A 72089-nucleotide genomic window follows, 5' to 3' on the forward strand; every position below is an offset into this window, starting at 1 on the left:
CAATAAGATCGATGTTAAAATCACCCATAATCAAACAATTATGTCTATCCAATTTTAAAGAATGCAATACATTCAAGAAAGATTCTTGGAATTCTGTAATGTTGGTATTGGGTTTACGATAAACAACACCAACAATGACCTTCTTTTTATCACATAAAAGCTCAAGCCACAGGGATTCTGCATGTGCTATTGCAGTGAAACCAAGTCGTTTATATTTTAATGATGAGTGAATGTAAGCCCCTACACCTCCACCCCTAACATTTCCGTGGCGGCATTCAGTCTCAAGATTATAGCCCTTTATTCCCAGTAAAGATGTGTTACTCACATTCCACACTTCCGATAAACCAATGATATCAAAATTTGAACTTAAACTACATTCATACAAGTTTTTTAGCTCATCGACATTTTTATTTAAAGAACGAATGTTAACATGTGTTACTGAAAAAGATTTTGCCATATGTCCCTGTAAAACATTATCGAAATTACTAGGAGTTAGACGGTACGATTTAACATTGAGATTACTTTCATGGTCAATGGGAGGGTTATCGGCCATGTTAACATATTATGTGTACTCTTAAAATAATACAGTGTTAATGTGCTTTCTTAAGCAAGAACATGAAGTTTGAAATCACCGTAATCAACATCGTCGATTCCAATGTCAAACAAGTCATCAGGGTTGCGTAAGATCTTTTGTTCACCATTATGCAGTTTGCAGATGATGTTCCCTGATTTGGTTTTCGTTTTCATCACACTCTGTGAATCCTTGGCCCTGGCAAGCACAGCTAACCGCATCGGGGTGAGGTCCTCGTTGATGAACAGACCTTTGTACTGGTCTCTCCCCTTTAACTTGAACCGTGCATCATACAGCTCATCCCTTCTCCTCCTAGCCACAAACCTGACGATGGCCTGTCGAGGTTTGCCGTCGGTTCTCTGTTTTCCAACCCGATTGCACATGGAGATGTCATCGGGTTTGATGTCGACACCAACTTCTTTGGCTATGTTGCATACTTTTTGGATGAGAGCCTCACCTGTCTCCTCCTCATTCTCAGGGAGGCCGTTCACCCGCAGGTTTTCCCTCCTCATCTCCTGCTGGATCTCGTCTTGTTTGAATTGCGTACGAAGGAGGTATGGGTTTACGATCTCCGTCACACTCGCCATGCAGGCATCTTTTACAGCCTGCACAATAGCAGGTACTGCAGCTTTAACCGCTGCTTGGACAGCAGTAGCAACAATTGTGGACATGTCACCCTGGGCAGCTCTCGCCCCCATCTGGCTGACACCCTCCAGCTGGTCTAGTATACCGTCCAAGTTAATGAACACCCCATTCCCCTCTGGTTTGGGCCCTGCTTTATCCTCCATGCCCCTCACTTTTTTGACTGCAGTGTCTATTCCCCCGTGGGCGATAACATTCTCCTTGGCCACGTTGATATGTGATGGAGTGCGAGCACGCTGTGGAGTGAGGAATTTGCCTGGATTCTTCCCTTGTTTTGGACGACCCATACTGTATGCAATGCAGAGCACTGGTAGCCAAAATACTGCAGGACAATCCCAAAAATGATGATCACAAAAAACTCAAGTTTCGTGGATCCAAGAGTGATAAAACATGTCCAGAAGGTTCCTGAGGCTATAACGATCCAAATATGGCAATATGATGGACCAGCTCCAGTAATAACATGGACAAAATAGCGCACATTTGTAGAGCAGAACAGGGCATGACCTCTTACTCGTCTCGGGATTTGTCGGAGTGATTCATTTTAGACAAATATTGGTAATCAACACACACACACACACTTTTTTGTTTTATAATATTCTTTATTTGAGTTTCATCCAATATCAAATCCATATTAACAATGAAATTAATCTTACCAACAACAACAAAAAAAAAGCTGTATTTTTCTTTCTTGTGCTGCTGAATCATTTTTCAAACATACAGTACAATATACATGTATTTGGGTCTTATGCACACAGACAAACAAACAAACCAACGGTAACGAAAACATAACCTCCTCCCTCGGCGGAGGTAATTATTACAAGCAAAGGGTATGGATAAAAAAGAACTATTTACAAAAGGAACATAAAACAAAACAATCACGAAGATAAAGGAAAAAAGGAAGAAAGGGCATGGGGGAGGCAGGAATCTTCCCCTATCAATGCTTTGCACAATAATTCTGCAACGCAAGAAGGCCTCATCACGAGGCTTCTTGACTTTTTTTTTTCAAGTTCAAGAATCAGTAATTGGATGAAGTAATAATGTCACTATTTACAGCTCGCTAATTGACCGGCACAAAAATCTTCACAAATCTGAATGCATTCAATAGTAATCTACTGTTTTGTACAACAACAACAACAACAACAACAACAACAATTTCCATTTTTTATTTTTCTCCAGAAGAAAACGTTCTTCAGACTTGTTTGTGGTACAAAATTAGAGTAATACGCTCTTTGCATGTGAAGAGTTTGTTTGCAAAAACCGATAAGTCCATATTTGCCAAATGGAGATATTTGCGATTAAGTTCAAGAAAAATAAAGAGAATAATAAGAAAATTTTTGCTTCTTTTGACCATAACTTCAAAAATATACCTTTATATGCAGTGACCAATATATCATTTAAGAGGTATTATTTTGTACTTTTTGACAGAGATCGTACTTCAAAATCTTCAAAAATGGACTTATCGGTTTTTGCAAACAAATCCTTCATGTCCTCCTCTGTGGACATTTGAGAAATTTTACATTCAAAACCAATGGAGAGCTGCTCAACACCTAGGTCACAAGAATTGCCAATTTGTCTCACTCTCTAAACTAGTTCACAATTCATTACTTTTTATATTTATGTCTTATTATTTTCCCAAATTTTCTGTGATATATTTCTCTGATTTTTTTTTTTCCATACAAAGCAGCATGATATCAGACGGGAATTTCCCTCCAACTGTTTAGGACAATGAGGCAAAAAATCCGCTAGTCGATTAAATTTGCTTTGGAAAGATTGTTCTGGACAACATAATTGGTGGGACTGTGGCTTTCTCAAAGTAGCCTGAGGGAGAGACCTCTCCCCTTTCTGACCTGAACAAGGTAGGTTGGTGACTTTTGCCAATTAAATTGCTATCTTGCTGCCCCAAATGTTTAGTTGTTGGTACTGCATGGCAGGAATCTCATATTACCGAAATTAGCATTACACAAAACGAGCAAGAGGAAGAACATTCTTTTCTCAAATTCATATATCATTTGTCATATTGTGCATAATCTGAGAGAATCAAATCTAATTTCTATGATATTTGGAGACAAGTGAAATTAATGTCTCCATTAAAATTGCAAGTAACTATTTGTTATGTCCCAATTACGTTCTTTTCTCTTTGTCTTTTGTTCTCACTTTACGATTATCTTGACAAAACAAGTACAGTATTCTACACACTAAGATCTGTTCTCTTGCAGAAATCCCAGATCTTTTGAATTTAGTGCCAGGCTATGATATAACAGCTGAGGACATACAAAACTATGTTTGAGATACAACAAAAGTACAAAGAATGGGATTGTAAATAACCACCACCCATTGATATAGTGTCACAAGAAGTGACAGATTCACTATAATAATAAGAATGGAAGCTTATGCTTCAAATGGACTGCGAAATGGACTGTAAATGAATCGGGGGACAAATTCTGAATCATGAGCAAAATGTGAAGAAAATATCATTGCCACTTCATATTATCTCAATGAATTCTTTTAGACATAACTACCATTACCTTGAAACAAACAAAAAAAAGAATGAAAAAGTTTTTCAGGACTCTTGTCTTGAAGGGTAACATATGAAGGGTTTGTTTGCAAAAACCGATTTAAAGTCCATTTTTGAAGATTTTGAAGTACGATCTCTGTCAAAAAGTACAAAATATTACCCTTTAAATGATATATTGATCACTACAAATAAAGGTATATTTTTGAAGTTATGGTCAAAAGAAGCAAAAATTTTCTTATTATTCTCTTTATTTTTCTTGAACTTTAATTGCAAATATCTCCATTTGGCAAATATGGACTTATCGGTTTTTGCAAACAAACTCTTCATATTTTGCTAAAGAATTTTGTACCATCATCTTTCCTTCCCTGACTTTCGAATTCCTTCTGATGATACCATTTATTCACTGTTTGAAAGGTATTTTCTGGTACTCTCCATTAATAAATGTCTATCAAAATCGTCTTTTCTGACAGTTTTGATTTTCAATCATTGGAGGTAAGTTGTAATCAGAGAGAAAAAAAAAATAAAAACTTCAGCACTGCACGCCCAGTTGGCATTGGAGGAGAAAAATCTCTTTGCATTTGACGCTCTTGAGCCCTCTACGTTGACCGCCTGCAAGTCAACAAACTTGGAAAAGTACAGCGAGCGAGCACCGTAGGCGTATACAATCCATCATGTGTCTGGCTGTGTGTGTATGTGAACGTGTACAGCGGCCCGTGTACGTGTGTCGTGTGTCCACGCAGCAGGCGCTAGATCTAGATAGCTAGCTAGATAGGTTAGGCAGGCTGTGTACTGTAAAAGTAGCATAATCATGTACGTCCGAGAAGCGACCTACCTGTGAGTAATGTTTACGTCCGATTTTGCGGCGAATTCACTCACTTTCGAACGTAGGAGTGGCATCATTGTATCATCATTAAGTCATTGAGTAAGATAGGTCGTGCAGTCGCCGAATCGAGAGAGTTTCTTTTAGCATAGACGAGTAATTTACGTTCGGGAAACCACAACAACGAAGTTACCCGGTTGCCTTCTGCATCGAACCGCCTGTACGCTCCGCCTCCCTAACCTGTGGTTTGTGGAGTCCTGCGTGTCGCATGACAGGCCTACATCGGTCGGTAGCACATGATATGTGAGCCGATGCATTTTGCATGACCAATTCGTCACAAGGCGCTCCGAGACATTGAAGGAGACTCAAGGAGGTGTAGTGAGACGGTCAAATCTTCGCCAAAGTTCCAACACGACTTTATAGAGAGAGATAGAGGAAACAAGCCAATGGTTTTATAGCATTAGACTTCAGTGATTTGATAGTTTGCAATCATGGCTGGGCATTTTAGGACGTTTCAACTTGAATACTGCTGTAACTTTATTTTGTTCATTGTCATATTGATAAGTTGTGTGAGTGATTGCCTTGGGCAGACTTCGTCCATCAGTGTGTTGGTTGCTGGCGATGGGGTGACTACTGGCATTGCAGGACGAATGGAAGTCATGAGGAATGAAGCTGGAACAATCATTGTCTTTGGAGAAAATTTGTACAAAGATACACGAGTTTACCTGACCAGAGTTCCGGCCCCCCGTGGAAGCAAGTGCAATGAGGAGTTACAGAGAGAGGTTGGAGTATCAATACAAGCTGGCGGTGCAAGCAGTAACAAAAGCGTCTGCTCCTATTCATCTTGTTCCATTGAAGTGAATCTAGAAGGTGAATCTGGAAAGGATGTTGTTCTCTACATGTGTGTCAAACAAACCAATGGGTCGACGATCCATCAGGGTGATGATGAGTGGCTGTCCATTGCCGTCATGAATCCACCCAAATCGCTGCTCCCTCTCTGGCTCGCAATCATCGTCATCATCATCCTGCTCTTGCTCTCTGGACTTTTCAGCGGTCTCAACCTCGGCCTCATGGCTTTGGATCCACTGGAATTGCAGATCCTCCTGAATGCTGGAACCCGCAAGGAAAAACAGTATGCTAAGGTGATTGCACCCATACGACGGATGGGCAACTATCTTCTGTGTTCGCTCCTCCTGGGTAATGTCCTTGTAAACAGCACCCTCACCGTACTTCTGGATGACCTGTCGTCAGGCATCTGGGCAGTATTGGGTTCAACTGCCGGCATCGTCATCTTTGGCGAGATTGTCCCCCAGGCGATATGCTCCCGCCATGGCTTGGCCGTGGGAGCCAAAACCATCTGGCTGACGCGCTTCTTCATGGCCCTGACGTTCATCATCTCGTATCCCATCAGCAAGATCTTGGATTTAGTCCTTGGGAAGGAGATTGGTGCAGTTTACGATCGAGTCCGCCTGATGGAACTGCTCCGCGTGACAGACGAGTACAACGACCTCGAGAAAGAGGAGGTCAATATCATATCGGGTGCGCTGGAGCTGAGGAAGAAATGCGTGAAAGACGTCATGACGCCGCTAGATGACTGCTACATGCTGGACGAGGAAGCCATTCTGGACTTCAAGACTGTGACCGACATCATGCAGAAAGGATTCACTCGCATACCTGTGTATAGTGAGTCGCGGGATAACATCATTGCGCTTCTCTTTGTGAAAGATCTAGCGTTCGTTGATCCAGATGACTGCACGCCTCTCAAGACAGTCATCAAATTTTACCAGCATCCAATTAACTTTGTCTTTGAGGACACAACTCTGGATCTTATGCTCCAAGAATTTAAAAAAGGTTTGTATTATGACGATTTTTAGCACAGTATTTGAAGGCAGAAGTAAACTGTGATGACGTATTTATAGCGTCAGGTTCTGTGAAATAGATAATAATGTAAAGAAGAAGAATTTTTTTGCGTGCATGAAACTTTCATGAATTTTGCATGAAGCCAAAAAAAAGTTTCATCCCACAGAAAAGGCTGTCTGCTCCAGTTCACGAAAATTTGATGCCACAAATATTCTGGTATGACAGAAGTTGTATCAGTTAGTGGGAAGAGATCTGCATCAGATACGTGTCATTGCATGTATACGTGTTTGCATAGTATTCACCAGCTTTAATACCACTAGTTTGTTCTTTGCGAGGGAAAATATACACTTGTTAGGGTAGCGGGAAGTACATAGACCCTACTGTAAAACAATATTTTGGCTGCATTAAATTTTCGTGAATTGGAGCCGACGTCCTTTTTCGTGGCATGAAATTATTTGCGAGTTGCCCCTAACATTCAATGCGTATTTTAATTTCGTGGATCTTGGCTCTTGCAAAATTTGCGAAATTTAAATGCACGCAAACATTCCTTGTTTTACAGTACATACAGTATGTATAATATGCAAACTGGGTTGTCACATCTTTAAAGGACAAGTTCACCTTCATAAACATAAGGATTGAGAGAATGCAGCAATATTGAATAGTAGAACACCCCTCAGTGAAAGTTTGAGGAAAATTGGACAATCGATGCAAAAGTTATGAATTTTTAAAATTTTTGTGTTGGAACCGCTGGATGAGGAGACTACTAAGGCTCGTGATGTCATATGAGTACAACAGTATGAAGAAAATGTAAGGAAAATTCAATTTATTTTCACGTTTTTTCGCATAATAAAAGAGCACTTGACTTGCCTCTTTCTAAAGGCAATGGGAATAATATTACCCATAACATATTTCAGTAACGAGTCAAGGGAATGTGTACTTTTTTCAAAAGATGAAATTTTGTGAAATTCTCTTTATATTTTCCTTATATTGTTGTAAACATGTGACATAATACACTGCAGTAGTCTTCTCATCCAGCAGTAACTGCATAAAAACTTCAAAAATTCATAACTTTTGAACTTATTGTCCAATTTTCCTCAAACTTTTAAGGATGTGTTCTACTAATATTGCTACATTCTCTCAACTCTTATGTTAATGAAGGTGAACTTGTCCTTTAATTTAAGGAACAGAGGTACAGTTATACCTTGCCTCATAAATGTGTCAGTGTGGATGGCGTCACTCGGAAAATAATGGAGTTGTATAAAATACATGAATTTGAACAATTACAGTAGTGCAGTCTTTCTATGAGGCTCAGGATGCTGACACTTTTTCTTTTCTTTTTTTTTTTTTTTACACATGTTGTATGTAGACCATGCTCTTCAGTTAGAATTTCATGCAAGTTTGCTTCAATGGGCCTCAAACCCAAGAACCCAAGCTTTGTGATTGCAAGATGTACAAGGGTGTAAGTCGGACACAAAACCACCTGAGTGACGTGGCTGCTGTCTTGCAGTGTAGGATGCGGGCTTATTTTTAGCCCGTTTAGGACGAGTCCCGAGTATACGCGGGCAGGTGTCTATGGGAAATGTAATCGTACAGTGAGTCCTGTACAATGTATGTTGTAGCAAAATCAGTTCATCCTCTACGGGTTAAGCTACACAACTACAAGACTATTTAAAACTATAGTGTATACTTTATTTTGATAAACAGAATCTTCAGAACAGAGCAGTGGTGAAGTGGGGCTTAATGTACACTGTAAATGAGGTGCAGAACCAATAGGCCTATCCGATGAAAGTAGAACTTGAAAAAGAAGAAGAAGAGATTACAGTAACTCAATGTGAAATAAAAGAAGAATACATAGAAAGTTAAACATCAGGGTTGAGATGAAGGAGATGTTTTAATCTAAGTGACATACTATAAAAGTGGATATTTTTGCATGAGTATTTATTTATTTTATTTTTTTTTTGCACTGTGCCAAGTAACGAGTAAGTTGAGTTTTGCGTGTTTTCAGTTCTGCAAAATCAAGACGTTGACTACAGGAACCAGGGGCGGATCTAGCTTTTTATAAAGGAGGGGGTTGGGGGCGGTATGCAAGGAGCGTAGCGACCGAGCCCGAGCGAGCGGAGCGAGCGAGGGGGGAGAGTGTGGGAGGGGGGTGTCCCCCCTTCCACAGTAGGGAGAATTTTTGAAAATCTGTGTGTGAAAATGGCGTTTTCTTGCATCTAAAACACCACTATTTTTGGTATAGAGGTCATTGCCATAAATAGAAAAAAATAAAATTACAAAAGTTTAAAAAAATATAAGATAAAAAAAAATGGTCCCCAGATTTTTTATTTATTATTATTATTATTTTTTTTTTTTTTTTTGGGGGGGGGGGGGTTGCAACCCCCCCAACCCCCCCTCTAGATCCGCTTCTGGGAACATACAGCAAGCAAAAATTTTAGTGCTTCTGATTTCCCTGCTAGTTTCTGGCTGCGTGAAATGCATAAAAATTTCAACACCGGGAAAATGTCCACTTTTACAGTACTCACTACTGAACCAAGAATCGGTGACAAAACAAAATTAGAGTCGTGTTACTGGTATTAGAAAACAAAGTGAAACATAGAAACAAAAGTAAGCTTTAAACAGGGGCGTACTCAGTGTTCATATTTGTAGCATCAATACCAAAGGAACAACATCGCTAATGACTTTTTGAGTAGCCAGTCCGGGGAAGTGCTTTAATACTCGTTTCCTAATTTGTGTGCAGCTTTGAGTCTGATTCAGCTGAGGAAACTCTCTGAATATTAAAAGAAGAGAAGAGGTGGGAGAGAGATCTTGTAGACAGCTCCTGTCTATCCTGTCTATCGGTCTCATTGTAATTAAGGCTTCCTCATGAAAGGGCAGAATGTACAGGTACATTGCAGTGAGGCACCTAATGCCATTAAGTGTTATACCTTCACAGACCATTGGCTCCCAAGGTAATACAATTTGCTATTATAGATCCATCTCTTTGGAAGGCTGTACATCACTTCCCTACCACCCCCCCCCCTTCTTATTTTTTTTTTTTTGGGGGGGGGGATGGGAGGGCTGAGCTGGGAAGGAAGCAAAATAAGGAAGGGTAAATGCTGGATGTGTTCCACTTCATCATAGTATGTACATTTATGTGCCTACAGGTAGTATGCACTTTTCATTATTTTCACACACCCGTATAGAAATCAGAGCTGCATTTCATCAAGTGCTTTGTCAGTGATTTTCACTGACAAATTTGCTCTTAGACAATAAGATGCAAGGATTTCATTAGCTTTAAACATAGTTGTCAGTGACTGACAAGTTTCATAAACATTGCCCAGAAATAACAAAACTAAGCACGGGATGGCATATACTGGACAAGATGTTAAATGGTCTAAAATGCTTTATATATTATATATTTTTGTTTTGCTAGACTAATTTTTCAGTCTTGATGGTCTGCACAGGACTTACATTCAGTGCTAAACTGAAAGATTCCTGATGAGAGGAGTGACTTTGCATCCTCATGCTGGCCACTTTTAAAAACAACAATTTCTTGATACCCTGTGTCAGAAATTCAGACACTCTACTTCCTTACATGTGCATAATGTACTCTCTCACTTCTTACAAGCTTTTACTCATAACTCACAAAATTAAGAGCACCAAAACACTAAAAGCATTAATTTCTCCAAAAAAAGGTCACATTTTGAGATTTAAAAAAAATCAGAATAAGCCCTACTACGTTTTAGATGCACTAGATCGCACGATTTACAGCTTAAAAATGCTAACGCTCCCTATGTACATTGTACTGCAGGAAAGGAGTTGGTGTACATGTACACCCTCACCGACACCCCCCCCCCCCCCCCCCCCCATCCCCAGGCGGGTCACCACGGATACGCAATCTCATGCCTCGCTGCCTCTCTGACCTTGGCATCAGTGTGGTTGCATCAAGTTTTTGTCTTGTTTTGTCTTGTCTTTTGGAGGTCTAAACTGACAAAAGATGCAGAACTTGTGGTACTAGACTGTTTCATCATGATCATACCAAAAGTAGCAATAAAAAAGAGTGCTTTCTGGTGTAGATATTACATAAACAACAAATTTCTGTGCAATGGAGGAGAAGTGCAATAACACTGTTTATCTGAAAACATTACCAGATTTCATTGTTAGTAATGATTTAATAGACCTACCATTGCCAAGAAATCCTGTAGTTTTTTTTTTCCCCCAGCAATTTCCATGTACGGTAGCAGGTTGGTTTTATTTGTCATGTAAGTAAGCATGTGATGAAAAAAAGCGGACATACTGCAATATGTGAAAGAATATACATACATGTATGAAAGGTTCCTGGAGCCAAAACCCATCAGAGACAGGAGAGGCCACTCGCAGCAATTCCTGCAGAAACACAGACAATTAGAAGCAACTGCTAATTCATTTTTTGACCATTCAACTGCTGAGTGGAATAAAGTCATGCCTTCCACAGTACAGAAGATGTCGACAGAGACATTAAAGAAAATGCTCTACTTACAAATTCATCTACAAGGAGGTACAAGTACAATATTGTAGCTCATGCTAGAAAAGATAGGCCACTCTTGGCAACGAACCTCCAGTTCAAACTCCATCAGGGGTATTTTAGAGGGGAAGCTACCAAGTAAGTACCGATACGTAAAAACAGTCACGTATAAGGATACATAAGATGAACATTGCATAACAATTTCTAGCATCTTGCAGGACATTAAAGGACAAGTTCACCTTCATTAACATAAGGATTGAGAGAATGCAGCAATATTAGTAGAACACATCAGTGAAAGTTTGAGGAAAATTGGACAATTGATGCAAAAGTTATGAATTTTTAAAACTTTTGTGTTGGAACCGCTGGATGATGAGACTACTAAGCCTCGTGATGTCATACAATGTATGAGTACAACAGTATAAAGAAAATGTAACGAAAATTCAACATACTTTCACTTTCAGTAACGAGTCAAGGGAATGTGTACTTTTTTCAAAAGATGAAATTTTGTGAAATTCTCTTTTTATTTTCCTTATATTGTTGTACACTACATGACATCATACACTGCAGTAGTCTTCTCATCCAGCGGTGACAGCACAAAAACTTTAAAAATTCATAGCTTTTGAACGGATTGTCTGATTTTCCTCAAACTTTCAATGATGTGTTCTCCTAATATTGCTACATTCTCTCAATCCTTATGTTAATGAAGGTGAACTTGTCCTTTAAAGGGACTCAACAGTACTGGTTGAGGTGGGGATTCATGTTTTGAACATTCGTAAGTGAGATAATGAAAAGCCTCTTATGAAATATGAAAGAGCATGTAATTTTAAGAAGGATTCAACATTTATTTGATGAAAATTGGTTTTCAGATGGCTGAGATATCCAAAAAAGTGCTAGTAATAAAAGGCGACATGCCACAACTTTATTAGGATCTCTTTGTTTCACCTTGTTTTTGGATATCTCAGCCATTTCAAAACCGATTTTCATCGAAGAATCTTTTGATACCCCTTAGAACTGCATGCTCTTTGACATCTCTTAGAGTGGTTTCTGAATATCTCGCAAAACGTTAAAAGCTAAATCCTCACCTCGACCAGAACTGTAGGCACACCCTTTAAGTTGTAGGCTCCTTGGTGAGAGCAACAGCCCTATGTGCATACAGTAGATACTGAACCTGTGAATCACTCTGGTTGTTTGTGTCGATACACGATAAAATCCAGAAAAAGTTTGCTGGGCCTCTCTGTTAATTTATGAGCAGCTATTGTTGTGGGAGCTCTATCAGCGCGTGTGCATGCCGTAGGATGTGAAATAGGCAGACAATAAAGCAGGGATAGGCACTGCTACTCTGTAAAAAAAAAAAAAAATGAGTACACCATAAGTGTGCTCTTCAGGAGTGACCTGTCTATCTATCAAATGAGAAGGAAACCTTTGCTATTTCAGAATGGAGCTCTACATCATATTTTTGAAACTGAATTGAAGGTCCGTTTACGTTGAGTAATGTAGCCCTGCTTTAAAGGGAACTTGTGTCTTTGATTTGTTCTACTTGTTCATTGAGAAAGAGAAGAGTCCTTTAGATATTGCTGAGTAGCTCAGACAGATTGACCAGTCTGTAGCTAGAAATTTGTGTGGACATTGTATCGTTCTTCAAGGGCATAGTCAGATATTCTTTTTATTATGTGATTTTTTCCTGCTGACACACGCCATACAGATTGCTGTGTAGATGTTATGTGAGCAGCACAGATTTTCTTCACAAGCTTGTGTCTCTGCCACACTGATTGTGATCATCAAATGAGTCAAGATGGGCTATCTGTGCAGTGATTTACGCAACCCCATTGTATACGCCGACAATACGCGATGTGCAGTAATTTCGCCGAGCATTGTTTGTAATTTGCTTGTGAGTCTGTTTGAACAGGGTGGCTTACTTCAGACGCTGAGAGCCTGGCCTCTTCCTGTACTGTATGTGGGGATAGATGGATTGCGAGCGTGCATGGATCCCTCTTTCTCCCCCCCCCCCATGATGTCATTGTGATGTCACTATCAATGCAGTGTGTCATCCAGACAGGAGGGGGTATAGCTGTCTCCACCCCCAGCCCATACACATGTGGTGCTTATGCCAGCAGTGATCACCCACAAGAACATGCCCTAAAGAACATGCTCTAAAAGAATCTCTTTTTTCAGTTTTCATACCCGTGTATGTATACTTAGCACTTGCGCAGTTACACAGCACAAGGCAAATATATACATCATCTTGTAGTATTTAGAGGCAATTACATCTTCATAAGTTCAAAACATCAGGCGCTAGATCAATACAGTGTGACAGTACAATTTTGCATATTGTGATATTACATTGTTGCAGTTTGAAGTATAATTTTTGTGAGTGAGAGGACATACTCCTCCGCCATGTTTGATGTGATGTACAGTTGGTTTGGGTTTATACACCCAATGGGCTCTTTAATGCAGCAGATCTTAATGGAATATGGCGTTGTCGTTACATACACATTTTTAGTTCAGGTTATTATGGAACACACAGACGCAAGCTTTATGAGTTTCCCTTATTTGTTCAGAGTGTATTGGGATGTGAAACATAAATCTGTACTTCTCATTGTGGCACTGTACGTAGGCCTACAATGTGAGTATTTGTACATTTGTAGTTGCTATTTGTATTCACTAGATCTTTGGTATTGGTTATAGATGTCATATTAAGATATACCAGTATCATCAAATTCCCTTTTAGTTTCACAGATGAATATCTGTATGATAGATGAGCTGTATGCCATCCACCTGCGCATTAACCCTACAGTAGATGTATTTTTTACGACCTTTCTTCTAAGTGTAAAGCTTTATAATGAATGTACTGTATGGCAGCTTTTTTTTTTTTTTTTATCTGCTCTATTAACTTCTATGATAGATCGCAGAAGAAGGAACCTTGTCACCGACCTACTTTTTTTTATTTATTTTTAAATTATTTTATTTAAAAAAAAAAATTATTTGTAATGAGAAATTTTCCCATCATTCTTTCCAGTCCCTTCCTTCACTGACACTGTATTCCATCCTGCCACAGGTCAATCCCACATGGCCATTGTCAACCAGGTCAACAGTGAAGGCGAAGGGGACCCATTTTATGAGGTGCTGGGCTTGGTCACTTTGGAAGATGTGATCGAAGAAATCATCCAAGCCGAAATCGTGGACGAAACAGATGTTTACTGTAAGTATTGGAAGTGTTTTGTCAACAAATGAATGTGGAGTTCCAGGAGTGGAACATTATACATAACTGACACATCATGGTGTAGATTCTTAGAAATTGGAACAGTGACAAACAAATCATTAAGCATTTTAGTGTTGCCAGTATGGCAACTAAGAATACATCATATTGTAGACCACTCTAGAAGATTTATTTTCTTTTGTGTATTCTTGAGTCTATAGTAACAGTGTCAATTGTGTTTTACCATTGTCGTGGATGGTGTTGAAGGAAATGATGACAATTGTGCATTTCAAGAAGAATCTTAGAAAATTGAGAAAGATTTATTTGAAAGGGATGACATTGTGTGAGCAATTTATATGAAGGCTGGTATTACAGCAATGTTGTGATGTGATAAAGATTAGGGTCCCCACAGTCTCTGTGGGATGTTTGTAACATTTGTTCAGTAAAAGTTCAATTGGCCACAACTTTTAAGACACTCACATTTAGGCACAAAGTTTGGTTGATCTGTTGCACTGGATCTATTACAGTCATGTCAAAGTCTTTTCTGTAATCTTGAGAAATATTCCCTTTAATTTTGACCATGCATGCAAATTCTATGGACTGGATGGTTGCTGTATCAGTTTTTTTCTTTGTTTAGGGTGATCATAACGAGATTTCATCGTCATCAGTTACCTCAGAGTCCCTCTTTGTTTCCCCAGCCATTCAGGCTAAGTGACGTTACTACTGTATGCGTACAGATTCATAACGATGGCCACACTGGCAATGTTACAGAGATAACGAAAGGTCGCTCGAACAATCGCTCGTGACCTCATACAATTACTGGGATTTCCTCTTCAAGTTTTAGACATAACCAAATGTTAATTCTTTGCTGAGGTCGGAAGGAGAATCGCCGTATTGACATTTTAGATGGCATGGCATGACCTCTGGGTTTCGTGTGACACAGATCTATGCCAGTGAGCTCCCCCCCCCCCCCTTTAAAGTCGATATAGATGTTACTACAAATGTATCAGTATCATGACGCTCACTGTCTTGATGATTTCAATATGCCACTTGGATCCACACCATGTTAACCATACCCCTAAAATTCATCTGACATCACAGCATTCTCTTCTGTATGATATCGGGTCATTGAGGGCAGGGCTGTGGGTATTCCGGGAATGCATGATACACAGTCAGTAATGAGGTGGTAGTGATCTCTAGGATGGGATAGTTATAGGTTAAAGGGATGGTACAGTATTGGTAGAGATGAGAATTGGGCTTTTAACTTTTTTGCGAGATACCAAGAAAACATTTATGACAGGGTACAGAGCATACCATTTTATGAGGAATCAAAGCGTATTTGATGGTTTGGATTGACTGAAAAATCCAAAAACAAAGTAAAACAAAGTGATCGTAATAAAAAAATGTGGTTCCCACACTTTATTAGAATCGCTGTGATTTGAATATCTCAGCCATTTCAAATCCAATTTTCATTAAATAAACGTTGAATTCCTCATGGAATTATATGCTCTTTCATATTTCATTTAAGAGGTTTCTGATTATCTCACCAAAAAATGTTAAAAACCTGAAAGTAGGTCTCAACCAAAACTATACGATCCCTTTAAAGAGAGATAGTCCATGAGTGAATTTGTTTTTGATATTAACTGCTACAACTCATAGGTGTCCAAAATGAATGAACTGATGTCATAGAAGAATTGCACAAATAATTATTATGCACATTTAACTGCTAGGTGTCAAAAATTGATAGCCTGATTTTTAAAAGTATTGCGCAATAATGTCAACATGAAAATTCTGTTCTTCCTGGTAATTTAAGTATCACAGTTTCCATTGTTTTCAATGTAGGAAAGCAATGAAAGTTGCTGTACAGGTAGAAATTTTTCTGAGCATTTCGCGGGACAAGAAGCTAGTGCCAAAACAAAAACACACAATTTTTTTCCCCCTTGTTATATGTGACCCTGCATCACAAAACAAACAAAAAGTCACCAGACATTGATTTTTTTGTTAAGGGCAAATTCTGAAAGAGCAGACTCTAAGCTTTAAAATGATGTATAATTCAATTGAAATTGACTCTCCTAACCTATCTGAATATTCAAAAGAAAGAACACACTCTGGAAAGGTGTGAACCGAGAAAAGAGGCTCTGAAGTACAGGGTCTATCTGTCTATTCAAGCACTTTATCTTCACCAAACTGTGCTAGCTGTGCGATGAGTGGGACAAAAAACAGGATGTAAACCACTGGGGCAACAACAATGAAGGGATTATCAGATTAAGTTGAAATTGACCATGCTCTATCAACACATTCTCTCCATGATTAACGCCAACTTTCAAAGCAGTAGCGTTATCCCTTCAAAAATGTAATATCTTCAAAGTGAAGAGTGTTCAAAGGGTTATCAAGAAATGAAAAGGGGCCTGTAAGACATAACCTGATCTCACTACTCTACAAAAAAGAGTTGTAGAAAAACTGCTGAAAATGCACTTTCCCATTCATTTTGTGATCTCAAACTTAAGAACTAGAAAAGCATTCTTAGAGCGCAGACCTCCGTCAAGCAGTTACTTTCCACCGGCGATCTTGCTCTTCCCAAAGAAATTTTTTTTTTTCTCCTCTCCACCACTGGGGAAAAGCTCTTTGGGCTCTTCCATAGACATTAGTGATTTCCACCCATATGTACATGCTGAAAAATTCCCTGATTTCCCAATATAGAAGCCTTTGTTACATCATAAACCCTTAGCTGCGCGGTGCGCCTCGCCCTAGCAGAAAGTGGAGCACGCACTTTAGTGCGGGCATGCAAACCTCAAATACGTGCAGCCTGAACTCCCAAGTTCATTGACCCTACTTGCTAAAATATCAAAAATCCTTCATAAATTCCCCCATAATTCTCGGATCACTACCAAAAGTTAATCGTTTGTTACTAGTGTCATAACCTTTCCTGCAAGTTTCATCTAAATCCATTAACTACTTTTTGAGTTATTTTGCACACGGACAAACGAACACACAAACCAACGGTAACGAAAACATAACCACCTCCCTTGGCGGAGGTAATAATGTAAAAGAAGGGTAGTTCTTTCAGAAAATATGAAAAACTCAATATTGACTTAATTTACCCATTTCACCTTTTTTGAGTCTTCACGTAAAATCAAGGGGTGCGACTTATTGTTCGTTTTGTGATGCACGGTCACATATGTAATACTGTTTTATGTTTTGATGGCACAGAATTAAAAACGTGCAGAATCTTACCCACCCAAGGGGGAAAGATTAGGCCTACTCACACAAAAATTTCTACTTTTACAGCTGTAAGTCTTCAGTCATGAATAGTGGCAATATCATTACAACAGCTCACATGGTATATATTTCGTAGGATGAATGTTTGACATCACAACTGCTATACTGATTGATTTTACATTATTGTACGTTTCAAGAGCTGCCTGCAATTCAAGCATTGGAGATTATCAAGGAAAAAAACAACAACAACACACGGCACACACCATTGTGATTACAATGCAGAATTAAGTATTCCTGCCATGAAATCTAGAGTCTACCAAATTGACTAGATAGGATGTCGTACTGGTACAGTCATGAAAGCGCTGTTTAAATATTAATTAAGGGGGAGTCATAAATCCAAACTGCCGTAGTCAGTACGTTAGTACTTACAGATGCTACATCTAATTCATGAATGCATTCATGTACAGTTGTAGAACTGGTAATGGAAAAACAGAGCATGCCAAGGATATGAATATGAGAAGATATTCTACTTATTTCCTGTTTCACAATTCTACGTTGTAGGTGATAATTACTGCATGAGGACTGTGCGTGCATTCTCCACACTATTTTTTTGAAAAATACATGTACACTGGTTGATTATACTGTAATGAATATGATTGATCCAAGTTGTTAGGTAACTCGGGATACATTACTCAGATCAGTGTGACTGAGAGGAAAAAGAAATGGAGAGAGAGAGAGAGAGAGAGAGAGAGGAAGAGCAAGTATAAAGGAAGCTGGGATTTACATTGTAGCCATACGTTTTTTAATCATACAAGCTATAATTTATGAATAAGACAACTCTTAATCCAATTAGCCTGTCCCAAGTGTGTTGGCCTCAAGCTGTACCTTCCAAGAAATTCTTTATTCATGACTTCCTTTGTGGAGCTTTTATATTCTAGGCTGTTTGCAACGATACTTGTGACAGTTTTCATGAGCTCAGTTTATGGAATTAAAAGTTCTGTTGAGTAAATGGGGAAAAAAACAAGTACACTTGTATAGAGATAAAATGAATCAAAAGATACATGGAGGTTTGAGTCCCAAAAAAGAGCGTCTTAGGAGTTTTAGTGAAGCGAAGGCAGAACAACAGTCCGGATCTCAAATGGCTGTCAATACCCATGCCCCTATGATCTAGAGCACAGAGCTGCTCGTGACTCTTGTGTGCTGCGTGGGTGGAAAACTGAGTGGCCCGAAGCATGGCAACGGGATGGGCGCATGCGCTGGTGCTGCTTTACCGGATTGCTAGTTGGTATCTTGCCGAGCGTCATCGCTAGCATTGTTGAGCATGTGAGCGCTCCCGCGCCAGGTTACTCACAATGGAGTGCCTTTCTGGGCGTCTGACTCAGAGGCGAGTCTGTTAGATCGGGGCTCTTGATAATGCCGCGATGACATTATCGCACCGTGAAAAATAGGAGCCACCTGTGGAACTGTGATGAGAAATACATAAGGGAAATACAGCCAAGGTTTTAATGGCATTGAAGCCTAAAAATATACTACGTACGAGGGATGTGTCCCCAATCAAACCAGTAATGGCGTGTTTCCTGTTACAGAAATGTTCAGGATTAAGACTTTATGAAGCATGATACATCAACTTAAAGTTAGATGCAAGATTAATTATTTAAAAAAAAAAGAAATTTCTAGAAGCAGAGATCTTTAACAGTGATGAAGCCACAACTTTTTCCAGCAACGCAATGCCCTTATAATAGGATTTAACATTTATGTGAACTTTAATATATTTGTACGTGTATATATGCATACAGTAGGTTTTCCTGCAAAAGACTTAATCACTTTGATAGTGATTTCTTTCTTCTTCTTTTTTTAATTGGGGAGTGGCTGTTTTTCTTGAAAAATCTTGTTCAGTAAGGAGAAATGCTGTCAAGGGTTTGAATGTTTAAATGAAACTGATGTGGTCAATATAAAATCATACACAGGAATCATATAATGGTAACTACGTGCAGTTGTGTCAGAATTATATAAATTGCAGATGACACCAGTTGTGGAAATCCCCCAAGGTTCATGTTCGGAATTTGTGCTTCGTCTTTCCAGTTGGCTTGATACTTCAGTATGCTGTGTTGCCTTGCAATCTCTGGTGTTTTGGCTGGTTTGGAAAGGGTTAAATCTGTGACTCAATGGGATATTATGATGAATCTTAAGGGGAAAAAACCAACAACAACAACAACAACCCAAAAACAGTGCTTTCCAGTGTGGTCAAAGGAATCCAGGAAGCCCAGCTGGACCCAAGTTACATAATTTGTTTCCCCTTTCACAAGTCACCTAGCACATAGCGACATATTGTCAGAAGTTGGGAAGAGGCCGATAAATTCTCTGCAATGTCTGGTTTTGCTGTAAGGCTTGTTCAGTTTCTCTGTTGATGTGATTGCTTCAGTGTCAAGAAAATAAAGACTAATATTTTGGTTTCTTTTAGAGTAGGTTTGATCATAAAAACATTGACAGTCGTTCTATTGATATGATCACGAGGACTATGATTATCATTGTTATTGTTCCAATGATAATTTTTTCACTATTGTAACAATTATTTTTCACATTGTTTGAATAATCATCATTGATTACCATCATTGCAACTGCTACCACCACTGGTAAATGTTGTTAAAAAGAGTGTTGTCATTTAATAGTTGCAAAAGGTCATTGTGATTGGAGCTCTTTAAGGTTCATGTATCACATGCCATAGTGATCAAAACAGGTTATTTAATTTCTGTATAAAAAGGAAACAAATGTGCAGAAATATGCCAGTGCCAGCCTTGTGTGAATCATTCATGATTTCATGGCTGTAGGGATGGAATCCCCGTTTGCCGGGCCCCTCTCATTACCTGGGCACTGTATACAGAAATTATATCAGCCGATGACATGTGAATGCATATCTAGCTGATAACCTTTCATTACTCTTTGGGAAAGGCATAGATATTGACAGTTTTAACTAAGGGAGGCAACCTCTCGCACCGAGCGGAATTTCATTTGCCCAGCGCATTCAATTATTGTCTGAAGGACATTTCAGCTGTATGATGGCCTCAGAGGTGGCAAGAGGGCATGAATACTGCAAAAGAGATACTTGCTATTAAAATATTTGTTCTCGCATTGCAAGTGCAACATCGTCAGTAGGTTTGATCGATAGCTATCGTAGCAATATTATTCCTTTATCTGTAGAATGAGGTTTCTCGTTCAAGAGATAGAAATCTACATTCCTCACACTGACCTTCCTATGTTGTATGTCCCCCCAAAAATTACGATGGGACCCTCCGCAATGATAACTTTAGAAATAGTGAATCAATCCAAGTAAAATTCCAGGGTATGAAACTGCAACTCATTGCCCATATCTTACAGAAAACCCCATTTGATTTACTTCAGTGGTCAAAGAGAAAAGAGGAATTTTGTAGAGCATGTCAGGAATCTCTTCCCTCCAAGTTCTGTCTGTTGTGTTTGATGCAGTTCCAAGAGCATCCAAGTGCTAAACTTGGAAGAATCAGACTTACAACATGCGTTACAATAGTCCATATTTCTCTGTGACCGTTCAACCAAATTTAATGGGGTTTTCTGCAAAATAGAGCTAAAATGTTATATTTTAAGACCCTGAAGTAGCATTTGGACAGTTAAATCATATTGGGTGTTAGAGATGCGAAATCTGATTGTAATTTTTTTTTTTTTTTTTGGGGGGGGGGGGGCATACTGTAATACACAAATATACATTGTTTATACTACACGGGTGCCGTGCAAATATAGCAACAGCATCTAAAGGCTTTCCAAATACAAAGTTGGTTTTCGTGTGTTTGCGTGGTGGTGGTGGTGTGTGTGTGTGTGTGTGTGTGTGTGTATGTGGCCAGTCCTTGTGTTTGAATTTTAAGTTGGAAAGCATGAGAATTATATGGATCCTGGATATTGGGCAGGGGAAAAATTACAGACAGAATGAAAAGCGAAAGATCAACCATCAACATTCAAGGCAAACCTCATGACCTTTGTACCATACAACTTCATAGGGTACTAATGGATTACAGTTGTAACAATTGGTATCTTCTCCCCTGTGGGCAATGTGATCTCTAAACAAGGAATTCAAGTGCATGTATTGCTCATAGTCTGTATGTTGTGCTCGTCAAAGGATAGTTGTTGTTATGCACAGAGAACAACAACAAACTTGCTGCTGTGTGACTGCATTTTTATAAATTTACAAAAGAGTACGAAAGTGTGATGTCATAGCCATTCATCGCCATGGAAACTGGTTCAAAATAACCTCATCTGGCTAGAGTGTTCGTGCATGTGTATACCTTGTTCTAACCCAGGCTACAGTAAACAAAAGATTGTGACATCATCACTTCCGTACTCAACACTCATGTTGCTTGTATGTGTATGTACTCTGGTGGTATGGGCTTGTATATTACTAGAAATGGTGAGAGATAAGACTCCAAATTAACAGCATTGTGTCTCCCACCGTGCAGGCCATGCAAATGTGGCAAGAAACAGCAAGAGTAGGGCACATTTGTCAGTCACTTCTCCGGTATCATTTTCGGATCTTGCTCAGCATGATTCCCGTTGAACTTCCAACTTGGTACTTGCTCCAACTCCTTGCATGGTTCTTGCCCCCCCCCCCCATTCCCCATAAAAAACCCCACACAACAACAACCAACAACAACAGCAACGTTAGAAAGGCATATTAATGTGTTTTCTATAATGCATTGGTTCATATAGTCATCATTCTGTCAACAGTTCGATACATGCAGCTCTGTATGATAGTGTAGACAAACATGAATCCCTCAACTCTAAATGCACACATTGCGAGCTGACAGTGAAAATATATTGGATATTCTTAAAAGGTGTTTGAAGCTCTAGGGAGACAGAGCTATAATGAACCTAGATAATGAAAAACAAACAGAAGCCACTCAGATCAAAGCTATTATAAAGGCTATAACATAATTTTCTTCATTCATACATATTTCCTGTTATGAAGGGTTATTTTGAGAGGAAGCCAAACTTGGTAGAATGAACACTCTGTCATTAAGTGGAATTGATTTCCTGTAAAACTGCAAGGAAGTGTTCAAGAGGAGTAGCATGCTTTCAGAGAGCAGAAACACTGCATTTTCAATATTACTCTGTATACAAGTTCATCAGCCTGTCAGAATGTGTGTCATGCATACATTCAGGCTCAGAGTCCCTGGTTCATGCTTGTGTTGGTGGACAAGTTCTGGGCTTTAAAGCTTATTGCTAAACAAGATAAATGTAAGGAAGTATAATGCATCTAATTCTTTCAATGGTAGAAACCAATAATCTACAAATATCAAGGATGGAGGTGATTCAGTGAAGACAAGACCAACCAAACAGCTGTAGAGAACATACATAAAACTATATGTTTCTCTATCTTTGATGTGAAAGAAAAAGAGTATGCAAGATCCTCTTTCATTTTAAGACTGCTTGGATATACTTTCTGTAACCATAAGGATGACAGATTACTGATTGTATAATCATAATTTGTGTGTTTGGCTCAGAGAAACCGTATAGCATTGTATACACTGTCTATTTTAAGCCTGTAGCACAGAAAGGGTTAATTCAGCCTTTGGTAGCTTGGCTACAGTTAATATCAGCTGTGAGCTTTGTACCAGCAGCTCAACTGATGTAGAGAGTGGACAGAAATGAAACTTAGCATGGATAAAATCAGGGCTAAGCTCTCCTCAATTTTTTTTTCTTTTTTTTTTTGGGGGGGGGGGGATTGAAGGAGGTAAAAACTGTAGGTAAGGGGGATTTGCGCAAATAACAATGACAACATAGAGCATATCGAAAGATTCATGATGTGCATTTTCAACGTTTACGTACTTGTAAATTATTTGAAAGTTCTATACCTTCCGTGCAATCACAGAGTAACCTCTAGTTACCCTTCAATGTATGTTTGGTTTGTGCTGTGGTCTATGCTTGATTATCATTGTGCCATTCATGGTAACTGGTTTCCACTATTTGTGTGCTTACATTTCTTACTCAATGACAGAAAATTCTGTGAATGAAGATCCTAACTTGTTAGGAACATGCATTCATTGTAAGATTTGTTGCCTTTCATTGGTTATTTGTACCACATGTTGAGGCTTGCCGAATGGAGAATGTTTTACATATCATGTGCTTTATTAAATCCCACAGGTGATAGTTTGATAAATGCTCACCAATTTTGGCAAGCCATTTTGTGGTAAGCAAGCTAGTAGTGATATTTTAATAATCAAATCATGTTCACTCTGACATGCACCTTTACTCATGATATTGATTTTTAACTTCTGTTTTTGTTGTCTCTTTGTTTTTTGTTGTTGTTTTTTTTTTCCTCTCACAGTGGACAACAAGACCAAAAAGGTGATCTCGCATCCCAACCGGCGGGATTACTCCATCTTCGCGCAGCAAGGTGAAGTGGCGCGGCCAAAGATCACCCCTCAGCTCTCGCTGGCCACATTCCAGTTCCTCTCAACATGTAAGAAACCGTCTACTAACGATTCATCCCCTGTCCTTGTTTTTTTTTTTTTTTTTTCTTTCTTAATTATGCATATTCTCTTCTCATCTCTCTCTCTTTCACCCTCAAAATATCAACTGATAGTATACTGTTTTGGCGGATTGTAAGATGTTTACTCAGTGTATGACAGAAACTATCATTGATTAACCAGGTTCCAAACACATTGGGGGGGGGGGGGGGGTAGCTGTGTACATATGTACAGTGGAACCTCTATTATCCAGCCTCCCTTTATCCGGATCTCTCTATTATCCGGACGCAATCTCGCCGTGATTTTGCCCAACTCCTTGAGAACTCCTACACAAACACACATGAATTACATATTACTTCCAACATGATTAACATACATTACATCAAATTTCCTTCCAAATTGCTTACCCTCAGACATTTTAACATCCCCAAACATCCCCAAATGTAACAATGAAAAGGTTGCAGTATACACATTACTACATGTGGTACTACAATGGGCTACATCAGTACATGTGTATGTATGTACATGTATAAAGCATTGAGTCTCCCGTATCCGGCCAAATCCCTTATCCGGATGAGCCCCGGTCCCGACTTGTCCGGATACGAGAGGTTCAACTGTACATATATTTCTAGACCATTTGAACTGTTTTGTTATCAGCTTGAGTTTATAATACAGGTGTAGGTATAGAAAACAAAGTAAGTTATTGGTGGTGAAATAAAAGCTTAGTTCCTTCTATGGTAGACACATTATTTCCCTTTGCAAATTTTTGGGATGAAATCTTCGCTGTTCAAAGTACTGAGTATATCTTTGAATTTATCACTTTTCTGTCAATATATCTATCTATCTATCTATCTGTCTTTGTATTTCAGATCTATATCTTTGTTTATTTTCTGTCTGTGCTATGTATTATACAGGTATGTATGTGTGTCCATTGTATATTAAGAGTCCTTCAAATGGTTTACCACACAATATGTGACTTTTGATAGTGAATTTCACAACATACCCCCCTGTCTTTCTAGGTGAAAGTAGCTGTGTATCCACGATATTACAAGTTTGTCAGGACAGTAGCCTTCCCTCATTATCCTTGACCTACTCCAACTCCGAAGCTTTTTTCTTGTGTGTCATCTGTAGTCTTATGAACCCCTATGTTAAGTCCACTAGAGATTAGGCGGATCATATACAGCAGAATATAATCGCTGAGATGTTCTCTTTCACATTTAAAGACTAAGCTGATAGAGGCTGACGTTTGGTGTGATTATTTCAAGGGAGGTTCATGGGGCTTGTTGCAGGATAAGTGTGGCTACTTGCTCTATGGTCTGAGATATCTGCCATGGTGTCATCCGTAACTGATTCTTATTTTTAATCTAAGCCCTCAAGGATGGAATATGCAGATCTTTGTAGAGTTACATTAGGAGATCATCCATCAAGCTTTCATCTACTTAAGGGAAGAAAACAGGTGTATTTTTTTCCTTGATGTAGTGCTAACTTTAAAAAAAAAAGAAAAAAGGAAGGTAGCTTAGATATTGAGTGACAGTGCTGAGACTGATGCAACAGATTTAATTGAAAATATTTGTCATTATAAGCGATCTGCAGCTGAAATGACAACAGTAGTTTCAGATCTTGCAATGCATAGTTACTGTATGTCCTTGGCCCACATTAAGTTGACTTTGGGACTAAATTTGAAATGTTATTGTATATAGATTTTTACTGATCATGACATTTTCAGGCTCTGTGAGAAGTCACTGTGGTGTACGGTATTTCCTGGTGTATGAGCTGCACCCATATATAAGCCACCCCCTTTCTTTTAGGTCCCCAATGGGAGAGAAAAAAAAAGGTTCATGCTAGAGGTTGTAATCTTTATGAAAGTCCATGCAAGTTTCTGAATCCTTCAGATTTTTTCCTTTTCGAAGACTTTCCATTTTTGATGTTGAGTAATCGCTAGTATGAATTATGGTACTGTAAAACACGATATATTCGCGGCATTAAATTTTTGAGAATTTGAGCTGACGGCCTTTTTCGTGGCATGAAATTTTCACAAATTGCCACTGGCATTCAGTGCATACAGTGTAGACAAAAGCTTTCGCGCGAATTTTAATTTCGCGAATCCTGGCGCTCGCGAAATTCACGAAAATAAAAATGCACGCGAACATTCCTTGTTTTACAGTATTCACTTTCTTTCTTGCTACTTTTCTGCCGGCACATGTCCCTAGTTGTACAGGACTGTAGTGCCATTGAAGCAGAGGTTGTGATAGAGGGGTCAGTAGTGCATATTTGCGTAAAATACCTAACATTATATTAAGAACAAATGACACTGAATATTTGAATAGTCTTATTACTGTCAGATTTAATGGCAATGATTTAAATGGGAGGTAGTGGCACATAGATGTTGGATAATTTCATAGAGTGCTCGGGTTTTAAACCAATTTTTCCTTGAATATACTTGTGTATAAGCCACGCCCCCTTTTTTTCTGCATGTAATCCAATGGAAAAAGGTGCGGCTTTTATTCTGAACAAATATGGTAGATTTGCAGTGCCAGTGACCACCAGGTAAGTCGGGGCTCGCCCTGAGTCTCCCAAAGAGTAATAAGTTAATGAGGGTTTACCTCTCAGACATGTCCGACTGGAGAACAAAATGTCAAGTCACTTGAGTTGCTGTCACACCCGCGACCAGACAAGCATTTCACCGTCTAATGAAATGAGCGAAAGGTCTAGACCACAGCGCCAGCCCTGCCAACCAAAAATATGCAATCCTTCGTTCAGCTGCACCCCTGGAGTGGAAGTTGACACATGTGCGTGGTTTTGAGCAAGTCACTCTTTGCTTTTATTGTCCGATGCAAAAGGGTAATCTTCCTCAACATAAAGTACGCACAGAGATCCGTATTCACAAAGGTGGTTTAAATTTAGTCCATGATTTAAGCAGGTTTGTTCCGTATAAATGTGCATGATAGATTGCGTACCCGGGTGTGCCAAGAGACATCCCATGATGATCACACTATGATACTTGGGTGTGTATGGTTTGGCTATTTCACACTTGTTTTTTAATCCATGGTTTTGATTTGAACCTCCCTCATGAATAGGGGCCGTAGTGTCTACATAGCCAACTTAAAAAGACAAAAAACAAACATACATACCACAACAACAAACACTAAAAATTATCATATAGTACAAGATTGGTGGGAGAAAATGTTTCCTGTATGTTTAGAAGTAACAAGCTATTTCAAGTTTTCAGAGAAAGGTCAGATTACTATCTGTAGCCGATACATAAAGAAGAAAATATTATACACGTTTTCTTGTGAGCACATAATTACTGAGTAACCAGTTTATGGGGTTATTGCAATAATATGATTATATCGCAGCTGGAGACTGAATTACTAGACGTATTTATGGAGAGAAGAGTACCAAAAATTTGTCATGGGTCTCCTCGTGATAAACCAAAGTGCATCTTACTAGGGAGATATTCCATTAGGTTTTATTTAAACAGTTTTTTTTTAAGCTACTTCCATTAGTTCAATATGACTGTTATAGTTCTTAAGCTTTGGTGCATTTACGTGTACTTTGGTGCCATTTACTTACATATATCTCAAACATACAACACGATTGTAGCAAGTATACAGTATGTCATTTGGGATATGACTGCTGGGTGCCACTGTGCATGTCTTTATAGGACCATCAACTTGACATTACTATTGACCTTTAAATTGATACAAACAATGGAAATTCGGCAAATAGTAAATGAGCTATTAAATCTAAAGATAATAGTTTGCAAGGCTGTATTTGACAATTTTTAATCCCACCCCCCCCCCATAAAAGAGAAATTGTAAATTGAAAGCTGTGAAATTAATTGTTTTATTTTTCAATTTTGATATTTCATATATTTCATGACAGGAAGGTTTTACAAGGATGTCAATAACAAACAGAACTGGAAAGGGTTTTACAACATTGTATACAGCCCCGGTGATACGGTGCAATTAACTCGGTGATAAGAGGCCAAAGCTTTTGAATTCGTTACGGTCATCGAGCACTGTGCGGAGGGAGGGACAAAAAAAAAATTGAAAGTTCACCTCCTCATATCTCCCTTATTTAACCACTAAATCCCTTGAAACTTCACAAATATATCTAATATGGATATATCATCCTTCGTATGATTTTTGGGCGAAAGTGCTGATGTATCTTTCGAGATATGTGTGTTTTTCTGTTTGAGTCGACCGTGGGAAAGGATTACGATTTTTTTCTGGACATAAGTCTGCGCCTGCATGAATATGCATTTGATTAACATATTGCTAGTCTGTATACACCAGACTCACTACCTGCGAAGTTTCGTGTTGGAGCAATAAGTAGTTAGGTGAAAATAAGAGCGAAAAGACAACCGAATTTAAGAGAAAATACTGGACATGCACAGCTAGATCATCCTCCTGCGCATGCGTTCTCTACTGGTCATTGCACACTTAGCCAATCAGCGGTGTCGGGTTCGGCGCAATGCGACAGGATTCGGTTTTCGGTCCACAGGGTGGTGAGTGGGCAAGAGAGGAACCCTGCAATGTGCTTCAACTGTTTCATGCAGCACGAAAACCAATGCATCGGACTGTGTACTGCTTACGCTATGGATTTTACGTGGGTCACAAGTGACAGTGATCTCAATTTTTTTCTGGACATATCCGTGCGCCAAATGATACCGAAAAGATATATGAAACACAGTATGGATATACTACCATAAGTCATATACTGAAGTTTCATTTTGGAGCAATGAAGGAAAATGTGAAAAAAAAAAACGCTTGTTTTGGGACCAAATTTTCTGTTTTTGAAGCTAAGTTTCAACATTATTTTCACAGGTTTATCCTCAATAAAACCCAAAATAACTAACATTGCAAGTTGGAGAATAGTTTCTTCTTCAATTTGCTGTATAGATTTAATCATTTGATGGCTTCTGAGGTGAGATATTGCGATTGTCCTGCAATACTTCCCCAGCGGTTTTGCGTACACAAGCTGTCTACTTTATGCAAATGAGGCTTCGAGGTCATATGCTTTTGGCGAGTTAATTGCACCGTATCGCCGTGCCTTTATAGACCCACATACCACCCTTTTAAACTGAGATATAACTCGCTGTATGAGTATTTTACATCTGCTATACCCACTTCAATTACAAATTCAGTCTGCACTGTGTGAATCCTAATTTGCTTCTTCAAGTCCACTCCAGGCACTTGAATACACCTTGCAGTGTGCTAAGACGTCAATGTAACACAGATGGTGGGTACTTATTTCGTACACCAGAACACTGTATCTCCCCCCCCCCCCCCAATCTCTGATATCCCAGGGATGCGTGATGACATCACAGTCTCCGTCTTGCCGTCAACATCAGAAGCAGAAGGGGGATTGGGTGACTGGAGGTTATTGGAAAGGGCTAAAAATAAAACAGGAAGATTGGGTGGGGGGGGGGGTAGGGAATCACGATGCATTTCAATGTTGGGCAGAGTAAGAAACCACAGCCACTTGCGTCAGTGGGGAATCTTGCTCATCTTACACGGCATCAGGGGGTGTTTGCAAGGATGTGCTTCGAAAATGTAAATGCTGGCAGCAGACAGGCCAGGGGGTCGTGTCGATGTCTGAGGGTTTTGGGCTATGCAGTCTCCTAGAATGCTCTTTTGTACACCGTATATATTGTGAGGTTGTGCATTTAATGTAATAGGTTAGTGATAAACTGTGGGTATGAGGTCTGTGGATATTGGATAATACCAGCATGTTTTGACAAGAAACATAAATTCATATAGGATGCAGGCAGTATGGGAGAGTGAGAGAGAAGAGTATGTTATGTATTTTGAAGCAGCCTTCAATTGCAAGACATGGCAGGGCATCGGATTGTAGTGACAACATACACTTTCATAGAAATATTGCCTCTAGCTTTTCTTCCAACATTTCATTTGTTCTTTTTTAGGTGATCCGAGTATCCTCTCGGATCACCTTCTGTATCTGTACCGATTCTTTGTTGTTGTTGTTGTTGTTGTTGTTGTTGTTGTTGTTCTTCTTCTTCTTCTTCTTCTTCTTCTTCTTCTTCTTCTTTATTTCTGGACAAAAATTGTGCAGCGTTTAACTCAGAAAGTCCTCTTCCTATCAATTTCAAACTTATACCAGAATATGTATCATGTCCCAAAGACGACAGATCTAATGTATCATAGCGATCAGTCGACCGTGACGTCACTATGATGTCATTATATGAAAACACATTCTCATTCACATCTCATTAATGGAATGGCATTTTTCAATGAATTTTACGTCACATATATTTCAAGTCAAGCGGATTCTATTCATATTCTCAAAATTCATATTTACCCTTAAGACGCACGCGTACGCATGCGTTGAAATATTTACATGCTCCAATCGAGCTCATTTTTTTTTTGCACACGTTTCAGACCATTTGGAGCATTTTTTTTTTTTAAATTGAAAAAATTGGACGGACGCGTACGCGCGCGCACATATACACACGCACAGCTCATATGCAATAGAAATTTCCCGTTTTTTCATGCGGATCAGATGTCTGAAATGTCAAGGAATATTTCTACCAAGTTTCAAGTCAATCCGACTTAATATGACGTCATACGGGCCCGTCAAAGTTGAAATTCCACGCGCGCGTCAATGGCAATATACAGTGCAACTATGCCAAAAAACCGCCAATTTTAAATCCGATTATGTTCGTCAGGATGGACGGTGACCCTCCATTTACTTTACATATTCTGAAAGCTGATGAGTTGTACATGTCATTTCATGGGTTGGCGATGTTGAAAAAATGATTAAAAGATATCAAATTTCTTAATAAAGTAAAAAAAGTAAATTTTCAAAATGACATCATCAAATTTCAAGTTCACTCGAGCGTATCTCACTAATCCTTTGCCGATTTTCACCTACATTTCAGTATGTTGTAGCTTATTTAATGGTCTTTCAGAAGTGTAATTACAAAATTTTGATTGGATGACGGCATCACCTCGTAAAGATGGATTGAATGTAACCTTGTCAATTTTCACCAGTTTACGTGTTATCTCTATGGGAGTGCAGTTTTTCTGGAAATGAAAATTGACATGACTATCTTTATCAAGCACTAGCTCACTTACCCTTCGGTGAATTTCTCCCAAATTTTAATATGTTGTAGCTCAGACTTTGGGCTGTCGTGAATGTGCCCTTTGTTTTTTCATACGATGTCCGAATCACATCAAAAAACTTGGTTGAAATTAAAGCTTATCTTCGATGTATGGAGATATTTCTTTCTTTCTACAACTTCCTTTGCAATAACTCAAGAAAAACAGCCTCTATCGCCCCCATATTTTGCACATGTATGTTTAGTTCATGTCACGTACATTATTTCATAAAATAACAACTCCTTGATCGGACACCATCTTGGGTATGTAACTTAGGGTCAAGGTCATAAATGTTTCATCCTGTATCTTGGTGAATACATGTCCTATCTTTCCCATATTTTGCACACGCAAAGACCATGTTACAAGAATTATTTCACAAAATAACCACTTTTTGCTCAGATGCCATCTTGTCTGTGCAAAGTGGGGTCGAAGGTCATATGTACTTCTTTCTGTATCGTTATGATGTGTTATCTCTATGGGAAGGAATTTTTCTAGATGTGAAAATTGACATGATTGCCTTTATCGATCACTAGCTCACTTACCCTTCGGTGAATTTCTCCCAGATTTTAATATGTTGTAGCTGAGACTTTGCGCTATCGTTAGTTTGTCCTTCGTTTTTTCATACGACGTCGAAATCACGTCGAAAAACTTCGCTGATATTAAAGCTTAGCTTCGATGTATTTTCATATTTCTTTCTTTTTGCAACTTTCTTTTCCAATAACTCAAGAAAGACATTCCCTATTACCCCCCATATTTTGCACATGTTTAGTTCATGTCACGTACATTATTTTATAAAATAACAACTACTTGATCGAACACCATCTTGGGTAGGTAAATTAGGGTCAAAGGTCATAAATGTTTCATCTTGTATCTTGGTGAATACATGTCCAATATTTTCCATATTTTGCACACACAAAGACCATGTTACAAGGATCATTTTACAAAATAACCACTTTTTGCTCAGATGCCATCTTGGCTGTGCAAAGTGTGGTCAATGGTCAAATATACTTCATTCTGTATTTTTGTTATAGTGTATACGGAATTTGGTACCAAAGATGGCAGACCTGACTCCCTTTTCTAAATGAGAATCCAAACATCACACGGCCAATGTCCCTAAACACAGATGAAACCTGTGTGGTCATGCCTATTGGGAGCAGGACTCAAATCATTGATTTTCGAATAGATCGGATCACCTAATTTGTCAGCGTTGACAAATTCCAAGTCTAGTTTTTTTTTTTTGCTGCTGTCTTCCTGTTAGTACTATCTTTCTTTGAATTGTCATATCTCTTTTTATGTTTTACTGTCTTTCTGGCTAATCTGTTCTTCCATTTACAGTATAATCGTGCTCTTTCATTTTAATATATGCATAGGCCTGTGTATGTACAGAGTTACCATGGTATGTATGTGTTAGGTCTATGTATGTAGTGTATGTATGTATGTATGTATTTGTTTGCAAGTTTTCACAGGATCAGGGATCTATACGTCATTCATTCTCTCAATCAGCGGTGTATTATGCTGTATAAATATCATATTCAGTGTTCACATGGTTTTATTTTCCCCCTTAACGATCCACATGGTGCTCATTCCATTAATCAGTGTCACATTCTATCTGTTTCTCTGTCTGTCCGTTTACCATCCCAACTCCATCAACTGCATCCAGTCTAACTCTAGAGACCTTTTATCCATCTAGTCCACTTTGTTCTCCTATGGAAATCAATTCCAATTTTACTCAACCCTCAACTCTCTTCTATCCATCAATCAGCATGCTGTATCAATATCTCACCCATTTTGCGATGTGTGTTCAATGTACATAATGAATAGCATTCAGGTTACAGCAAGTACAGTGTACAATGCAAATTTATAAATGTATCATGTACACGTATGTCCCTTTGCCCCTTGATGGTCGGAAATGTTTCGCTTGCAGGCCTAATGCATATATATGGGATGCATCACCACGACAGCCATACAATGTTGGGAAAATAATTTTATTTTATTTTTTCGTTTTGGCAGATAAGAATTTGCCAGATGCTATTTAAGCTTCAAGTTGGCCTACTTCATTGCAAGGAAAATATCACAAAAACAAAGTTAAAAGTAATTGTTGCCCATGAAAACTTGAAAGGTTCTATTGCCAAAGGCAGCTTTATGCGCATTTTTCTTCTTTTAATGGTCTCTGACTCTATACGGGTAACGTGATGACCCACATATGAAGACGACAAATCCAGTAGCCTTTAGAAGCCTGCATTTCATTACCTGCTTTGCCATGGCTACTGCTGGTTTACAGTAACAAGGAAGCATTTTCAGAGATTGATGACTGTGTATCTTTGTACGTATGTCAGTTTTGTTGTAGTGGAGATAAGGCTTTACGATGTAAAACTCAGGCATGCTTGAGTATGTATTGGGAATTCATACAACAGCACTAGATTCATGTTGTAGTGTAAAAAAAGGTAGAGCTTCTTGCTGGGCTACATGCAGTCCCTGAGAGCTACAGAGAGCTCAAGTTGGCGCTACTAAAGCCCCATCTGATGGAATATTTAAGTAGTAAAAAGGTGAAATCTATTACAATCTTAACAAATCCAGTTAAAAGCGAGTCACTGCGGGCGATTGTGGTATGTTGATTGCATAGAGATGGCGAGAGTCACATTTGAGGCTATTACTGTAACCTTTGTAGCCTCATTCTTCCTGCGACCATCATCAGTATACACTCCGGGAGGGAAGGGGGGGGGGGGGAGGGGGGAGGGGGAAGGGGGAAGGGGAAGGGGGAAGGGGGAGGGGAAGGGGGAGGGGGGGAACGCTCTCGTGCAAATGTGCTATCCACCAATGTCCGAACACCTCATAGATGGACCCTATATGACGTATTACTGCACATCAAATTTGCACTCCTACATAGTATCATGGCCTAAATGTTGTCACACGGGGCGTCACATACCATAAATGATGTATTTCATTATGGTGCCAAGTGTAATACCTTATACGGTTTTATGCCATTTTGAATAAAATGTTTCTTACACTCATTGGAAAATAACCACAAACTATTCGACACTTTTTTGAAGAAGAATGAGGAAACCAGTTAGACAGATGTGAGATTTGATCATAATCCACAACACTTACACAGAGAGTAGGCTACATGTAGCAGTAATCTCTTGTACCTCTCTGATTGTCAAAGTGGTGTTTTGTGAAATAGGACCCCTAATAAATGGCTATTAAAAGATGAAAAAACACTCCCTTTTTAAAGGAAAAACATTGAAGATGGGGTGTGTCTAAAAAACAACAACACACAGACCTTCTTCAATGCTTTTTTTCAGACACATGTTAGTGGCAAGTCATATGTACAGCGACTCCCCACTTTCCAGTTGAAATAAAGAGCGTTTGTGCACTCCCTTAGTGTAAACCTGTATTATGAGAATATTGTAGGGTGTGTTATGTTGTTGTTTGTTTGTTGTTTGTAGGTCTTAAAATAGAAAGTTCAAGGAAGGTGGCGAGCAGGCAATTTCCTGTGTGATGTTCAGTGATGTCACATCCTTTTTTCTTGCCTTCCTTCACCTCACTGCAGTTGGCTCTGTGTCAGGCTTCTTCAGCCTTCTTAAAGGTTGATGGCTAAAATTATCCAACTGCAAGATTTTATAATATATAAAGGATGAAGGTTTTTGCCACAAAGCTGTGAACCTGTAGGAGACAGCGAACCTCCACACTTACATGTGAATGTGAGCATTTACACACTGTAAAGCAATCACATACATGTATACCCAACAAATGCGGGCCTGAAATTAATTGGGTTTTTCAGCAATGAGACCTATAGCACACTTTCGGCAGTGCCCTGACCCACATGTTGTTACCGTCTATTCCTCTTTTATTTTGTGTTACGTGTACAATACAGTGTATCCCTTTGTAATGTTCACTCTGGTTTTTGTTTCATATTAGTATAAAATGTTTATGATGATATCCTATGCTCTTTACCTGGGTGAATAAATAATGATGAATATAATAGTAGTAGGAATAAGCCATGGGTGATGTTTTTCCATGAAATCTTCAGTCTGATGTGTTTAAAATTCAATGGGAATTAGTCAATGTATGCTTAAACATTCATCAGATGCACATGACTTTAGTTGTGTTTACTTTCTAAAAAAGCAAAGCAAACCTGACCATCAGACTTCATAGAATACTGTATACGCCGAATATTTCGCGAGGTTTTTATTTTCGAGAATTTCATGAGTCAGCCGCTATTCGCGAAATTTAAAACACGCGAAAATATTGACTCTTTTTAATGCCAATATGAATGTGACGTAGGCATGGATTTCTCCATCAGCACAGGACCCCATGATCACGAATTTAAACACTCGCGAAATTGTCAGGAAGTCCTGATTCGCGAAAATTTAGACTCGCAAAGTATATGGCGTATACAGTATCTGTTAAAGGTCTCACACTGATGAATGGAATGGGCCTTCCTGAACACAATCATATTAGTGGTATAAAATAAGTCTAAAATGAGTACCATAAGGAAAAATTTGTATGTTAAAATTTGTGGCAAAAAAAAGGTCTAATGTAAGACATGCCAGCATGGTAAATGCTTCTTAGGTGCGGTTGATGGAGGTGAATTCCTCAGCAAGATGTTCCTCATTTTGACATGGACATACTTTCCTTTGAATTTGAGAAGGCATTTGTATTTAATTGTTTGGGCACAAATTCACAAAACTTGCAAAACAATTTTGTGTGGTGACTTGTACTCTAATTTTAAGAACCTCTGAGTAGATTAAGCAAAAAATCCTTGTCTTTCTTTCTTTCTTTTTTTCTTTGCTATAGAATTGTCTTGTTGTTGTTTTTTTTTTGTGGTTGAAATTTCTTACCGCCAAATGATCCATGGATTAGAGACCATATGATACAACAACTGAACATGAAGTGACTCTGACTCTTTTATACTTGAAAATATTCAAGCCTCAACCCTACAACTCGCAGTCACAATGATTGCAACTCTATAACCTTTACGAAACCCGTTTAGTACGTAATAGAACAGTCATCGAGGAAATGAGCTCATTTGAGTCAGTGACATCACAACAAGAGGTCTGTGATGACAGTGTCTGTGGTTACAAGCCTTTCTTTGCAGCGAGCCTGTACAAGGGAAGATGATTGAATGCACCATGTCCTGTGCGTTTTGTTCATACCAAGGGAGTATGTTTAGTTCAAGGCAATGCCAATTTAACTCTTTTTTTATCGCTATGATTGGGAAACACCCTCTAAAAACAATGAATGAAAAATCTTTGCTTTCATATTCCCAGTTCCTGATAACTTACACTGATTCAATCCATTTGTTGTCCATAAGGCAATTGAGAATTTTAATTTTCTTCACAATTTTCTGTGGAATCATTGCTTCAAGGGGATGTTTACACAATGAGAGAGATCATTCAGACGAATGAAATTCAGATTGTGTAACTGTGATATGTGTATATTTTCTTTGAGGCAAGTGTAAGACATTTTTCTGTGATAAATCAAAGCCTGAAAATTTCTGTTCAGTTCCTTTGTCATTTTAATTTTGACTCTCTCTTGCAGTTTAAGCCCAGCTGCTGAAAAAGCAACATGATACGTCATCTTGGACACAGGCTGCTCTGTATTTCTCCTTTGTTCCTCAGCTGTCATTGAATCAATGCAGAAGTACATATGTATTTATAACTTCTTTGAGCAAATACCCCTGGGGGTGTTTCATAAAGCTGTTCGTAAAGTTACGAACAACTTACGAGCGACTGGTGATCAGTTCTTGTGCTGAATTGTGGAAATTCTGATAAGTATGGCACATCAGAACTGATCACCAGTCGCTCGTAAGTTGTTTGTAACTTTACAAACAGCTTTATGAAACAGGGCCCAGAGTTTGTGTGTAGACTGTAATCAAATGTGTGTGATGCATAAAAGTGAGGCGTGATGCACACCATTGATATTCGTGTTGCGCAGTTTAAGCAGAACATCCATTCCAAATCATCTTGTGAATTGGTAAAAACAAATGAGTAAGCAATTGCGCAGTACAGATTTAATAATTGAGAAAAAAACATGTTTTTGCGAATATACTGATGTTTACAGTAGTTGTTCATATGTTGTGGTTTCCTTCTCTTCCAGCTGTGGAGCCCTTTAAAGTGGAGCTGATCTCAGAGACCATTCTCCACCGGCTCCTGGAGCAAGACATCATCTTCGAGGTCCAGCCACCGGAAAAGAAGTCACCTGTGTACCTTTACCAGAGGGGCAAGCAGGCTGACTACTTTATCATGATCCTCCAGGGCCGTGTGGAAGTCACCATTGGCAAGGAGAACATCATCTTTGAACAGGGCCCCTTCTCCTTCTATGGTCAGCACGCACTGGTCAACCCCAACCAGCATGTCGGTGAGCCATCGGTCGTTATTTTCTTGTGTTGTGATGTCTTTCTCCCAGCCCCTCTCAGTTTGATTACATCTCAACTTGACTCTCTTCCCGTAGTGCCTATGCCATGTCAAAAATGCATGAAGAGACACAAATCACTATTTTAGGACAGCAAATAATGAAATACTGCTGCTGGTCAGCTATCTTTCAATTTCAGAATCAAATTTGTTTCATTAGTTAGATCATGTTTGATCCAAATAATCTGCTTACAGCCTGCACTGGGGAATACATTTCTTATCACACTACTTAATGTGCAAACACATAGTCCCAATTGTATGGAAGTGAAATGTCCCCCAACTCTGTGAATCCCTTCAGAGGTTCTCAGACTTAGTGGTCGCACCTGGCTTGTCTCAGTAAAGCTACACCTCACTTTCTTCCCCTCAACACTCCACAGACAACAAGCACAGCGGTAGCCGGGGCAGCATCCGCAGCCTGGGCACCTCCAGCAACCCCTCCCCCTCATCGCCGTACACCCCGGACTTCACCGTGCGCATCCTGTCGGACGTCCAGTACCTGAAGGTGACCCGCGTCCAGTACCACGCGGCCCGCGCCGCCACCCGGATGGAGCGGGAGCGGGAGCGGCAGGGCGGGGACCAGGCGACGGAGGAGGGCAAGGATGTCTTCGAGAATGAGTGGCAGAAGGCGCTCACCCAGGAGAAACTGGAGCACAGCGTGGAGGACGCCAGCAAGGACAACAACGTCAAGTTCTTTCAGGTCGGCAACGACAAGAGCAACGAGAAGAAGAACGACAAGTTGTGACCCGGGATCGGTTGCAGAGGTCGTGAAGGTGGTGATGGAGATGGCGGGGGGTAGCGACCGCGGGATGAATGTGTTCTTCTCGACCATATCATTAGCCATTTGCAAATTCTGAACTCTGACTGTACAGACTCTCTACAACTGCGACGGAAAATGTTCTATTGCCCACTCCTTGGAATACAAAGAAGGAGTCGTGTATAGTGTATGCTTACATTCGCAGAACAGACCCCTACGCAGACTGAATAATCATAGCATGAACATGGCATGTGGTGTCATATGTCATTCATCAATATGCTGGCTAATTACTGTATACGCTATATATTTCGCGTGGGTTTTATTTTCGCGAATTTCGCGAGTCGGGAGCTATTCGCGAAATTAACAACACGCGAAAATATTACCTTCCAAAATGAATCCCTTGCCTTGACGATACGAAGATTTTACGGCTTACCGAACAGACCATACTGGCTATATAAGCTTGTTTACGTACATATAGCATGTCCACGTCTAATTACTAGTATACACAGCCCACTTGCTGTGGTAGCATTCGTTGCTAGTAAGTTGAAAATTCACACTTTCTTTGCCACTTCATATTTTCTCTGGTCCCCCAATCGCGAATTTAACCACTCGCGAAAATGTGTGACATCGGCAATTCGCGAAAATTTATCTACGCGAAAATTATAGCGTATACAGTATATAGCTTATGTCTGGATGCTTTCACATTAGAACTCAATGTAAGGCATTTTCCATTTTGGCGCTTTTCTCTCGTCATTTCCAAGGTCTGCATGCAAGTAAAATATTCCTTGGAAGAGTTGTAATGACATTAGATTTAAGGAGGAGAGCAGCCAACACTATTACTATGCACCTGAATCAATATGCACTACCATGTAGTCACTGTATAGAATTGTTCCTCTTTACTACAACTGCCATCAATTTGACTCAATTGGGGGGGGGGGGGGAAGGCATTTTCAGCAGCGAAACCCAAATCTTATGTTGGAAGTCTGCCAAACATATTGTAAGATTCATTCTCGACTGAAGTGAAAACCAAATGCATGCATGCAACACTTCATGATAAGCTAAGATGTAAAACAAACAAACACACACAAGGTTGTAAATTGTGTATTAGAGGAGTTGATGGAAGCCCAAGTTATTGTATCTGTGGGGCCTTGCATGAGGGGTACATCATTGTTAACCACTTCCCTGTGTTGCATGCAACACTTCATGATAAGCTAAGATGTAAAACAAACAAATATAAACACACACAAGGTTGTAAATTGTGTATTAGAGGAGTTGATGGAAGCCCAAGTTATTGTATCTGTGGGGCCTTGCATGAGGGGTACATCATTGTTAACCACTTCCCTGTGTTGAACGCAATAATGGCACGCGGGAGAGGGTAGTGATGCATGTCAGGGAATGTGTACCAGACCTGCTCGAAATTGATGGGGGTTGCTCGCAAAAGGTCACAGGTGGGACACATTGCCATCAACCTACATCATATTATTATCATGCTTTGCAGCAGGGGAGAAATTTTCAGCTGGTCAGTCCCCAGACACTGGCACACCCCTCCTCCCCCTCCCCCCTTGCCATGTGTAGGGAATTGAGGTTAATGCAGCTGGATATTTGTGTCAAGTTTATTGCCTCCCTTCCAAGTCATGAAAGCATTGATTCTCTCACACTATAATATTGCATGTGCAGTAATATTTCAAGTCATCATTTCATTGATGTGAAATCTGACTGCTGGGGATAGATGCAGTCGTGACGCAAAGTTCAACGAAAAGTGGTAGTCATCCTCTTCTTCACCAGCACACGCTCACGTTTACACAATCCCCCAACTCTCAGCATCAAATATCTCATGCTAGTTTTTCACCGTAGGCATGAATGGTATTAGTGAGTAAATTCAATAAATCTGTTCAGCCTCTCAATAAATGTGGAACTTCATCTATATATGCCTCAGGTATAAGTGTGCTGCTAGTCAAATCCATCATCTCACTATTTTGCTGACTGTTTGAAAAAAAACAACAACAAAATGCTCTCTGACTCGTTGCAGTTGTTTTAAACAGCACCTGTCATTTATCACCAGGTAAATTGTAAATTCTCGCCATTTCTGTGATGTCACTGAGATGACAAAATATGATGCTTGTAGTGAAAGGGTCACCGATATGCCATTCTTATTTAGTAAGTTTCTCTGATCAAAGGTTTTGTTAGTTCATCCACCCTGGTATACAAATTATTCACGAAGATTTAAAAAGAAATAATAGTGACATGTTAGATTCTAGGTAATTGAGAAATATCGAAAGCCCATTATAATACATGAGTGATATGCTAAGAGAACAAAAAACTCAATGTAATATTTGTCTGGTGTCGATATGCCTTACTTGTGAGAGGTAGGGGAATATATTTTTTATTCAAGATTATAGTGTAGAAATTGATGTACCGGTATGCAAGTAATCGTTTTTTAGAATGTGCATTGCTTGTTCTAGGAATGCATGTGCCAAGTGTGTGAATACCTTCAAATCTGAAAGCAGATTTTATTGTACTGTTGTGATGTAATATCTTATACAGGAATGAATTATCAGCACCATTTTGAACATTGATCTAAATGGTGTAGACTCAATATCTATTTAAAGGACAAGTTCACCTTCATAAACATAAGGATTGAGAGAATGTGGCAATATTAGTACAACACATCATTGAAAGTTTGAGGAAAATCGGACAATCCGTTCAAAAGTTATGAATTTTTTTAATGAAGTTTTTGTGCAGTCACCGCTGGATGAGAAGACTACTGCAGTGTATGAATAACTTAGATGTTACATGCGTACAACAATATAAGGAAAATATAAAGGGAATTGCACAAAATTTCATCTTTTGAAAAAAGTACACATTCCCTTGACTCGTTACTGACATATGTTATGGGTAATATTATTCCCCCTGCCTTTAGAAAGAAGCAAGTCAAGTGTTCTTTTATTATGCGAAAAAAGTGAAAATATGTTGAATTTTCTTTACATTTTCTTTATACTGTTGTACGCATATGAAACCACAAGCCGTAGTAGTCTCCTCATCCAGCGGTTCCAACGCAAAAATTTTAAAGATTCATAACTTTTGCATCAATTATCCAATTTTCCTCAAACTTTCACTGATGTGTTCCATGAATATTGCTGCATTCTCTCAATCCTTATGTTTATGAAGGTGAACTTGTCCTTTAAATGATTTAACAAGTTTTTACAGTGTAATGTGCCCCTTTGGCCCAGAGTTTGAAAAAGAAAAAAAAAATGTATATATCACTGTAGTCACAGTTTGAATAGATAACATTTGACTAAAGGATGACACGTGGGGGGCAAGTACTGCATACGCCATATATTTCGCGAGTCTAAATTTTCGCGAATCGGGACTTCCCGACAATTTCGCGAGTGGTTAAATTCGCGATCGTGGGGTCCTATACTGAACCGAGAAATGTATACGCATACATGACATTCATATTGGCATTAGAGTCAATATTTTCATGTGTTTTTAATTTCGCGAATAGCAGCTGACTCGCGAAATTTACGAAAATAAAAACCTCGCGAAATATTTGGCGTATACAGTAATCCTGTGATGTTTGGTAGGCACCATATGAACAAGAGTATGTTGTTACTCTTGGTGAGTAAATGTTTGAAGTATTCTGCACAAGCAATTTACGCAATATTAAGGGTCGAATGTGTCTATTCTCCAGCAGTTCACATGCCATGGTAACGTCTGTTGTCTAAATACACCCCCATCGCGAATTCAGACCTTAAAGTTACAGATGGGACAGGGAGAAGGAAAAGGTGTGTTCGTGCCCTCTGATAGGTGTCAAAATCTCTTTACCCAGTAATTGGCTTCTAGCAGGCAGTCCCTTGTTACGCTTCGGAGGGGTACGCAGAAATCCTGACTGGGCTCTTAATACCATTTAGTGATCAAATTGCTCTACACATTATCCTGTGTGTCTCTATGTCTTTGTCTATGGGTAGTAAGATTCTCCATCCAGTGTATCAGAGCTCTATCAAGACCCAAACTACATGACTTGTGACGTCATATGCTACGAGCTGAATCAGCTCAAGACGTACCCCGCCGAACACGACGAGTCGCGATTGTGCCGTGTCTTCTTCCTTCACATCGGGGGTGACAGATATCAGAAGGCGCACATGAAACGTGGCTGTACTGACGTTGTATTCAGCTTGTGTTTGGTTCGTTGTCGTAAATCAAAAACGAACTTCTCGGTAATTGTGTTGTTGAACTGTAGGGACAAATATTTTGCAAAAACCAAAATGCTGCAAATGGACCAATACTCAGAATGCAGCATGAGATGTTACAATGAGTAGTGACATACTGCGCCATGGGCTGGACGTTATACTTATCTCAGCTATTGTTCAGTTTGGCAAAGACTTAACTTTGTACCACAAACAAAGTGGTAATCTCTGTATTGTATTTGGTATACATTAAAGGACAAGTTCACCTTCATTAACATAAGGATTGAGAGAATGTAGCAATATTAGTAGAACACATCATTGAAAGTTTGAGGAAAATCGGACAATCCGTTCAAAAGTTATTAATTTTTGAAGTTTTTGTGCAGTCACTGCTGGATGAGAAGACTACTGCAGTGTATTATGTCACATGCGTACAATATAAGGAAAATATAAAGAGAATTTCACAAAATGTCATCTTTTGAAAAAAGTGCACATTCCCTTGACTCATTACTGACATATGTTATGGGTAATATTATTCCCATTGCCTTTAGATAGAGGCAAGTCAAATGCTCTTATATTATGCGAAAAAAAGTGAAAATATGTTGAACTTTCTTTACATTTTCTTTATACTGTTGTACTCATATGACATCACGAGCCTTAGTAGTCTCCTCATCCAGCGGTTCCAACACAAAAGTTTTAAAAATTCATAACTTTTGCACCGATTGTCCAATTTTCCTCAAACTTTCACTGATGTGTTCTACTGATATTGCTGCATTCTCTCAATCCTTATGTTAATGAAGGTGAACTTGTCCTTTAAATGTCAAATCACCACATTATTATAAAAGTGAAGAAATGACTGCCCCCACTCTTTTTTTACCAGTGTGAGAAGTTGCAGTTTGAGAAGTTGCACTTGATAAAACTCATGTTCTGTATTTTGCAGAGATATAATTGTATGTATGTATTATCTCATATTGTCAAGAAGAAATACCTACAAATGTAAGAAAGAGATCTGCAACAATTTGTAATCCCCTGTGATGGGCTTAACTGGCCTCAAGTGTAAGATGTTTCCAGAGATTTCTGACTGTATTGTTTCAAATAATCTATTTGCAACGTTCAAAATGTGTACCTCTCCTCTGCAACATTTTCACTGCATTTTCATGTTGAAATCAAACCTTTTTCCAACAGTGCAGTGTAACAACGCCATACTAATGCTAGTAATTAGGATGAATACAGTTGAAAGAATATTTGACTACTTCACACGTCCTGATGGCAATATAAACAAGAAAGCTGGCAGTTCTCGGATCAGGATAAAGTGCAGTCCAATTTTGTGTGAGCATCGAGATAACTTGTCCCTCGACAAAAGAAGCTGCCGAGTTACAATGTCGTAGAATTAGGAGTTTCACAAACCAGCAGAGACAAGTGTGATGCTGTTTTAAAATCATAATACAATGTTTTACAACTCATAATGTGTGAATGTTGGTGTTTTTTTTTTCTTTTGTGTAATCAAGAATGCATGAAAAAAGCTGACCGTATGCTCTGAACCAAAGGCGCTTGAGATCGTTTAATAGTAAGCAGACCTTTAAAAAACAGATGTACTGATAGTTGAGGCCTTAGTTTTAAGTATGATATGAAATGACAACCTTCCTTTGGGAAAGCAAAGGTCTATATTTCAACAATTCTATGCAGCCCATATGGTTGTAGGCCGTGTTGTCATGAGCATGTCCAACATTGCCACGGTCAACAAAGTTTTTGTCTTGTTCAATGTCAAAAAGCATGAAATATACATGTGTAGATGATTAGTGGGGGGGGGGGGGGGAGAACATTATCATGACTAATCTCCCAAATGTTAAATGTGTGATCCTAGTATAGTCTCCCATGAGTACTCATGGTTAATTTCTTGCATGAACAGACTTGATTAGACGTAGGCATGCAGAGTTGCCAGGCCCCTCTTATTCTGCAGGAGGCTTCATGACAGCTTAAAGGGATGGTATAGCGTTGGTTGAGATGGGGGATTCAGATTTTCAGATTTTAACTGTTAAGGAGATTTACAATGAGAAACCATTTATGAAATTTGAAAAAGCATATCTATGACGATTTCAAAGTTTATTTGATGAAAATCGATTTTGAAATGGCTGAGATGTCAAAAACAAGGAAGTAAAAAACAAAGTGGTCCTAGTAACAGTTAGGTCACATCTTTTATGAGAACCTCTGTTTTTGGATATCTCAGCCAATATCATTTCTTGTCCTGATGAGGTAGATACAAGAGGCTCCCCAAATTTAGGAGTTTTCTTCACCTATTGAGGGGCATGTGCCACAGCATGTACATCTATCTCCCTGGCAGCTGTATGGAACTCGGTGATATGTGATGTGTGAATGTTTGCAGCCCGGGTGGTACATGTGAATATACAGGATGAGTTACAGCACCTCCCGGCAGATATGACGTATTGCATAGTGGAACTTTGAGCATGGGGATCCAGTTTTCTGTTTAGAAAATAACAAGTCACTGTATCAAAGGGTGCCCCCTATCAATTGTGAAAATACCACATTCCCTATTCAATATGCTGATACCTCGCTTTTGTCATCTTCATTTTTCTTTCAAGGAGGTTGCAGCTTAGAGCGTTCAAGGGGAGTTTTCGACTGTGTATGGCGATATACAAATCCATGTTTGAAATTTGAAGAGAAAAATTATCTTCATGTTTGAAGGGTTGAATGAAGGAAAGGGCTTCAGATGAGTAAGAATTAGAGAATATTTGTCGCTTACCAACCTAGACACTGTTGCATAAAAGTTGAGATCGAGCATTAGTTGGAAAATCAAACATATGTCTCTGAATACTAGATTCTGAGTGGCTGATACCAAACTCGTGTTTGATTTTTTGACTTTCGTGTGATTGCATCTTTTTATGCAACAGGACCCAGTTGGTTTCTGTGGGTTGCATATTGTTAAGCATCACTCACTTGATGACTTGACAGCTAATGACAAAGGTTTTTGCCATTTCAATACAGGGTGCAGTCAATGGGGATGACGTTTGTGTAGCTATAAAAGGCAAAGCCTGGAAGGAAGGCTTGTTGATATTGTTGGTAATGGCCAGGCTGGCCGGGCTTGCCAGAAAATATGATCGTTGATTGAGCAACTTGAACCGAGGCCAGTGAGGGAGATTTATTTGATATTATATTTTATTTTGAATTATTTTGAATTATTAAATAAAAATGAAAATAATGTAGGGTAAAATTTGTAAATTTAAAGTAATTTTATGAATATAGATTTGGCATAAATATTCCTAGAGGAATGATAAATGCCAAACAAATTTAAACAACAACAACAACAACAGCAATGTTATCTGGAGTCTGTTTTATGAAGTCATCACATAAAAGTCTTTGCATACATCTCAGAATGGCCAGAGTTGCTCATATGTAGCTATGAGAGACTTTCCACAGAGAAGTGGAAAGTGGAAGTTTTTTGGGCAAATTATTTGTATAGGGCCCCATTTTTCTCTCTCTTCTTTCTTTCTATAAAACAACAACAACAGAGAAGTCAAATCCATTTCATGAAGTCTCTCATAAGTGTGCCTTGCGAGCGAAAAGTCTCTCGTAAGACGTACATAAAACGAACCCCTGGAGGGGGTCAAGCATTTGATTGCATCTGGCAGTGGACATCATTTCCAGTTGTTTGCTTATTTTGGTGTGCTATTTTGGTATCTAGGTTACTTTTGTACAAAGAGAGAAAGAGAATGTGAGAGAGAGAGAGAGAAAAAAAAAAAGGGAGAGACAGAAGAAGGGAGTGCCGAGTTTTTCCATTCTGTCTCTCCATGATGGCGAGACATCATGTGACATGGTGTTAGAGGGTTTGCCTAGGGTCAGCACTGCTAGTGATAGAATGAAATGCAAGGTCAGTAATCGATGATGCCAAATGACTTTATAATTCCTGCTAAAGTTAAAAAAGCCACAGGCATTGCTAATATGGTCGTTCTCTCGTCCAAGATAGACCCTGTCCTTTTGAATTACTCCTGTCTATTTTTACCGTCCGAGCTATCAAATATTAGGTCTTGTTAATTTTGACCTGCTGTATAATATTGTCAAGTCACACTCATCACCTTGCCCTCTTGAGGTGACCAAATGCCAGTTCCAATTTCTATCTTTTTTGTCCCTGTGATTCTGTTGACCACCTGCTACTCATCCAAGAGTGTAACTCTCCGTCTTTTTGCCTTTGGTAACCTCAGAATCGAGTGATAGTGGTTCAAACTCCCAGTAGTAAACGTTTTCATTTTTTTTGTTGTTTTATCCCAAAGAAGTTGTACAAATTTTTTTTTTGAATGGTCAATCACACCGCCTGTCATGTATCATTTTATCATCCTCACTATTAAAAAAAAAAAAAGAAAAAAAAAGAGTAATACTGTAGTCACAATGAATATGCTGGAAATGTACTTTTAATGTTAGTGCATGGGTATACGGATCTAGCTGTTACAGAGTATTAACTGAAATTCATTCATTATCAAACAGTGGTGTGCCATATTGTAATCATGAGGTGAGTCTTTTTTTTTTCTTTCTTTTTTTTTTTTTAAACTCTGCCAACACTTGTGTACTGGTAGTTCTAAGTTGGAATACACATGATTATGAAATAAAAAGAATCATTACCAGTTGTAATCGCTCCACATCCTTACATGGGCGTGAATTTTATGGGGCAGCAAACATCTATTGGACTGTGTAATAATTTCATATTCATTTGTGGTAAGGTGTTTCATGATATATCAAAGGTAGCTGCTAGTAATGAGACGGAGGCAATTTTTGTGATGTTGAATACTGTCCCCGTCATATCTAGTATCTCACCACTTTGTGAGTTCCCGTTTGCAGCTTGGAATGAACTATAGATCGCAGGGTCTCACAGTTATAGACCATACAGATTCCATCGTCAACGTACATGACCAACTTGTATATGTGTGGCTCATCTTAACAAGTTTCCTACCAGGATGAAGGTATTATATCCACCAGTTTGGTGATGATTTAGAGCCTGTGTGTGCATTGCGTCTACATCGACCGCTCCAGTGTACTTGCAATGCATTTTACTGTGTATAATAGGGTCTGCATGCCATCATTACAGGAGTTGCAATCTAAAAGCTTTTACTTGTTTACACTGAAACATGGTATCAGTGCCGTCTCGTGCATTTGCATGAACATGTTGTAATCGCGTGATGCTTTCCTTTATCCAGTTGCAGAAGATTCCAGTCAAGCGATTCTCAATTTAAAATATGTTGCTAACTCTTCAATCCCTTTGTAGGTTCCATTTGACAGATCTTTTGCATCTTCATATCTCTGTATATTTCTCTTCTCATGTTGGGAAGTTTCTTAATCTGAACTCAAAAGTTACACCAACCCTATCGATTTGTCTTTCCTGTACACAGCCAAGTTAAAGATTTGACTGTATTTCATGTTTACTTACTACATGTATATCGACAGAGAATTCAGAATATGTTTACTAAATCGTTGACGCAATATAATTTTGTGTACGAGATATGCACTTCATGTAGATTGCTCTATAGCATGTCATTAAAAGTATTTCACATGTGAGCATGCACCGCATTACAGTCACTGGTTATTATGGTGTTTTGTGTTCTTTGTTTTGGTGTGGGTGTGTGTGTGGTTCCAGATTATAGGAAAGGTGGACCAACTCTCACCTTGATTGGCGTTGGGGAAATTTCCAATACATTTTTTTTTTCTTCATCTCTATCAAGAACAGCAACAGCAATAATGATGGCTTATAACAGACCGCTGCTGATCAGGTGAAAATTTATGGTTGATGTGATTCAACTGCATGTTCGAGTCCGATGCTGATTGTCATATCATTCCTATGATCGATCAAGATCCTCTTCCTCCATTACAATTCTTGGTATCGCCAATGCGCAAAAAAACTTCCGCGAACGCTGCAGAGCCCTGTCACAGATGCACTGTGGGATTCCTTGGGAGTATTTGTTGCTTCTGATTGTCTTGCGGGTGTCTCAGTTCCCATGCGATTCAATGCAATTTTCATCTGCTTTTCTTTAGTTGCTGCTTTTTTCTTCGGTAAGAATTCAACTGAAAAAGAGTTTGAAATTTCAAAATCTCACTGATTTGTGGTCACTAGAGTCATGGTTCACTAATGCAAGGCTTCAATGTGCTGGTCTCATGATGGAAAGCCAAGAAATCATCAACAAAAAACACCCGTAGATAAATACGGAATGTGACCTGAGTGCATATTCTCTATGCAGCCAAAACCGGGGCAAGTTTGTCCCTTGAGCTATCCCATAATGCATCTAAAATGCTGCTCGCAGCACAGCACCTAGGTATTAGCGATACCAAGAATTTCTATTGAATTAGAGCAAATCTCATTTGTTTAAGATCTAATGATTTACAATGTACAAAAAATACATTATGACTATAAAATGCAAAACCCTTGGATCATGGCACTTACAAAGCAAAACTCGAACAACAAAAACTTGTATGAGCGAGAGGAAAGCACCGCTGAATTTTCTCAGATTCTTTATTCAACATATGAATTCAGACAGAAACTATCTAAATTAGTCTCCTTAGATGTAATACATAGCATATGATGGACATAGTGCAATATGTGTGCTGAGAGGTACAATGAGGTACATGAACATATCTAATGTTAAATTGCATCCAGACACATGGACAAAAAAAAGAAAAAAAAAAAAGCTCAAGGATTGTCGGCATAGTACAATCACCATGGTATAAACAATATTGCACAAAAATCGTACAAGGGTAGGTTATTTTGAGATTTAGATGAAGAAGGAGCATTGATGTTTATACAACACCTAAAATGAACCCAGCTATCTGATTGGTTAATTGCTCATCATACGACATGCAGTTAAAAAAGTACCATTGCATGCCGTCACTGCTGAGCCACGTAATTTCATTCGAGCAAAAATAGATAGCACATGGCTGACATCACCAATTTACAATGACTCCAGTGTTCAACCAATGATCAACTCAGATTTTACCCATTGCACGCCGCTGACATCACAATAAACATACCTTCGCTGTGCACACTCGATCAGGTACAAGTGCGCATCCAGTCACTCATTTAACTAGCAGTTCACAACTTCAACCTATCGCTATTGCATGCGATTCTCTTTTCAAGAAACAAGAGACCCGGGGGTCACACACTCACCTGAGTATCGCAATTGCACCTTCCATGCATTCTTGCACGCTCATACCTGAGAACACTGGAAACTTAGGTCTGCATATATGGAAGGGGGGGGGGGGGGCAGGCAGCCCTGGATCTGCAATGAACAAACTTGGAACTAAAGTCATCAATGTACAAACTTATGGTATTAACTTTGCTTTATCATTTCTGGTTCTAGAGTAGAAGATTTTAAATATTCCTTAATGTGGGGGGGGGGGGGGGGGAAGGGCCCTAGGGGCCCCCAAGAGGGACATGATGCCCATTTGAAGGAATTGAGATTCTATACCCCGAGGGATGCTACCTGCTAAGTTTGGTCAAAATTCATCATGAGGTTTTCAAAAAGAAGATGAACATGTACAATTCAGGTCTCATTAGGACCCATCCCCATCCCCTCTCCTGGGCCCCAAAGGGGGGGGGGGGGGGGGGGCACCCCTGATTCCGCCAATCCCATGAACAAACTTGAAACTACAGTCATCAATGTACTAACTCAGAGTATTATCTAAGCCCTGTCACTTCTGTTTCTAGAGAAGATTTTTAAAGATTCCTTAATTTTAGGGGGTTTGGGCCCCCTGGGGGCCCCCAGGTGGGCCATGGTGCCCATTTGAACAAATTGAGATCCTATTTCCCTAGGGATGCTACCTACCAAGTTTGGTGAAAATCAGACATGGGGATCTCAAAGTGAATATGAAAATGTCCAATTTAGGCCCCATTAGGACCCCTCCCAACCCTCCTCCCCTGGGTCCCAAGGGGGGCACCCCTGATTCCCCCATGAACAAACTCGAAACTACAGTCATCAATGTACCAACTCATAGTATTAACTAAGCCCTATCACTTCTGGTTCTAGACAAGAAGATTTTTACAGATTCCCTAATTTTGGGGGTTTGGGCCCCCTGGGGGCCCCCTGGGTGGGCCATGGTGCCCATTTGAACAAATTGAGATCCTATCCCCCTAGGGATGCTACCTGCCAAGTTTGGTGAAAATCGGTCATGGGGTTCTCAAGAAGAAGATGAAAATGTAAAAAGTTTACGCACGACGGACGCCGGACGAAGGATGATTGCAATAGCTCACTTGAGCCTTCGGCTCAGGTGAGCTAAAAATGGTTGCCATTTCCATACTAAATTCAGGGACTGGTGTGGACCACATCGGTAGATGTCTTGGGTGTTGTAAACACAAATAATGTATAGTCTTATGCAAAGGAGAAATATTTTGCACTTGGTGAAAGATGAGATGCACTGTTCAACTTGGCTTCACCTCGTTGAATACAGCACCTGTACCTTTCACCTTGTGCGAAATCTTGTACCAGCGCACTCGTGACAATTCCCCATTTGTATAATACTGTACTGTCTGTTGGCATCATAAAAAAAAAAACAAGGACAGAACATGCCAAATGGAAAATGGGTTCTATGGGTCATCAAGGCATGCACAAGCATCCAAAGTTGCAGTCCAGATGAATGTTTTAAGCCTATCCACCAAGATTTTAACTCACCGAGTGCTACATTTGATACATAAGCCCCCTCGTCTGGACCATTATTACCATACTGCATCAACATTGTCCTTTGTGTGCAGCATTGCAATCGTGACCGAACTTAAGGGAAGGTGGGGGGGGGGGGGAGGTTGATGATTTCACAAAGAGGTTTGCAGTTACTGTGGCAACAGTTTAAAATATTCATGACTGACGGTTCTTTCCTGGCGGCTGCCATGGAAATTGCACATTAATATTGTAAGAAATGAGCCATCAGTTTTTCAAAGATAATGATATAAAACAACAGGTCATATGAATCGGGTCATGGCTGAATTATGGGGGCCTTGTTACACATAGGCCCTACTATGCTTCAAGACTTTCAAGAGCTGAATTCTTTTAGTGTGAATGAAAAAAAATAATAACAATGATAATCAAAGCACAGATGAAAAGCATTATTTCAAAACAAAGCTGAAATTCTGCACTGCAGTTCCCGATGTGCTCGTGCAGAGAATTGGGCAATAAAGTTACATCAACTTGCACACACAATATATTACCGTTAATGGACAAAATTTTGGAGACCGCATGATCAAAATGGCAAATCTCGGGTTTGGCTGCAAGGCAAGCACATGATAAAATCTCAGGTGTAGATGTCAGAAAATAATTAAAAATATGCCACAAACCTCCTTGGATTACAAGCTGTATGGCTAAATTAAAATTAAGTCCTCTGCATGAATAACTTGAACTAATCAAAATATGCAAGAGGATGAATGACTCAATACAAGCAACACAGTCTTGCTGTTCTCAAAAAGTTCTACAAGCATACTCACTCTTTCTTCTTGACTTTCTACAGCTGTTTAACAGCCGAGAGTCTATGTACACTGTGACGGTTGGAAAATACGTAGGCCAAATATTTCACTACCTGTTAAAACGCAGACGTAAAAACCATCACGTGTTCACCAAAACAGAGCATTCATCCTGCAGAAGGTTAATCATAAAAGCTAGCATTGCTAAGTCTTCCACATGATAAAAAATACTTTGCAGTAGGCTAATGCATACTCATTTGCTGACGAACGGAGGCCATCACTTTCGTCTACAGATAAGCAACCAGGCAGCCGGGAAATTAGGTAGAAATCAAGATGCTTACTGCACTCTGGATTGGGTATACATATATTTCTACGGCCTTTGAGTGTGAATGTGAATGTGTGGAACCATGAGCCTTTACGATTTCTTCAGGAACTTGACTGAATTACCCACAGAGTATCAATGAGGTACTGTATACGCCAATTATTTTGTGAGGTTTTTATTTTCGCAAATTTCGCGAGTTGGGTGCTATTCATGAATTTAAAGACACATGAAAATATTGACTCTGATCCCGATATGAATGTGACATGCACACATACATTTCTATGTTCAGTACTGCGCTCCACGATTGCGAATTCCACCACTCACAAAAACGTCAGGAAGCCCCAATTCACCAAAACTTGGACTCGCTTAAAATATAATATGGTGTAAACAGTAACTCACTGGATTGCAAACTGCTAGATATGTTTGATTTTCATAAGCTTAGACGAATATCAATCACAAATCATGTAGCTGTATTTCAAAAATTGCATGCTGCTCACATATTTAATAGATGACTCTGAAAGTGGGGGAGGCTTTGCAGTTAACGTTAACATTCTATAATCGTTTCTGATTAGTCTGAACCAGGATTCAGCTAAATCATAGGTATAACACAGCATGAGTCTTGCAACTGTTTTTTATTTGGTTCTCAAGGAGTCAACATATACACACACACAAGTCCTACTGCAAACCCTACATATGAAGTAATGCCTTCGGCATCCTTCAGGGGGTAGGCATAAATATGACTCTTGGTGTTATCCACCAACATATTTGAATCAATACACATAATGATCTAGACATACATGTAATTGTGGAGAAAAAGAAAATGATATCTATAAAAGACTGCAGAAATGGCTACCACTGTAAGGAGCAGGTTGAGAACACTCTCAAAACCCTAGTGTCATACATATGACCGTGCATCACAAAACTATCAAAAAGTCACACTACCTGATTTTACACAAGGACCTGAAATACGCAAATTGGGTCAACTAAGTTACCGGTACTCTCTATTTTCCTAAATTTTCTGAAAGAGGTAATCTTCTCCAACATAATGTTAAAGTTTGAGATCATAAATAAATGGGAAATTGTGTATTTTTGCAATTTTCCTAGGACACTTTTTGGTACTTTTGAAAGGATGAATGCTACTGCATTTAAAGTTGGCATTCGTCGTGAATAGAATGTGCTTAACCCATATCGGGCCAACGCACTTATGTGAACAAACACCGCAGTGGCCCAGCACCGTTTGCATACACACGCCGACAGGCAGACAACTCTCCAAACAATCGCTCTTCATTAGCAAACAGTAAAAAAAAACATAGACAAGTTATATATCATCTGAAAGAGGATAAAATTCCCTTTTAAATGATATATGACATGCTGCCATTCAATGCACAGTGCAGTCATAGCACTCAGCAGAAGTGAAGTACAGTCATCCAAAAGTTACGAAATCAATTTGTTTGTTTGCTTTCATTCATGGATTAAAAATAGTAAATGTTGTAATTTTACACATACCGGATATAAAATGATCAGAGTGGACATATAAATATCATGACCATTGATACAATAACTGCAGGTTTATGTTGATATTTATGACGATGAAGCCATTGTGCGTGCACAGGAAATCGATAGTATAATGTGTGCATCCTATAGTGTGTTGAAGCGAACACACGATAGATACAGCTACAGTTTTTCAGGTTCGACTGAATTATACAATTATTGTACATACATGTGGATGTACATGTGGGACTATTATCACAGTCGAATCATCGCCCTGCAAGTGTCCAAACCTCCTCAAAAACTGCTGCAGAAAATCCAAAATCGAGCACTCTGTACAGCTGTACAAAGTACCCACTGACGCTTCATGGTTATTCGCGTTATTCTATGTAAACACACATTTTTTTCCGATGATTTTTACGATTTTGTTGGCGTTCCACTGACAAAAAATTCTTGAATTATCGCAGACAGTGTAGCAAAGCATTCTGGGATATGTTGTTAAAGGTTAGAAGGTGAAGAACTTTGGAATGACTTCGTTTATATGTCAGCTCATTCACTACGGGATATTCCGTACGTGGCCCCTACGGCGTTTGAACGAACTACGGAATATACCGTAGTTGGCCCGATATGGGATAACGAGTGCGACAAATTCGAGATTGATTTGATCATCCCTTCATTGCAGCTGTTACAAGTGTTATATTCCACATACTAAGAATCTGTCTACAGGACTGGTCGAGAGCTGATCACGTGATAAAGCGCAGTTTTGCCCATCACATCACCTGAGAAGAAAAGTTTGTTACACTCTATGATGATAGTCATTTTGTTTCGCTGATCTCTTAGTCCACACAGTCATAACGCGTGATATACCTTACATAAATTGAGTACGCGTGAAGTAAAAGTGCGTTGCACTGTGGTCTATCGTGGTCTATCATTTGACCTGGGTCAAATGATAGACCACAGTGCAACGCACTTTTATTTCGGTGTCGGCCACGCGCGGAGCAAATTCGTTGTTTTGTCATCTACGTGCATACGTCTAAAGTAAACTACATAGCCTAAGCCCCGAGGATACCTAAAGACAGCTAAAACGGTGTCAGATGTGGAACAAAATGGGAATATCTAGCACCCTAGATGTGGAATATGATGACATAAATAGTATCCCGGGGTACCAAATAAAAATCAGCCATTTTGTTGAATTATTTATTTTTTAAAAAAGGTTGTACCCTGGGTGCCAAAAAGGGGAAATTATTTTGGTGCTGGAGCTAGCGCACGCTAGCCACTGCACTGCACTGAACTAAAGCACACGCTAGTGGTATCGCAGCTTCCATGCACGCATAGTATAACATGCAGTGGCATGGGAATGCTATGTACACGCACACACAGTGCATGCATTTTTCTCTGGCTGTCCTCGAGTGGAAGTGAGGTGGTGCTACACAACGTGGTTACCCGGGTACTACGGTACCCCGGGGTAACGTGTGATGCATCATATAAAGCAAATAATCAACTTTTAGTTTCAGGCAATGAGACAAACTATCACTTCCTCGGCGATCTGAATGTGTACGCTATCTTTCCTCAGCTACGCTTCGGAAAGATAGCTACATCCAGATCACCTCGGAAGTGATAGTTTGTCCCATCACCTTAACCAATGTTGATTATTTGCTTATTATATTCCACATACTAAGAATGTTGCAATAGGATTGGTCCACAGCTGATCACATGATGAAGCGTAGTTTTGCCCATCACATCACCTGACAAGAAAAGTTCGTTACACTCTATGTTGATAGTCCCTTTTGTTTCGCTGATCTCCACACAGTCCACACACTCCTAACGCAAGATGAGTACGCGCGAAATAAAAGTGCGTTGCACTGTGGACTATCATGTGACCTAGGTCATTTGATAGTACACAGTGCAACGCACTTTCACTTCGGTCCCGCGCTGTGCGCACAGCAAATTCATTGTTTTGTCATCTACGTGCACACGTAGCCCAAGCCCTAAGGATACCTAAAGACAGCTAAAACGGTTTCAGATGTGGAATAAAATGGGAATTTCTAGGACCCTAGATGTGGAATATAAAGCAAATAATCAACTTTTAGTTTCAGGCAATGAGACAAACTATCACTTCCTCGGCGATCTGAATGTGTGCACTATCTTTCCTCAGCTACGCTTCGGAAAGATAACTACATCCAGATCACCTCGGAAGTGATAGTTTGTCCCATCACCTTCACCAACGTTGATTATTTGCTTACTATCGCCTGTATTTTTTTTTTTTTTTAATTTATTGCACAGAGCACCACTGGGTGAGACTAACCGCTTGAATAGACCTGAAACTCCAAAGCCTCCTTCTGAGTAGCACTTTTGAATAGAGTGTACTTTCTTTTCATTATTTAGGTAAGTTAGGAAAGTCCATTTGCACTGAGTTACAGTACACATGTACTTTTAAATCTTAAAGTCTGTTCTTTCAGAATCTACCCTTAACTAGAAATCCATATCTGGCGACTTTTTTGTTGGTTTTGTGATGTCAGGTCACATATGACTGTAGGGAACCCACTCATGACAATACAAGACTCAAAGCTTACTACTTAATTCACAAGCATAAGCATAAGTATGTAGCATAAAATATAACAAGTGTGCAGAGCATCACAAAGGTGAACCATCCGAGAGCAGAGCTCGGGAAAAATCCCTGGTTTGAGTACAATTTAGAGTTTAAAATGTTTTTCTGTTTGTTAACCAGAAAACATGCATATTGTTGATGGGGTGACAAGACCTTATGTCTCAAATTTTGGTGAAAATGACTTTTTTTGGATTAATGGTCAGATAATCATTTAGGTGATGTCCTGTCTAAGTCCCAGGTGTCTAATCCTAAAAAAGGGGCCACCAGCGATGTTATGTTTTTTTGGGGTTTTTTTTTTTGTGTTTTTTTTTTGTAGAAATGTGTGTGTGCCCCCACCATGCTACAGAATGCCTATTGCTATCAGTAGTACACCTTTCTCCACTTTAAAAAAAGAAAACAAACCAAGATCTCAGTATTCAACATTGTCTTACTTGACATGCCCACAAGGTACTTCACAGCGCATGGCAGTGATTAGCAAAGAAAAAAAAAAGAGGAACATGACATACAAAAAGTCACTGAACAATGAATTAAAAAAATCATGATAATTCAATTTTTATATGAGTGAAGACATACAACACACCGGAATATTGTGTAAGCTGTTAACCATTTTGTGGTGAAGATATAATGGCAGTTGCACAATGAATATGTTAAAAAATGAATAAACAGTATTGAAATAAAAGTGCATAGGGACTAGTTGAGGTTAGGACAAATGACCCACGCATGTAAATCACACAAACTACACTTAGGCTTACTGGCACAGGACATGCCAACTGTGTTTATCATTGTGGCAACCCTGGATAAAAGAGTCTATTAGAGGCATGAGCGATAGATGTGTCACAATCGCATCATGTTTTTCGAACAGCACCCCTACAAGAAAAATGATGCATGCAGTGGACACAAACTGGATGATCGCATCTGTCAACATGTCACCCAGAATTGCAAGGGTGGGCGGGCGTTGCCAAGAAGTGGGTAGCAACGTTGCAGCAATGGTTGGCGCCGTGTCCTCCTGGCATCGAGTCCTTCGTCTCCGCGAAAGCAGCAGATGGGTTGAACGGGTAAGAATACCCGCCACAACAACGTGTGTGTGTCAGGAGAGCAAGAGGCGATGGAGGAAAGGTCAGAAGAGACCCACCACTGTGCCCCTCATTCCTCTCATGGTAGATGGCTTCAGAGTACTGTCTTGAGATGGTTACTGCTATAACTCCGGATGGTGGAATACCACCTTGCCCTCCAAGCACCCACTGGCCAGCAGGCACTGCGTGGGCGAGAAGCGCGATGTCAGCACTGTCGCTCTGTGGCACGAGAGGAGTTTCACTTGCGTCAGCGCCCGCGCCACAGGGCGCGTCTGCGAGGCCTGCAGGTCGCACAGTTCGCTGCAGTGGCCATCGAAGGCCAACAGTCTCACGCTGTGCCCGTAGGACGAGCATATGACGCGTCCGTCAGGACTGATGCTCAGTTCCTTGATGTAGCCCTTCCCATCGTTGGGCTCTGCAGTGTAGTACAGGAGTCTCTCTTTGGGTGTGAAAGCTGGATGTCGTATCCTACCCAGCTCCTCTGGTCTGTCCTCCTCGCTGCGCACTGAGGTCTCTTGTAAATCGTGGACACAAGTCCACTGGATCCACAAACGTCAAAAGAGGGGGAATAGAGAGTAATGGCAGTTTGTTATCCATACACATGCAGCAAGTTTTGTTTCATGGAATAGATGTAGGTATAAATTGAGGTATCTTTGGGAGTAATCATAGTCATACATTTGCAACCAAACAGTACAACACCCAAGGAACAAAGAAGTGCATTAAATCATGATACTGAATACAAAGTGCCAAAAACATGTGGCCGACCAGTGCAAAATCTGATAAAATCACATATCATCTTCTTTCTTCTTCTTTTTTTATATTTTTTTTTATTTAGGTCTTTCTAAATTCTCTGAATTCTAAGCATTGCAATGATACAATAATTTGCCCCATCTTATTGAAAATGAAAACTGATCCACTACATGAAACCCCAATAACATGAAAACTGTCTTGAAAACATGCAGAAGATTCTACATAGCAAGTCTTTATAAAAACTAAAGCACTGTGCATTTGTCAGACTTCCAAAATTCTGACAGGAGGTAATTATGATATATCAAACTTTCAGTTTCTGATGAATAAGCATATGGAGGGATAAGCACACAGCATGGACTACTCATCTGGACCCAATATTACACAGAATTCTGCAGTCAAAGCAAGTTACAGCGATTGATACAAAGACAGTTTACAGTGATCAAAATGTGGGCTGATACACAGTTAACTGACTGTTGCCTAGCTGTTTCACTGTAAACTGCAGTTATTGCAGGCTGAAATAAGTTTGTGGTCAACAGCAGTGAAAACCCCTGGGATACGAGTCCCGTGTATACTCCGGCAGGTGTCTATGGGAAATGGGTGTTGTGGCAAAATCAGCTCGTTCTCAACGGGTTAAGAGGGACTCTTTCACAAGCTGAGGTAACATCATACATTTACCTCTTGATCTTCTAAGGCCGTTGTATACCTCGACACCATGCACCAGCCCTGTGGGTGGATCAGCAGTGACGATATACACTCGCCGTAGCCGTCTTCAGGGAAGTCCATCACGATCTCGGCCCGGTTCCTGGACCTGTGGAACATGTGATTACTGTGGTGGTCCCGGAGTTCCTTCCCCCTCTTGTCATCGAGAAGGTCAGCATACACGGAGGGGTCAAAGTTCTCAAAGTCCTCTGACAGAGAAGTCAGGCAGAGGTCGTGAACCACAAGGTAGAAGCCCTCCGATGATGACAGGACAAGTTTGGACGAGTCTGGGGTCAGGCGTGTTCGCATGAGACTATCCATGTGGAAAACTTGAGTGTATTGCATTTCCTCTTGGTACCTGCGGAGCACACCAATATGCAGGAAATAGTAGCGTTAGTTCTGCTCTGTTTTTAAGAAGTTAATGTCCACACAATGGTTCCATGACATTCGGTCCTGCGACAATTGCTCCCATGGAATATCTGCATGCTAAGCCAAACATAATTTCTACCCACAAACAAACCCTAACCTTAATCCTAATCCTCACATCAAACTAAACCTACAACCCTATCACAGCCCTAATCCTAACCCGAAGTCTTGGGAGAAAATAAGACAGGAGCAAATTGTTGCAGGAGCAAATGTCGTGTCACCCACAATAACACAATGTTCTTCTGATGCTCAAATTTGGAAATTTTCTAGTTGGTCAGCTACAAATGTACAACTAGAGCAACATAAATGCTTGAGTGCTCACACTGAAAGTGATTTTGCTACTGCATCAATACAATGCAACATCTTGAAAGATTTATTGGTAGTTTTGTGATTTTACTTGTGAAAACCCCCAAACATTGAACATTCCATCTTGTAGAAAAGGAAAAAGTCATTGATATTAAGCAAGCATATTTAGGAGTTTCTTCACTGCCAGTAATTCACTCCTGAGAACACGTAATTGGCCCCCACAGACAGGTGGTCACTATAAACTATGTGGCAGCCATGATTGATATTTTAACAATAAACATTCCAGTTTGCATTTCTAGAATAAATTTCTTGTGAAGTGATCAAAGGACTCCAGTATGTCATCAAATAAAATGTGACAAACCTGAAAATGGTGGCTACTGTAAGTGAAATACTGGTAGTGACCACAAGAGACTAAATAAATGGCCATTGGCTGCACCAGGCAGATGGCTGTCACAAGCAGAGATTGAACTCCACTTTTTTAGAGGAAACTTTTATGGCTGCTTTGTGCAGGTGGTCACTGAAGACAGGTTGAAAATACATTTACAGGCTCAAAAAAGTATTGGCAAATATTCCCATCCATTATTGAAGAGTCCTACAGAATAGGTAAAAGTGTTACAGGTACTGGTGATCTTTTATTGTATGCAAGTCAATACATTCAATACAGTCGTTGGATACTGTTAGTGTTAGTGATTGGTACAATACCTGTGAATTTCTTCGAAACAATTGATACATTTTCATACCTATTTATGTCCCACGCCAGGACATTTCCATCAAACGCTGACGTAACAAGAAGCCCCGACTGGGAGCAGTATTCTATACTCTTCACCCAGTTGGAGTGGCCTCTCAACGTGCAAATCTTGCGCTTCAAGTTACGTATATCCCACAATGCAATGGTCTTGTCATCGGAGCCGGAGGCAAATGTGCGACTGTCAAGAAACCTGCAGGGTAAAAATTTACATGAAGATTTATAATCTAAAGAACAAATAGGAAAGGGAATTGAAGAATCTGCAATGATGACTAGTGATGCAGGGTGAATGGGTTGCACACACATTTTTGTAGTTCCAGGTAATCAAAACCCTTTTGCATCGCCTGTGAGTTGTACCATGTACTGTATACGCCATATATTTCAAGAGTGAGTATAATTTTTCAAGAATCAGGACTTCCTGACAATTTTGCGAGAGGTTAAATTCGTGATTATAGAGTACAATACTGAATGGAGAATTAAAGGGATCAGAGTTAACATTTCCATGTGCTTCTCAATTTGTGAATAGCACACGACTCGCGAAATTTGCCAAAATAAAAACCTCGTGAAATATTCGGTTTATACAATAGTCATTCATCAGGTGAACGATACTCTGATTCAGCATTCTCACATGCAGGTGTGCAATTTGCCCAACTGTCTGCCACATTTACAGTTGTGTCTTCATAAATCATCATTTCTATAGTGATCACAGACCCATGCAGAGATCAGAGGAGCTTTTGCAGGGAATTGAGAAGAGGTCTGGAAGTCATAATAAAGCCTGTATTTTATGCCTACAACATGTGGCAAAAGTTTTAATGACGTGAACTCACTGTACACGTACATAGCACATTACAGCTCAGTCAGGGTCTAGTCATCTAATGTCAATGTATGGGCATGATTAATGAGCAGTGGCAACAAATCCCCTTCGTCATGCCATAACCATGCTTCTTCTTCTTCTTTTTCCTGTCTGGTACAGTCCGCTGTTGGCATATTATCGTGCCTTATGCTTGTCAAGTGCTGGGTGTGCAGTCTACAGTGTGCAGTTAAAAATTCTCTTCAATCTTCTTTGTGCAACAAAACAGGAGCTCATCGCAGCTTTAAAAGTTGCACCTTCATCTGAATTCCAAGGAGGTGCAGCTGACAATGAAAAATTGTAAGGAGTTTCACAGCCAAATAGCATCTGGGTAGAGGTGGATTGAAACAAGCAAGTTCTGGCAAATGGAACCTGAAGCTTTTGTGGGTTTTCATGTGTTGATGGTCCATGCTTGTACGATGACCAGAGAACTGAGGAGTGATTTTCATTCATTCTAAGTCTAGAGCTGACATCATTTCTCTCAGATCGAACTCAAAATTGATGAAAGAAAAAAAAAAAATAGATAGGGTGTGTCTTTAGGTCAACTGCCCATTAGCTTACATACACAGACCTAACTATACACAGCCCAGTCGCTATAAAACGCGACAGGGCTGTACCAGGGTGGTGCACAACAACAAAGCGAACAGAAAGCGAATATGCAGATTACGTTGAGTTATGATACTTGACATCATTTTTGTCACCTCAAACTCATTAAAGACAATCTTCATTAATTAGACTTCATGTCTATGTTATTGAAGTTTGAAGTTTATCAGCAACAACATTTTGAACATGTACATATAAGAATCATAACACAATTGTATCTACATACATATGTGAAAAAAATACTTATCTGTTACTCCTTTACAATAACAAGATTAAATGATGATATTTGAGAGTTGAATATGATACATGTAGCATAATTTACAAAGTTGCTGTTGTTAACAAGGAAACCAAAAGTTAGCACAAGTGCTAGTTGAGATTAGTCACCTTGATCTTCATACTAAAAGCTAAATACAAAGAAAAATTATTACATGGTTAGTTGAAATGACTGTGAATATTTATACATCATTCATTTTCTAACATAGAAAACTAATAATACTTGATACAGTATAATATCTATTAGAGTAGGAAATCTGCAAGGCATTTACGAAATGTAGATCTTTTGCTTTGTTCACGCATTTCTCGTGGCAATGTGTTCCAAAGTTTTGGTCCTAAGTAAGAAATCGAAAATTGTCCCTGTGTGGTTCTAAAGTTTGGTAAGTACAACATTCTTTTTTCATTTGTTCTTGTCCTGTAAGTATGATGCACAATTTGGCAATAATCATACAGAGGGTGCGGAATAGTTCCATTGCAGAGATCGTACATAAATGTAAGAACTGAGAACTTATGTAACCTAACAACATCTAGAAGTTTGAATCGTTGGAACAATGGTTCTGAATGTGTTAATAACGACGAAAATGATATAGCTTTCAGAGCCATTTTTTTGAGAAATGTGTATACAATTTAAGTGAGATTTATAAGTACTGCCCCATACCTCAATACCATATGATATATGTGGCTGTATAAAAGATATACAAAAGCACAAGAATGCGCTGCGGAACATACTGTCTCAATTTATACAATACACCTACTTTCCTTCGAATACATTTATTTACCAATTGAATGTGAGGTTTCCAAGTAAGATGACAATCAATCTGAGTTCCGATGAAGGTGGCAACACTCACCTCATCAATGTCTGTGTCAGATAGCTTTATTGCACCCCTCATCACAAAAAACTGGCGTTTCCATCTTCTTACCATATAACTTGTTTTCTTTAAATTGATTGTAATGTTATTGGCATTACACCATAGTTGAACTCTATGCAGGTTTTCATTTACTTCATTCACATCAATTTCTTTTTGGCGAGCAGCATAAGTATGAAAAATATTTGAGTCATCAGCAAACAATCTGAATTTAAGAAAGAGGAAGAGTGTGGCAAATCATTTATACAAATATCAAAAAGAGTGTAGGCCCCAAAACTGACCCTTGCGCGACACCACAAGTTAGAGTCTTTGGTGTCGAGACCAATCCTTTATAAGATAGCAGCTGAAATCTGTTGGACAGATAATCAGCAAACCATTGAAGTGGAATTCCACGAATACCATAATGAGCCAGTCTAAATAAAAGAATATCATGATTTATCGTATTAAAAGCCTTTTTAAAATCTATAAAAATACCAACAATTTACAACTTACCAAAAACGATGATTATATGCAGCGTGTGCGAACGGTACATTGTCTGACGGCCATTTTCAATAATCAAGAGTTCACGCGATCGGAGCTGCACTAAAGTGCAGCTCCGTTCGCGTGACCTCCATTGTACCATGGCACACGGCGCATATGATCTTCGTTTTCGGTAAGATGTAAATTGTGTACATCAATATCGGTAGTATAGACAGGAAGTCTAATCAATGAAGATTGTCTTTAATGACTCTGAGGTGACAAAAATAATGTCAAGTATCAAAACTCAACGCGATCGGCATGTTCGCTTTGTGTTCGCTTAGTTGTTACGCACCATCTTGGTACAGCCCTGTCGCCTTTCTACAACAACTGGTCTGTGTATAGTTAACACAGACCTTACCTAATGCAATTGACACAGTCTGTATGCGCCTTGGGGATCTTTGTGATGAGTTTGGCTGATATCGGGTCAAAAAGCTGCATGGCCTCTCCCTCATATGCTGTCACAAGTGTATCCCTGATGAGAGAAAAGTCACAAGATTATCCTTCTGCATACATGTACAGCTGTAATTAAACAACCAGGGGGGTGTTTTATAAAGCTGTTCTACAGTTACGAACGGCTGATCAGTTCTTGTGCTGAATTATTGAAATTCTGATAAGTATAGCACATCAGTATGTGTTCCAGTTGTTCTTAAGTCGTTTGTAACTTTCAAGTACTGTCACAATTTTTTAAATGTTATACCACACAGGTTGCTCCTGCAATATTTTTTTTTCTTTGTTAATGTTATACACATGTACCACGCGGGCTGCTCTTGTGGTATTTTTTTCCTTTTTCAAGCTTTGACAATATAAGCATGCTTATGAATAAAAATGCATAGATTATAAAACACACACATGCACATACACATACAAACAAAGGAAATAGATTCCATTTCACTTATCATCACAAAATCTTGATTGTGTAAATCATTAATGATAAGATGCAATGCAGTATGTGCTATCAAATGCAAGCTCAAGAAATATCACTTGGCTTTTTTGTCAACTTAGACTCTATACTGGCTAATGAGGAACAGATTAGACGCTGGTCTGAGACTGACTCTGAGTCGACTCCTGAGATCTGAGAACATTATTCAAATGAACTAATCAATTATTTCATGATTCAAAACCTACCCTTTTACCGAATGTTTTGCAAGCAAAATTAAAGAAGGTAAATTATCTTAAAAATATTGGTCCTAGTAAAACCTAGAATGGTCAACTGGAGCATAAACCACACTTTGGTGTGGTTGTGGCAAAACACAGAGCACAATAATATGCCTTACCCCTGCTTAGTCCCACCTGTACACGAAATGAGTAGCATCTATCTCAAGCACACGTACAAACGATTCGTAAGGCCAAAACATGGGGTTTTCAGACAAGGAATAACTCAAGACATAGATCTACTCTCTTCACCATTAAGAAATAATAATAATTGACAAAATTAGACAATGTCACACTTTGATTAGCACTGAAACTCTACTGTCAATCCTTTTTACACAGTTCGCTGGCTACCACTCCATGGTTTTTACCTTGTCATTCACTCTCAGACTCACAGCATGCAGCAGAGTAACTTTAGTATTTATTTCTAAATTCTGGATTCACCATGATTCTTACTTAGTTGCCATCACATACCCATTTGGTGAAAATTCTAGGTTGAATACAGCTCCACATCCCACTGCAGACTCGGGTGATACTTTAACAGGAAGGAGATGATGATATAAACTACTTTGGATTTTATCTTGAATCCGCACGCCGCACATTTTGAGGCCAAGCCGATATTGACATTCAGCACGAGTCGTGCTTGGAGAAGGCCGGGTAACTCTCCCGGTGGTGTCCTGTCGGGAGTCCGATGACTTTCGTAGAACACAGGAAGAAAGGCCACGAAGGGCAAGCTGTCGACGATGAACCCATATCATCGTAGAAATTTGCTCATTGCTCTCTCCTTCGCGGCATCCTACATAGAATTTGTGTCCTCCTATATTCTTCGCCATTTATGACGATTTAGAATCTTATCAAAAAATCGAAATCGATTTTAGCTGGTGGTTGCTTACCCGCGGTGATCGTAGTATTTTACACGTACACATAAACGCAACGCTTCCATGATCCAGCCAGCGCTACTGTACTACTCGATCGCCAGCTGCACAGTTAAAGTTCGACCTTAAGACAGCTCGGCCCAAAAATGACGGCCCTGACCCTATACAGCTCAAACCTCTTCTTCTTCTTCTTCCATTAAAGTACATCCCTCTCAGTAGAGTATAGTCGTACTGAGTGCAGTGAGGTGCGCGGTCACGAGAACACGTGTAGCGCAGAATACAGTGTGAACACACACAAATTAAAAGAAGAGGGCAAAATAAAAGTGCAAGTAAAAACCAAATATCTTGCTGTTTTAACGGAGGGTGACTGACCCTCAGATAGATCTAGGCAAAGAAAATAAAACCAACGATAATATTATAGATATATTGAATAGTCACAAATTAAAAAAAAAAGCTTTCAAAAGAACACATAAACATGATGATGGGTTGGTACATCAGATTTGTTGTTGTTGTTGTGTTTGAGGCGCGTCATTGACATATATTTGAGCCTTCATCTGCGTATGATATCATTATTTTGCATAGAATTAATTTCTCAGGAAAAACTAAACACTTCACAATTATTTTTAGGTGCGGGGATCTGTCTGCTGTCATACGGTTAGGGCAGATAAGTCTTTGTGCATGCTGGTGACAAACTCTGGTTTGTCACCAGAGTCTTCTGGTCTTCCTTGAGGACCACCAGGAAAAAAAAAAAAGTTTTGCTGGTCTTCCCCTCAAGGCTCTGTACTGTACATAATTTACCATGTATCTTTATACAAAATCCCACCTACTTGAATAAAAGACATTATAGGAATGTTTAAATGTTTCTGTGGAGATGATAGAAAAAAAAAAGAATCGTTTCATGTTTTGAAACATGCATGCACGTTTATAGCTCGGGCCTGCCCACTAACCACTGCCATCTACTCGCCGCATAAATCGCTTGCTCCTCGGGTCAAACCACGCACTGAGGTGTGATGATCAAGTCAAGTCATCAAGTTGATTTATTCCATTTCCAACAAACAAATAATCAGAAATACAATGAAACACTCGTATATAAAGATGTCAGGAAATCAGTACCACTGAACAGAATAACATTGCAAAAGAGATACAGGTAAATTATCAACAGAGATACAAATAACTGTTACGTCACTGTGGTAAAGGCAGAAACAAAATTATTGCTGCTAATGGAAATGGAGGGGACTGCTAAAAAGCAGAGCTTGTAGAATGCAGTCCCCTCATTAAAAAGATGTCAGTGGCCTCTATCCCCGACTCACAATCAAACATACAGCAACTCAAGAAATGTGATCCAAAGGCCTCCTGCATGTGTATTTTTGATAGATTTGTTGGAATTACGTGTTTCATGCAGACATGTAGAGGTGGTAACCGCAGTCAATAGATAGATAGATAGAGAGAGAGAGAGATAGTTATAGATAGAGAAAGATAGAAAGATAGATAGATAGATAGATAGATAGATAGATGAGCCTAATATATAGGAGACTTTAGAAAGGGAGAATCAAGAGGGAGATAAAACACACGCACACACATGCACTAAGAGAGAGAGGGAGAGATGGAGAGGGAGAGAGCACTGCAGATGGAGACCAGAGACGGATATTATACTCTATTAATAATAAAAGCACATAGAGCAGAGACGACCGTACTAGGTCAAAAGTCTTTTCCAGTAGTATATAAGTTTACTGTCAGTGACGTCAAAGTCTATTGCAATAGAAATACTTTGTATACAAAATGGGAGGACTGAATATTCCATCAACTCAGATTTCTTTTTTAATGTACAATGAGCCGCTGCAAAAATATATCTGAATTTCAGCGTTGCCATTCCAATTCTCATGAAAAGGCAAATACCGGTATATACAGGCCTAATAATTTATGAATTCATTTCTCTCTGCAATGAACGACAAGTACGTAAGTAAGTATTCATGCAAAATCGCCAGAAGTGCTGATAAAACAAACGAAAGAGGGTCAGCTCTCCGATCACGAACCCAATAGTGAAAAACTCGGCCTGGTCGAGCTCTACAGGACCGAGGGCATTTTGTCTATAGGGTTGGGTTTCCTAAGGTCGAGTTTTCAGGAATTTGGTTCAGTAAACCAGCGCATGCTCAAAGTAAATCGTTGTCATCAGCCGAACTTGCTTCAGACCTTCATAGGCGATTGACTTTTCCGTATAGATATATAAGCAAAGTTTTGCCAATGTGGAAATGATGTAATTGCTACTTGGCTCCTTATGAAATCAGTATATAGATGAACGACTATTTCTTTCATTCATTCATTTATTCATTCATTTATTCATTCATTCATTCACTCATTCATTCATTCACCATCTTTCATTCATTCATTCATTCACTTATTCATTCATTCACCATCCTTCATTCATTCATTCATTCACTCATTCATTCACTAATTCATTCATTCACTTATTCATTCATTCACTCTTTCATTCATTCTTTCATTTATTTATCCACTCATTTATTCATTCATTCACTCTTTCATTCATTCATTCATTCATTCATTCATTTATTCACTAATTCACTCATTCATTCATTCACTCATTCATTCATTCACCATCTTTCATTCATTCATTCATTCATTCATTCATTTATTCATTCATTCACTCATTCATTCATTCATTCATTCATTCACTCTTTCATTCATTCATTCACTCACTCTTTCACTATTTCATTCATTCACTTATTCATTCATTCATTCATTTTTTCATTTCCATCAGAAACGTATTGTGTAGAGTTGAAATTATGCATTACATTACAATGAACAATAAACGAATTTTGGGCCCTATAACTTTGCAAAATATATGAATTATACGAAAATGATGAGAATGGTGAGGAATGCTAAAAAGCAATGCTTTTGTCCGGTACACCGCACACACGTATAATAATACACTCAAAAATTGTGAATTGATATTCTATTTATGCAAAGTCAAAGTTAATTAAAATATAGGCCTACATAAATAATAGTCCATTCAGATCAGATCAGTTACAAAGCTCTATCTATGGACCACAATATGACGCTATACAGAGATCTGCTGAAGACATGCCACTAGAAGTTACACTCAACAAGTAACTTGTGTTGGGATGCCCTGATACAATATGACAGTGTGAATGTCATTCATACAAGAATACCGTGTCAATGAACACACACAAATTATACACAAAAGAAGAACTTGATAAGACGAAATGAAATAAGCAAGTTACAAGTTTACAGACACCATAACGAAAAAGGGGAAATAAATAGTGCACGTGTATGCTCGTCACTTTATAAATCCTGTATTATGAACAATTCCGGCAAATCTCACTTTTTACAGGGCATTGATAACAGGAATTTCTTAAATCTGCTTTTAGATAATAAATATTCATGGATGAAGCACTAGCAACATGCAGGGTCTGAGTTCCACCGTGGTCTAGTAAAATGAATACTGGTATGATATATGTAAGTCTTGCAAAAGTCGATGATCGTGTGCTGTAGTTATGAAAACTCAACACATCAAGGGGGAAAGGTCTCTATACTAAAACAGGATGGTATCGTTTTGTTAATAATTTTGTACACAAAGCACCTTGTTGTAAAAGCAGAAGGGACCTACAATGTATAGGCCTATCATGTGATGAACTGTCATATGTCTCATTTCATGGTAATGTTGTTCAGAATTATACTTCTTGTGAATGTACCAACTATTAATTGAACAATTTCATTTTGAAAACAAATTGTTCGTTTTGTTTGTTTGTTTTTTGCCAGTTGGTTAGGAAGTGTTTACTTGTTTGTTCGTTTGTTTGTTTGTTTGCTTACTTTTTTTTAGATGTGACTGGCATGACATTGTATGCCCATACCAAATTGCAGTAGGAGAAATAGGGGAGGATATGAGTTTAGAATACAACATTCGCAAGACATTTTGACATGCACTAAATGTGCCGGAGTCCACAAACAAACAATACCTTTTGAAACTATTTTCTCAACTTCCTTTACTATATGTGATACTTCACAAACTTAAGTCCGAGTCTACATATAAACTCCACGAAACTTGGCATTCAACCATAGAAAACCTATGGAATTAAGAGCCAAAATAAGACATGGAAACCTAACTAACCCTAAACAGACACGTAATAATCCCTACACGAAATCTTGGAATCCCTAGGCCTAAAATTCAGAATAACGTTGCTAAAGTGAAAGTAATCTATTGTCGTTTGAATTCAAAGTTCAGTCACTGTAGGTGTTCCAGCAATGTATCATGGTGTATAAAATCATACACGGAAATTTAGAAGTCCTATATTTATGTTGTATACCTCCGCAGTTAAAAGCAAAGTTATAAGTACGTTGTATTTTTTCATTAATGTTACGTACACCCGGGTTCAGGCGTGCCGAAATACAAGCTCTGCTTTTGGCGCCACGCCCCTTATATTTGCAAAGAACTCTCAAAATTATTATTATTACCAGACATTTAGATACGCGCGCTATGCACATTATACAGATCCACTGTACAGTCAAACCTGTCTATAGTGACCACGTGGCCGCTGTAGACAGGATCTTTAGCGTGGCTTTTCTCTCGGAGTGAGGGATTAAAGAAGCAGAAAAAGGAAGACAATAATCGAAAGGAAAGGGGGGAGAGGAAAAACGTAAAATGAAGATGAAGATTAACTGAGAAGTAGAGGAGAATTAAAAAGCAGACTATAAACAAAAAAAAAAAAAGAAGAAGATGAAGAAAGAAGGAGGATGAGGAGAAGTACTAGTATATCATTGATAGTGAACGTATAACACAAGTAGCCTCGGCCCCATACGATACTCTGATCAGCTGATCTCTCCTCTCTGTGTACACACACTGTCTTCTCTAGCTCGCCGGCGGCCTGTGTTTTTGTTCACGTGACCGTACACTTCTGGTTGAGTCTGTTTGCATGCCTCCTTATGTAAGCTGAATATTCTTGCAGACTTACATTTCAGCTCTTCGGGAAAAAACAAAATACTTGCATTGGGGCATTTTGATCTACAATCAATAGATGATTGGAGAACTACTCGGAACTCTTCCCACAAGAGCGACTTTCAAAGAAAAATATCTACATGACTCAACAACTTGAACAAGTCCCTGCCTTCAGCTACTGAAGCCCTCCAGTTGTCCACCACACATCGCCCGTTCAAGTCCGCCCGACGATACCGTGAGCTGCATTCAGTCAGTCTCTAGCCTTCGTGGTCTCTGCTGACAACCTGCGCACAGAAGATTTATGTCGAGTATCGGGGCATCTTAAATTCCTACTTCTATTTTTACGTCGTGTTTTTGGTGACAGTGCTGTCAACCTTATTGAATCAGAGTATTGGTGAGAATAATTGTGAATTGATTCACGAAATAGTACTGGATCAAGTAGATCTAGATTTATAATAACTGTCTAAACTATAAAACTCTGTCCCTGGTGTATGCTGTAAATAGCAACTGAAGATTCTGTACATATGATGCAATATTTGGTACCCTGGGGTACCAAATGAAAATTCGCCATTTTGTTGAATTAATAATTTTTTTTTTTTTCAGTTCTGTACCCTGGCTTACCAAAAAATGTGTCAAAATATTTTTTAGTATCATGCACAAAAATGTTTTCTTATTTGTGATTATACAACAATTACTGCATGCAACTGATAATTATTTTCTGCTCTGTTATAATCTTAACTGTTTGATACTATTGTACATATTATTGTTAGTACTGGCATTCTCTAGTTTACCTTTTCTATTGAGTTTCTTGTGTTTTTTGCGAGATTTGAGTAGGTCCTTGTATCCGCTGCTAGCACGGCCATCACTGCACGCAGACGCCATGACTATGGCCGTTGCGCTGGCGTAATGCTAGCATTCGTGCTTACGTAGCGCAGTGTACGTGTAATAATCAATTGCAGACGAAGTTGCCAGTCTACTACCCCGTAAATTAATGAATACAAAATGAAATAAGAAAATCATTTAAATGAAATATTTTTAATGATAACTTTAGAAATCCACGTAAATATTTTATTAATCTAAGAAATAAATTCCAATTATCTAAATTGAACCTTTTTCTTTCGCATTTCATCTCTTATTATCGACCATTCGCGCACGCATAGAAGATTATAAAGATGGCAGCCCCCATGATCAAATTTTGAAGAAATACAGTTGATTTTGGGGTGAATTTTCTGGGCTTTCGGTGATTATTTTTTTTTCTGAAAATAAAAGTTACCGTAGATGATGTTTACAAAACGGTGTGGTGCTAGGAATTACCTCGAAAAACACCTATGGTGCTAGTTCACATTGCGACGACTTTGCCGTATCCGAATTCGGAATCGGCGTATCTGAGTTCGGATATGCATTATAAATAATGGGCATGAGATGGCGCTATACAACGCGGTACTCCGGGTTACAACGGTACCCCGGTGTACAGCGTGCCGAATCATATAATGGCCTATGGTTCCCTTGACCGGACAAGTATGTCTAATTCCGCAGAAAACTTCTCATTTATAATAATGACATTTGCTGGATCAGTTTTTTGCTTAAAACTGACCCAGCAAATGTCAATATTATAAATGAGAAGTTTTTCGCGGAATTAGACATACTTGTCCAGTCAAATGGTTCCCTTGAAGGTACAGCAATATTACTCTCATTTTGACAACTTTGTAAATTATGTGAAATAGCTCAATGCATGCTTTTGTCTAGTATGTGTTTATTTGAAAGCCTATTAAGACTTTAACAAGAGAATAGAGTGGTAATATAATGTGTCACTGAAGTAATTATGCTGTACTTTTGTTGACCTTTGAC

The 72089-nt window shown here is 39.2% G+C and overlaps 2 protein-coding genes across 2 annotated transcripts; one reads left to right on the forward strand and one right to left on the reverse strand.

Moving 5' to 3' along the window:
* The first annotated feature begins 4577 nt into the window (after nt 1–4577).
* On the forward strand, nt 4578–38219 carry LOC140241537 (metal transporter CNNM2-like). The gene is made up of 5 exons (XM_072321272.1): nt 4578–6399; nt 13950–14093; nt 23659–23793; nt 37024–37284; nt 37715–38219. The coding sequence occupies exons 1-5, from the start codon at nt 5040–5042 to the stop codon at nt 38077–38079; spliced, it is 2265 nt and encodes a 754-aa protein (XP_072177373.1). The 5' UTR covers nt 4578–5039; the 3' UTR covers nt 38080–38219.
* Nucleotides 38220–57194: 18975 nt separating this feature from the next.
* Nucleotides 57195–65227, reverse strand: LOC140241988 (DDB1- and CUL4-associated factor 10-like). The gene is made up of 5 exons (XM_072321731.1): nt 64869–65227; nt 63604–63717; nt 60130–60327; nt 58634–59015; nt 57195–57747 (listed from the first exon to the last, which is right to left on the reverse strand). Exons 1-5 carry the CDS (start codon nt 65225–65227, stop codon nt 57331–57333), a joined length of 1470 nt encoding a protein of 489 aa, XP_072177832.1. The 3' UTR covers nt 57195–57330.
* Between the last annotated feature and the right edge of the window lie 6862 nt (nt 65228–72089).

This window comes from Diadema setosum, chromosome 18 (genome assembly GCF_964275005.1).
Source record: "Diadema setosum chromosome 18, eeDiaSeto1, whole genome shotgun sequence".
Taxonomy (NCBI): domain Eukaryota; kingdom Metazoa; phylum Echinodermata; class Echinoidea; order Diadematoida; family Diadematidae; genus Diadema; species Diadema setosum.

Bases quoted from the DNA above. Each gene is read 5' to 3' on its own strand.
- LOC140241988 (XM_072321731.1), bottom strand. From the start codon at position 65,227: ATGGCGAAGAATATAGGAGGACACAAATTCTATGTAGGATGCCGCGAA. The intron at 60,328-63,603 runs GTAAGGTCTGTG...TTTACCCTGCAG, and splicing joins GACTGTGTCAATTGCATTAG to GTTTCTTGACAGTCGCACAT. The intron at 59,016-60,129 runs GTATGAAAATGT...TGTGCTCCGCAG, and splicing joins CTGGCGTGGGACATAAATAG to GTACCAAGAGGAAATGCAAT.
- LOC140241537 (XM_072321272.1), top strand. From the start codon at position 5,040: ATGGCTGGGCATTTTAGGACGTTTCAACTTGAATACTGCTGTAACTTT. The intron at 23,794-37,023 runs GTAAGAAACCGT...CTTCTCTTCCAG, and splicing joins ATTCCAGTTCCTCTCAACAT to CTGTGGAGCCCTTTAAAGTG. The intron at 37,285-37,714 runs GTGAGCCATCGG...AACACTCCACAG, and splicing joins CAACCCCAACCAGCATGTCG to ACAACAAGCACAGCGGTAGC.